Source organism: Lepisma saccharinum, unplaced genomic scaffold (assembly GCF_977018435.1).
Source record: "Lepisma saccharinum unplaced genomic scaffold, izLepSacc3.1 HAP1_SCAFFOLD_200, whole genome shotgun sequence".
In the NCBI taxonomy this organism is placed as follows: Eukaryota; Metazoa; Arthropoda; class Insecta; order Zygentoma; family Lepismatidae; genus Lepisma; species Lepisma saccharinum.
The window spans coordinates 87,826-159,914 of NW_028142990.1; the positions used below are offsets into that span (position 1 = coordinate 87,826).

Here is a 72,089-nt window from a genome sequence, read left to right on the forward strand (position 1 = left end):
GTGAAATGTTGCAATAATTTACCTCAGTGAGTTCTGTGCATCAATATACACGACTTGCAAATATTTTTTTTCCGCCTTTGGCAACACTTTGCTTAATTGTTATTAAAACATGCATGTTCTTACATATGTTTGTCTCTCTAAATTTTCCCAATATACAGGGCATTCTCTTGGCGGAAAGCGTTTCTTTTCATTCGGTTTCGCTATTCCGTTATACGGTCGTAAACACCGGGTTGCGTGACTTTTTGGACACTCTGTATAATAATGTACCTAGGTACTCTGCTACATCTTTCTTTGTAGGGTTAGGTGGTAGATCAGCATTTGCTGAACCTCGCCCAAGAATAAAGACCATTGACATTGAATCAATGGACACTACAAACACCCATGTCCAGTCCAGGATTCAAACCCGGGACACCTGGTATCGTAGCACAATGTGCTAACCACTCCTCCACGGGGGCCGGCGAAGTGAAATTTCGAGTGTGAAGCTGCCAGCTTGTCTTCCTCTTGAAAAAAATTGTAGTTTGGTCGACTAATCAATCACATGTTTGATCTCACATGTGATGATGAATAAGTCACGTTTCATTTATGGAAGGAAACAAGGTATATAGTCAACTTTTTATAGTAGTGTGCATGCTCTAGAAATATTAAGTTTCAAAATTCTGCATATTTTTATGACTTTTTCTGATTTTTCTTCATTTAGCATCCACCAGGGTTGGCAAAGGTCCCGGAACCAATAAGTTCTAATGGGTTTTATTGGGTTCCGTTGCAAGACCGGAAGCTTTTTTCTCACACAATATAAATTTGGTCTAAGTAGTGTATTGTCCCATTAAAAAAGGTTACTGGATCGTATTTAAATTGGTCTGGATAAACATTCAAATTGTTCTGTGAAAAAAAAAAAAGTTCCTGGACAGTGTTTAAATTCAGCCGCAAACAAGATTCCCGGACTGTATTTAAATTCAACCGGAAAAAGAGTTCCTACACCGTATTTAAATTCATATGGAAAAACAAGTTCCTGGACCGAATTGAGGCCTAGAACCCATTTACACTTCCTGATTTTCTCTCCCGGATGGGAAATTAATTTATTTACAATTCCTGGAACTCTAAAAACCATGGGATTGTTAAAGATCAAGAAACACACACAATCTAATTTGTTCTACAGGATTCCGTAACATGATCGGAACCTTTTCTCTTGCACAATTTAAATTTGTACCAAGTTGTGAATTGTTTCATTTCAATACGGAACTTGGACACTGTTTAAACTGATCCGGAAAAAAATGTTTGTTGACCGTATTTAATTTCATCAGGAAATAAGGTTCCTGGACTGAATTTAAATTCATCTGGAAAAAATATTCCTAGACCGAATTGAAAACTTTACAGACGAAAAGGTTCCTTACGGTCCAGAACTCATTTATGCTTGCTGATTTTCTCTTCTGGATGGGATTTGAATTTATTTAAAATTTCTGGACCTTTAACAACTCTGGCCTCCACCCACAAATGCAGACGCTGTGGCTACTGCTTCGATGGGAATTAATCCAAAGTTATATAACGAATAAAAGTTAATTACATAATAATATCATGAAATATGGAGAGTCAAATTACTTATCAAGCATACTGTTATTTACCTATCCTAGTGGGAGCGAAAAATTTTTGGCCTTGGTGATGAACTCGGTTCCTGCAAATTCAAGACTGCATTTTCTAATTTACATTTCTATTTGGGCCGACAACTCCGTGGTGGCCCGACAACTCTGTGGTGGAATGGTTAGCAGGTTACGCTACGAAGCAGTGTGTTCTGGGTTCGAATCCCAGCCTGGGCATGTGTCTTCTTTATGATGGTCCTTTCATCAATTTAATCTTAACTCATTCTCATCTTCACGATTAGCCAAAAAGTGTCAGAAAAGTGAAGTAAAAATGAACCAAGTCAATCAATCAATTTTGTTATTTTACGCTGCTTTTCTACCTCTTGGGCTAAATGTGACGATAAGATTGAATGATGATCCGAAGGAATAGCAATGCGAGAGACATGATGAAACCACACCTGTCCAAGGTCAGTACCTGGGACCTCTAGTTTCGTAGCGAGTCATGCTCATGCTTTGGGAGAGGAATCCTTTGAATGTATAACTATAAAATTAGGGTGAAAGAAAACAACATTGTACTGTGCAAAAAAGCCATGTTTAGGTCCTCTAAAGAATACAATTATTCAGTAAAATTAATTTTGAAGGACAAAGCCTGTGAAGTGTTTCTCCATTCGGTGATGCGTGGTCATCACATCGAGTCCCATCTAGTTTTGAGAGTGGAGTTTGCTTACATATTGATTTCAAGTAGCGTCCCAATTGTCCTCACGATGTTGATTTCAAGTAGCGTACCAATTGTCCTCACGATGTTGGGCCATCACAGAAATTTTGGAGTTCTTACCAGGGATCGAACCTTGAACCTGTCATACCAAAGACGAGAGCGCAATATTTTTAGTGAGCGGGAATTTTGTTATTTGCCATCATATATTCAGGTTTGCACGTACAAAGAAGATTACTTTTAAGAAATTAGATGTGTGCATAAATTTTTTTATATATTGCCATCATTCTCCAATGTGTACAGTATGACGCCACAAAGATTTGGGCATGTCCCATAGAATAGTGGTTAACGATGTCACGTTGCACTAAAGGGTGCCAGATTCGATTCTTTGATTTGATTTAGTTTATTTTACTTCACATTTTGTGCCTCTTGGCTAATGTGCGAAGTTGGGGATGAGTGATGAAATTGATGAATGGACATTCACAAACAACCAAGCCTGACCGGGATTCGAACCCGGGACCCTTGGCATCGCAGCGCGCTAACCACTTGGCCACAGGGTCGGGCCAGATTCGATTCTGGTATAAACAATATACATGGGACGCCTATCTTGAACTCATTACACAAACATTTCATTTTCGCACCGTTGTCATACTTGTGCACCAGATTCCAGCACTCCTTTATATCTGAAGCCACGGTGTTCTCTACTTCCCAATTTTCTTCAATCAAATTTACAAATCTAAGGAGTAAGGACTAATGACATTGTTCTTGGTGTCTCAAATCTAAGATAAGAGAAAATACATGGATGTCTAGATGCCATTAAGTTAATGAGTTAATTCTGCATTTAGATTCCCAAATAATGTCCGTGGATTTTTTTAGTCTATATTTGTAAATTTTTTTTGTATATATATATATATATAAAGCACACACAACACATACTGTACATATATGTAGGTCTATATGGTATATTAATGGTTTGTTAGAAAAAATCTTAAGTTTTGCCCCCCCCCCCCCCAACTGATGAACCTACTTACTCCCTTGTCACATTGTGAAACCGATTTTTATTCAGCGGAGTAAACCTGTACGTGTAACGTGGCAACAATATCCGTTGAACCGTGAAAACTATAGGCTCGTGCTGAGAGCCAATGCTCGCAGTTTTAAGTTTTTCTTATGCAGAAGTAGCAAGTAGTGCACATGAGTAGCGTAGCGAGCTACTTTTTGGAAAATGCAGCTGTAGCTGTAGTGAAGCTACTTTTAAAATGTAGCATTCTGATCACTGATCATTCACTACATACGAGGCACCACTTACAATGGGGGCATTGTAAGAACTTCATTGCAGTTAATTTCCCATGGTAATGCTGTAACTCTAAGATTACTGGAAGGTAGCTCTTCCATCTGTATTGCACACTCTTTTCGCATTTATAAACACCACACCGATTATGTTACAACAAATAATGTTTCACAAACCTCTCATTTGCTTCATCAGACCCAACAAAAGTAGGAAGAAAAACTCATTTATATTACATAGTTTGTTGAATCAGTTCCAAGATAGTAATTGTAATGGTAAGGGTTCTGAATGTTTACTGACTTTTCACAGGTTTTATAGGAGTATTAGGAAGTCCTTTAGAATACTGGAAACCATTATGGAAATAATTTCGAAGCTTGGAGAAACTAATTAGCACCTTTAAAAGCTTCACTAAGCAGGGCATCTACTACAGTGCTCAAAAATAGTTTTGCATATTATGATTGCATGCGTTTTGAGTCGCGATATCCCCACAAGGTGTACAATGTTCATTACGTGAGCAATGCCCGAGACAGAAACCGACATAATGCTCCAAGTGAGTTCGATATTCAGCAGATAGAGGGCAGTAGTTGCCACATGATTCCTGAGCAGATTTGAAAGCAGCCCGATGGGAAGCATTGTCCTTGTCTTATCCGCACTTGGAGTTGGAAACTGCACAGAGAGCGGGTGGAAAACTAAGGGCAACATGCCTCGAGCAACCATTTCTGCTACGGACCGCATTCGAATTGTAACGCTGCTGCAAGAGGAATATCGCCAAGTGGACGTCGCTGTCCGTGTTGGAGTGAGCCAAAGTGATATCTCTCGAGTGTGGAAAAAGTTCAGGGAGACACAATCAGTTGCTGACCGACCAAGGACAGGGCGGCCACGCAAAACAACATGCAGGGAAGATCGGTACGTGGTGAATTCGGCACGTCGTAGACCCACTTCAACTGTTACCAGTTTGTGCCAGGATCTGCGGAGGGCCTCAGTAGCGAATGTTTCCAATCAGACAGTGCGGAATCGACTTCATGAGGAAGGATTGACGTCAACAAGACCCATACCCAAGGTTCCTCTGAAACCACACCATAAGAGAGACCGTGTAAGGTGGGCAACAATGCACAGCGAATTGAGTCCGGAACAGTGGGAGCACACGCTCTTTACAGACAAGGTCACCATTAGTTTGCACCCGTTAAGCAAAAGCAGTGGGAGCACACGCTCTTTACAGACAAGGTCACCATTAGTTTGCACCCGTTAAGCAAAAGCATAAGGGTTTGGAGACGATCAGATGAGAGATTGAACGAGCCCTTCATCCAGGAACGTTACCAGCAGAAGGGGGGGGGCTCCATCATATTTGGTCGACGTACGCCCCTAATTCCTCTCCAGGGTCACCTGACTGGTCTGATGTACAGAAACGCTATTCTCGAACCCGTGGTAGCAGGTTTCTCTACAACTATGGGGGATGATAACGCTCCACCACGTCGAGCCAGAGTGGTTCACGAGTTCCTTGATATGCATGGCATTCGACGCATGGTGTGGCCGGCTGTTCTCCAGACATGAACTGTGTGGAACATGAATGGGGACACCTAAAGCGAGCAATTGTCGGCCGCGAAAATCCTCCTGTGAACAAGATGCAATTGCGGGAGGTTGCCATTCAAGAGTGGGACAGTCTTCCTCAGGAGAAGTTGAATGCTCTTATCCTTAGAATGCCCGTCGTGTTCAAGCATGTTTTCAGGCTCTAGGTGGCTATACACGGTACTCAACTCCCATCTGTTGATCCCAAGCATGCCTGCGAGCCATTTTGTTTCTTCTGCATGACTGCAGTGTTTTCTTTCTGTTTGTATGTCTCCCCTGTACTCTTGAATATGATTCCAAGTATCTAGTACAATAAAATGATCACAAACCCTGAATATGCAAAACTTTTTTTGAGCACTGTATTTTGTAACTGAATTCCCTGACTTTTCTAGGTTTTCCAAACCAAGAACCAAAATTTTCCAGATGAGGTTATTAGGGCAACCCATGTATTGAAATATGTATGTAAGAAGGCCAGTACATTTTAGCTAAACATGAGACTTAGAATACATGTAACCAAGTTTTTAGAATATTCATCTCACATGTTATCTTATAAGCAATAAAGAGAAGGGCAGCTGAACAGAAATTGACAGTTGCATAGGGGCATCAGGGGTGAGTTTTTAAGTATTGCTTGCTACATTTTGACTAATGGTACACAAAAAACTCTTTTTTACATAACAAATTGTAACAATTATAACAAAAAATAATACATACATATGTAGTAAAATTTATTAACATATGTATTAATCCTAATATCAACAAAACACAACCCAAAAATTGCAACAAGAAAGTGATAAGTGCCAATGGAGAGTCAGGCAGTTAATAGTATACCATGGAGCATTGGCCGGTGCAGATGTGGATTCCGACGGTGGAAGCCTTCATCCAAAGAGGCACCGGGCACTGCGACGGAACACTGAAGATCACCATGCACCTGTTCCAAAGACCCACAATATTCTGAGGTGGGTTAGACAATGGGGAGCCATGGGTAATGTAGTGAACTGTCAGTTGCCATGAAATATGCGCTATTCCACAGGACATGTTGAGACGTGCATCATGAAAAACCTTCCTGCATCACCTCGAACAGTGCATCCAAGCAAAAGGAGGACATTTCAAGGATGTTATTTTCAAAGTGCACTCATGTCTGTATTGTCTATATTATACACAATATTAAATGCCTATACGAATATTTTTATGTCATGACCATATACGTTGCTACAAGCACTCAATCTTTCAGTCGTCATTTGAAGTTGGCCACCTTGTATTACGTGCTCAGGTGTTTAAATACATTATTTCAATGCCAACAGCCCTAAACCTGATTCACCTAACCTAACAACAAAAGGATTAAGGGGTATTTTATTAATCCTAAGAGCCCTAAACCTGACCTAACTAATCTAACAATGAAAGACTTTAGTGACAAAATATCTTTCGCACTCCATGCATGTAAAATAGCTATCACCAGAAGTTTATATCCAAGATGACAGTAAACAAATATCTGCTTGCAAACAAAAAATCATATAGAAGTATAAGGAAGGGAAAAATCGTTCCCAAGCAAATGTGCAGTAAGTAATCAAAAAGACACTGAAGTATGTGTTAAGAGACATACAGGTATTGGACAAAATAATGGAAACACCTGTGGAAGTCGGAACATCATGTATTAATATGGTGTTGGGCCACCTTTAGCATGCAATACAACTTGGAATCGGGACGGAATAGACCGATACAAGTCCTGAATGGTGGTGAGTGGAATTTGAAGCCATTCTTCATGCAGCACAGCCTCCAGCTCAGGTAGAGACGAAGGAGGTGGAAATCGACGCCGAACCTTGGATTCCAAAACAGCCCACAGAGGCTCGATGATATTCAGGTCTAGGGACTGGGTGGGCCAAGGAAGATGTTGAACCTCATAAGCATGCTCTGGAAACCACTGTTGAACAGTGTCAGCAGTATGAATGGGGCATTATCATCCTGGAAGATGGCATTCCAGTTTGGAAATAAGGTTTGGGTGGATCTGGGTACCCAAGAGTTCTCTATACACTGCTTATGAGACCCGACCGTGTAATGTGACAAGGGGGCTGCCGAATACCATGATATAGTGCCCCAGACCATAATAGAGCCACCACCATGTTTGACAGGCAGTGACAGTCCACATCGTATGCTGCCGAGGGTGTTTGCCATACAAACACGCGTCCAGTAGTGGGGAAGGGGGTAAAGGTGGACTCGTCTGACGAAATGATATGTTTCCAGTCCTCCAACGTCCAAGTTTTGTGGTCACTGCATCATGCACATCACCTTTGAGCACTCGTCTCAGTTATTAGGGACTTGGCAATAGCAACATGCCCATGGATACCCATTTGATGCAGTTCCCGCCTCACTGTTTTGCATGACACGGGGTGTTTAGGTGCTGATTAGGTTCTGTAGTCACTTTGGAGGCCATCGTTTTCTTCTGCAACGTCACAATATGCTTCAAGGCCCGGCGGTCCCTTTCCTGCAGCTTCGTCTTTCAACCACTATTGTGCTTAGCAGACCCTATTTCACCGTGCACTGTCTATGCGGTCATGACTTTCGAGACCGTGCCTCGTGTTACACCGCATAACTTCGCTGTTTTGCTCTCAGATGCTCCAGTGAAACGGGCACCAACAATTCGACCTCTTTCAAACTCCGTCAGGTCGGCTATACTGGTCACTCACTACACCTGAACAACGTGCACTACCACAGTGCCTCACTCTACTGTCAGTGCACAGTCCATACTACCTGCAACAAACAAGAGAAGGTTAATTTCCGCCATGCTCAGTATTACCAGGCACATTGAAAATACGACCCACTTCTGACTCGTGTTTCCATTATTTTGTCCAATACCTGTAATTAGAAATTGAACCATGTAAAAAAATGCCTGTCCATCATGATAATCGGAACTTGAACCCAGAAAACATCTCACAGATACCACATCCTATTTATTTATACCAATTATTTTTTCATTTATCATTATACATTACTGTCTTGATTGTATTTTCTTGACTGCTGGTACCCAGGGGAAATAAATGTTTGCAAATTCATTGTCATTTCAATTTATTTTGTTAGAATTCTAAAGCCTTGTATTCACTGGTTTCTAAATTAATATCAGCACTTGTACTTTTACAGATGATCAGGTGTGTTGAGTTTTTATTGTATGACTTGCAAAATCTGAAAATTTCTCTCAATATATTTAAAATGTTCCAAAGTTCTAGGGATGGGACAGATTAATCGGTACTCTATTGATATTGACTGATATAGGGATATTGGTGAAATTACCGATCTGATATATCTGTAAATATCTTATAATTTAGTGCAACGTTCTGCCATAAGTTTCCATGTCCTGCAGTCACCTCAAAACACATTTATTAAGGAGGTCAATGAACCAACCATTCAGGTTCTTCAAGAACCATTTGGAATTTTATATCGGATTGGTAGAATATCAGTTATCGGCATCGGCAAATTTCATGTTGGCCCATCCCTACCAAATTCTTTATCTTACTGGTTTCCTTTTCACCTTCACTGAGCCTTTTGATGTTATGTTGCTAGAAATTTGTGATATCATTCAGGAATGTGATATTTACAATATTAAAAACAAAGTGCCTTTCCCGATAGAAGACATTACTCTCAAATCATTGTTTGGAGCCCTTGTTAATATAAAGAATAATAGTTCCAGACATAAAAAGGGCACAAAAATATTTTTCCATTTATTTGAAAATTCTATAGTAATTTATAGTAATCAATGTACATTCATTTCATGATTGACACAAACTGATCTATTGATACTGCATACAAAGTATTCTAACAATTCTATAAGTGCATAAAACTGCCCTCTTAGAAATATCACGAGAGAGAGAGAGTGAGTTCACCACAAGCACAAATAATTAGAAATGTACATATTATGCACATTTTATCTTCCGTGGTACACCTTTACGTCTCCTACTTTGCAAAGCCCTGGCCGAGAATGAAACTCGAGTTCTAGCTGCCGCCTTCAACTTCACATTACTTTTCCCCAAGATTTCACCATATTCGTCCAAAACTTTAACGTCTTGGCACAGATATGATAATTTGATGGCTTCCTGTAACTTCTCACGTACTGACACCTGTTTCAATATCACAGTCCTCTCATCAAGGCATATCGCGTCCTCACTGTCAGGGCTTACAGCGACCTTGGAGCATGCTTTCCTCTTCCTCACTGCCCGGGGGCTGTTCGTACTCTCAGCATCTTTCACTTCAATAACACTTTTCACATCCTCGGAACACTTTTCTTCCTGCACACTACTATAGGAAAGAAGGGATTCGTTCTCTCCTTCTCCATTCTCTAGGTCACTTTCAGTGATGATGGTCTCCACGAGAGGAAACGCACCATCGGTTTCCGTGTCCACCATAAGAAAAACACTATTTTTGTAACTATCAGGCAAACTATCAAATGTCCACCCTGACACGTACAAAAATATGACACAGAAATGTTTGCATGGGAAATTCCACAACAAGAAATCATTGCAGGTACAACTTACTGGTTGAAAGCTAATGACAACGTATGAATCTTGTGTATCTGCTTCGCTTTCAATGCAAAACACACCATCTGAAATGTGCGATATCTTCCCCATGAATGACTCTGCCTGGGACAGCCTCTCCATAACATGCTTCACAAAATGGTACGGCCGGTTTTCCAAAAATGCAGGCACATTCGTATAGTCAACCACAAAATCTGGGCCAAGCCTTCCATTTTGTGAAGTATACTGCCTGAATGATTCCGGCACGAGTTGTTCCACGACCATGGTGAGCACTTCGGTGAATGGTTTGTCCAGCTGATCGCCCAAAAGCAGTTGCGTCAAAAGATTATTCTGCATCTCAATGCCGTTGTTTACTCGTAACATGAACAAGTAGTCCGGATCGCTGAAGGCATCGATCCAACGTCGAGCGATACGCAACCACTGACCACGGAAATACTCGTGCACCCTTTTAGATATTTTCCAACTGTCATGTGCGAACATAGCTTCAGAATACTCATGGTACTCAATTTCTGTTGTGGCATGTGCTAGCTTGTACCACAGTTGCTTCAAATCATCACTCACTGACCCTACAATTCCTGCATCTTCCAACCATTGGCTCCATGCTCGCTCACGCTGATATTCACTTATATAAACTTTACATCCCGGAAACACGCCTTCTACAGCCCTTATTTCAGCATTAGACCGATCAGTCATGAAGTACTTCGGTTCCCACTGAGTGTTCCATGAGAAAAAAATCGTCAGAGCTTCAGCAATACCTTCCCTGGATTTACCTTCAATCGCAAAAGTTCCAACTACACAATAGTCAACATTGGTTTTCACCGTAAGGAAATACAATGGGACAGTTGTTTTAGACACAGAGTCCAGGAGACAGAGATTATTACCGTAACGTGCTAAAATCTGCTGCTGCCAAACGGTTTGGTGACAGAACAGGAAAGTATTTCTACTTTCGCCCTTCACAGGGTTGTTGTGAAAAGGACGAAAGAGGATATGATCATCTGGCGAAATGGACTTCCACTTCTTAACCACCACACCCAATGCATCCTGCCCAATTTTAGTCCTGTTTTTCCTCCCCAAAAACCCATAAATATGGCTGTAGATAGTTTCATTTGTCGGGTAGAAGCATGTGTTTGTTGCTTCCGGTTTCGTCTCACTGTTAGAGAACATGGATTCGACCAACAGTTGGAGATGGAACTTGATGACGTCTACAGAACGGACATTTGCCTCGACAAGATTATGGATCTCGCTGACCAACTTAGGGTGCAATCTAGCTCCCCGCTCTGCTACGTCCTTCGTATGAGAATGTTCTGTCGGTTTTGAGAGCCACACATAGTATCTTACATAACTTAACACATTTCTCTTCCTCTTCAGATCCTTCTTGAACTCCTTCACCATCTGTAATGAAACAGAGTAATTCAGGATAAGTAGATTCTTACATTTGAAGGGTTTGGTGCAACAATATGACATGCCACACTTTTGGCAAAAATCTTATATTTTTGGTCCAAGTGGCGTGTTGCTACCATATCCAACTATTTGAGATGTTATTTCTATAAATTTCTAGAGACATACTGTCATGTTGTTGCCCAAATAACTTTCCCTCTCTATCACAAGAAGAACATGACAAGCCACTGTGAAAGATGACAACATGAAAAAGGTGTTAAAATTTAAACAACAAATTAGGACATTAATGTATGAATACGCTACATGTATGAATACAACATCTACCATATTGCCTCCTTTACATAACATAGTTGCAAATGTTATTTCCTTCTATTTCTTATGCTTTTCAATTATATAAATTTGTAATATTCCATATTATGTATATTTAAAAACAAATAGCATAACAGTACATTAATTCATGTAAGGCAAAAAGCTGTTTTTATAGTTACAGAATCAATGTAAAGTATTAAGCATAAACCTACTTCAAATAATAATAACACCAAGAAGAAATTGTTAAATTTTGACACTTCATTGCCTAATTCTAGTGAAAATTCTATTTCCTTTATTGACAATAGTGACGAGGACATTGACTATTGACCATCAGGTGATAATTCATTGTCTTCAAATCAAGTAAATACACAACAAAATCATTTGTAGCTTGTCATACTATTGTGTATCTAATATCTAAAATTTTCAGAAGTAAAAAATAGCATTTTTTTGGATTTGGATTTATTGGATCTGGCTTGTCATGTTGTTGCACCAAAACCTTATTTCATACTCACAAAGAGAACCATTGTAAGATTGATGGAAGACATTCTCTTGGGGTAACAGCCACAAGATTTCCTGATAGACTATCAAGGTTTTGAGAGTTAACATCACTTTCATTTTCAGGAATTAACTAACCTTTAGCTGGCAAGGGGTAGCAACGTTTACCAGCTCCACGTGGCAACAATTAACATGCCATTTCTTGAAAACTACACATGATATTTTACGAGGCGCATCCAGAAAGTAAGTTTCCCTATTTTTTTCCCGTGAAAGTAAACATAATGAACCTTGTAAATTGCGCATGCGCAGCAGAGCTAAGACGTATCAATCATATGCCAGGCGGACAGATCCCGCCCGGCGCCAGTAGCGAGGCAGCAGTGGTCCGAAGTGGAAGCTCGTATTCCTTCTCCCGCCGCATGCCAGTAGCGAGGCAGCAGTGGTCCGAAATGGAAGCTTGTATTCCTTCTCCCGCCGCATGCGAGGTTCGGTAGGTGATAAAGTTCCTGAATCCATAAAGCATTGCGCCAATTGACATTCATCGTCAGCTCTGTGAGGTCTATGGGCCGAACATTGTGAGTAAGCAGATGGTGCGTTGCTGGTGTCGGAAGTTTTCGGAAGGTCGTCAAAGTGTCCATGATGAAGAGCGCAGTGGGCGTCCGTCCCTCATCACTGATGATCTGGTTGAGCTGGTGCGGCAGCGCATCGTAGAGAACCGTCGCTTCACGATTACGGAGTTGAGTAGCCTTTTTCCGCAGATATCGCGATCCATGTTGCATGAGATTGTCACGCAGCGCCTGCTGTTCAAAAAATTGTGTGCCAGGTGGGTGCCGAAAAACCTGACACCCGAACACAAAATGAAACATTCAGGAGCAGCACTGACATTCCTGCAACGGTACCATGATGACGGCGATGATTTCCTCGACAGGATCGTCACGGGCGATGAGACGTGGATTTTGCACTTCACCCCGGAAACCAAGCAGCAGTCAATGCATTGGCGGCATAGTGGATCTCCGGTCAAGAAGAAATTCAAACAGACCCTGTCGGAACAGAAAGTGATGTGCACCGTGTTTTGGGACAGGAGGGACATTTTGCTCATTGACTTCCTCCCCAGAGGTGAAACGGTGAACGCTGACCATTACTGTGAAACACTAAGGAAATTGCGACGTGCCATTCAAAACAAGAGGCGTGGCATGCTTACTGCAGGTGTTGTGCTCCTCCATGACAATGCTCGTCCACATACGGCTCGGCGCACAGCAGCTGATTTGACGGAATTTGGCTGGGAGTTGTTTGATCATCCACCTTACAGTCCTGATCTGGCTCCCAGCGATTTTCACGTTTTCTTGCACCTCAAGAAATTCCTGTCCTCCGGTGAGCGTTTTGGCAACGACGAAGAGCTGAAGACGTCTGTCACACGCTGGTTCCATTCACAGGCGGCAGAGTTCTACGACAGTGGGATCCAAAAGTTGATACTACAATACGACAAGTGTCTCAATTCTGGTGGTTGCTATGTTGAAAAATAGCTGAACCTTTGCTGTACCTGTTGCCAATAAATGGTTTCCTGAAACTGTGGTTTTTTTTAAAAAAAAAATAGGGAAACTTACTTTCTGGATGCACCTCGTAGTTCTTTCTTTCTTCATTTATTTACGTATGAGAGTATGACACACTTGAATTACAAAACAATATATATCTATTGTTACTATTATTAACAAGTAAATTTGAAAATGTCTTTGTTCTCCCTTACAGTATTATGAGACAGATGTTATAAAATGCAGTATAACTTTTCAGCCACCTCTTTTTGGAGATACATTTCACTTTTACATGTAATAATGGGTCAAAGAGAAAAGGAAGATGTTAGCAATGTGTGACCAGGGAAAAAATATGATTTTCAAAATTTCCTGAAAATTACTATTTTCTAAAATGTTACATAATTTCATTTTTTTCTTTCAAAATTTGAGGATGGGCATTATTTGCCCTCAAAGAGTGATCCTTTATTCTGCTTCCCTGCAAATTTGATTGATCCAGCATCCATATGACCAACACTAAAACTGGCAACACTGGTGATCTTATAAATTTTTATTACTTCCCCCTTCCTCAGTAGTATCAGCCTATATTCAATGAAACTTTGCATGGTTGTAGTAATGTGCCATTGCTATAAGGGTTGTTTGATATATAAGTGGACTGGGCCTGTGGTTTTGGTGAATGTAGAAATAAGGAAAACCTGATTGTGTTTATTAATACAATTGTCTATTGCGCATGTTACATGCACATTCATCTGTTTTGATTGATTGATTGATTTGGTGTTTTAAGTTCACTTTATGCACAGTAAGTCTAATCGGTACTAGACCTACAGTTTAAAGTGGAATCCGAACCACTTGTGCCTCCACCAGGTATCGAACCCGGGACCCCTTGATTACAAGGCTACAACGGTCCCACTGTGCCATCGGAGAGACCCCATATTCATTCATCTGTTTTATTCGCAGGTAGATGTTCGACTCTCAAACGGTGAGGGCAATGGTGTGTGATCCGCTCTCTTCTCGGAAGAGGCTCCATCGACTGAAGGTTAATCACCAAAGTTGAGAGTGATGTTAGCCCACAGAATTCTAATTGGCTCATTCCTTGTCAAATCAACCGATAAAAATTATTTTTGTACTTTTAGGATTCAGATTTTTTGTTTATACATTGTACCTATCAAGAGGACAAAAACTGCCTAATTTCTGATTTTTTGGGCTCTTAATTTTTGAGTTATTGACTTTCAAAAAAACATAAATCCAAAAATTTGACACATTTTGAAATCTTTAAACAGCTGTAGATCAAAAACTATTTGACGTAGAGAGCTCAAATTGGTGTCATTCTGTCCTGCTTTTAATGAAGCGAGCAACAAAATTTTATGAAAAGTATTTTCATTTGCATAAAATTTGAAGCTGTGGGCAGTAATTGCCCCCTGTAGGTACACTTGGCTGTCAATGTTTGCCCCCTATTTCCGACCAAGGTTGGGGGGGGGGCAATGCCCTTTGACCCCTTTGGTTGCGCCACTGACCAATACATTGTTATTAAAAGTGATAAATATTACAAATTCTTACATTATTTGTAGTCAAAAAATTATAAAATAGACTAATACGAAGACTTTAACATCAACCACTTAACTTAATATGAAAGTCAAATTTCGCACATATTACAATACAAAAAAAAAATTCTATAGGAACCCATTGCCGTCACATTATGAAATTTTGCACACAAACAGTCAATTGATGTCTCGAAAACAAATATTTAAAAAAAAAAAAATGATGTGCTTGAGATTTCCAAAAAAAAAACTTTTTTGGTCTACAGCAGTTTAAAGATTTCAAAATGTCATCAAATTTTGTGATTTTTGCTTTGAAAGTCAATAACTCAAAAACTAAGAGACAAAAAAATCTGAAATTTGGCAGTCTTCTTCAACTTTACTGATACTGCCACTGCACCAAAAATTATCAATTTCTGAGACATCAAGGTTCAGATGTTGGTTGATTTGACATGGACTGACCCATTTGAAACTCTCATGATCATTACAAGAAAATACCACCATCATCCACAATCAGGAAAGCTTCAAAGTTACTCGTAATTAATTTTCATTTATGTTTCCAAGAGATAAAAAACACAGAAACACAATAAAATGTATACTGGTGAACATTGCCTCCTCCTTTTATGTCCCCTCCCCCCCCCCCAGTTGATAAGAAAAGATCTCCTTCTTTTGTAACCACTTTCAAAAAATATTATTAGTTTTTCATTCAATGTAAAGAATTAGAAGAGGTTTAGGTAATAAATTTTCAGGTTTGTTAATGCTCTGTTTCTATGTATTTTATCTAGTTAAAGTGAAAAAAATGCAATGTCACGATGGCACATTTCAAATCAGGGTGTGCTTGGATACAATGATTGAAATCGTTGACAGCATACCTCTAATTTTCAAATTCGTGAATATATTTAAAGTTCTGATAAAAAGTTCCCCGTGCCATGAAAGCACATTTAGGGGATGAGGGGGTAGGGCACCACATATTTTCGATCTCGGTCATTTTAGAGGTGATGTCATCAGCACCATGCTCCGGCCACTTTTACCCATCAGATCCCCATTGATTTCAGGCTGGGTGAGCCCCAGAGCGGCTGTATGTGGGGATAAGGCCAGAAAAATTCCGACCTTAGACCACGCACCGGGAATCTAACTTGGGTCTCCCACGTGGCAGTCAAGACGTTACCAACTAGATCACTGTGGCTCGTATTACACAATCTTCTTGATAAGAACAGAACTGATCATATCCAAATTTATTATCTTAGTACTAAAGAGTATGTGATATTCCTGATACTAAAGTCACAAGTGTTTATACAAAGTGTACTCTCTCTCTCATAAGGTGCACTTAACAAGGTTATAACCACAAAACTATGAAATTTTCAGTAATTTCAGCAAGAAATTTTTCATTTCATAAGAAACAATAATAATTTAAATATTATTTAGCAATATCTACTATTAGAACACAGCCTTTGATAACTACTCTAAAAAGATCTGGCCAAATTACAATTTTGATTATTTTTGAAAATTTTATTATTAGACCTCGGATTTTAGGTTTTTAACCTATTTCTTCCTTTGTAGGTAAATAAGAAATAAGTTGTATCGGCGTTTCATAAAAAACTAAACAACTGACTAAGTTGTATAGTGCCTAAAATAACCTATTTTGCTTGTTAGAACCTATTTTAGGTTTATGTGCCTAAATTAAACCTTTTTTTAGGTTTTACAGGATTTTTATATTTACTAGGTTTGGTGGCGAAATAATTCAATGACTGGCATGTTTGAAACATGTTTTCTGTTGATTTCCCTCCCTCAAAGTATATGATGTTTATCAAAGATTTAAACAAAACAAAAAATATCTGACGTCACTGTTACCTGCAGACTATAGACTCTGTATGCTAAGCCTTGCCTACTAAGATAAAGTAAACTGTCCTTGCCCGCCCCCTCCCCATTCTCAGTTTTGGTACCCAATCTCTCTCCTGCCTGCACAGTCCCAAGTGCAAAACTTCTGATCTGTGTGGCCTTGCACGGTCTCGTGTCAGTTTGGTCCTTTTTGGCATTCATGCCTTGCGAAGTAATGTTTCAGCATTCAAATTTGCACTACTGACTATGTTTCTGTTCAAAGATAATTTTCAGCACATGAAATGATCCTCACAGACAAAAGGTGTAGTTTGAGTGCGGATAACGCAAAAGATTCATGGTGGTCACTAGGACCATGATAAAACTCAAGTATAATTCCTGGTTTACAAGGTGAACTTTCCAAAAATTCAAGGATGCAAGCAGATGTTTTCTCTATTCTAACCTTACGTATTACAGACTCTCACCCTCCATTCCATACACAAAAATATTGACAATATAAAGGGTTTGTATGTTTCCAATGTAACAAAAAATTTACCTAATCAACTTCAAGATATATTATTTTGTAATAATCTTCAGTTTGTTAGATAGATTGTTCTGTAAAAGACACTAACAAAGTAAATGGATTGAGAAAATTTTGTTTTATTTCTGTGAAGCTTTCTTTTTCATTCTCAAAAAAATGAATGAAATAAAAGCTAAACTGAGAGAAACTTGCCGCAGTGCATTTATAAACATGTATAAATTTAATGGGATATAGATCAATAAAAGTTGCAATTTTTCACGTCTACGTAGAAAAAATGGAATAGAGAAAACACCCGTTTGTACCTTATTTCATGTTTTGCCAAAATTCATGAATAATTTCCACAGCCAATAATTCACGCATAATTTCCGGTGCCAATAATTCACGTGTAATTCCCGGATCTCAAGGAATTCCAGGTGAATAGCCACCCTGATATTGTGCAGCAAATTATATATACTTAATTCATTTTTCATATCAACAAGTAACTTTTTCTAACAGCACAAGTGTAGTATTATAATAATTTGTAGATAATTTTGAAAATGATATAAAGAAATGAAAATTTGTTTAGAAAATTAATATTTGGTTATTATTGTTCTTGTGAAATTTTGTTTTTAACGATTTATCTAATCAGTATTTTTCAGGAATTTTGTACCAAATTAAGTCTTTTTGCAAAATATTTAAGGATTTTCCGAGCCTAATTTAAGGTTTTTAGAACCTATTTTAGGATTTTTAGAACCTATTTTCAGATTTTTAGAACCTATTTTAGGAACCTAAAAGCACATTTTTTAGAACCTCAAAATCCGAGGTCTAGTTATTATATATAATTTGGTTCAGGCACATATCCAAGAGGGGCACTTAGGGTGCTCGAGCCCCTCTGAAAATTTTTGGTTTACACTAGATAAAATGAGGTTTTTGGCTTATTGTGGTGTGAAATAAAATAATACAACAATAATTTAAGAAGAGAAATAATCAAGGCAAGACTGAGAATGTTCTGTAACCCTGTTATTGATAATAGCATGTATCCATGGTGGGGTACAGGGGCCACGAAACCCCCCCTCCCTCCAGGATATTTTCCAGTTGTTGTTCGGGTTTTACTGACAATGATAAGGTGGGAGACGAATAACTCTGTAACCATATCCTCTTGCTATTATATCGATTTCGTTACTTTTGTGAGTTGGTGTATGATGTTTCACCAACTGCAACAATTCTGCTCGGGTTTGCGTGCTTGTGTGGGGAATGTTCTTGTTACAGAGCCATGCCATAATATCTGCCTTCCTTGTGTCCGAACAAGGCCTTTTATCCACTTGCAAGGAATGTATGCTCGCATTGTCCATTACAATCACGGATTCAGGAGTGAGCAACGGCAAGAACTACTCGTGAAACCACTTTCGAAACACGGCAGACGTAGGGTTACCAGACGTCCGTTTTTTCCCGGACATGTCCTACATTTTAGCCTTATGTCCGGCATCCAGGAGGAATTTGAAAAATATCATAAATGTCCGACATTTTGAGCGTCACATAATATTAATTAGGAAAATACGTAACAGAAAAAAATCATGCAAGTTACAAGTCTATGGACTGCACTTCCAAACTCAATAGTGAAATTTATTTTGATTCAGTTATTGCCCAAACTGCAAAATAGTATATATTTGCAGTGCCAAAAAGAAAGAAAAAGTTTGTCGCGCTATTAAACAAACGGGGAAAACTGAAGCAATTAATGAACAAAGTTTTGGGACCACTTTCTGATAACATCACTGTTTAATGCCTAAGCAGAAAACTTGCATTAGGGTTCATACTGATGGAACAAGGTTTTGCCCATTCTTATTCAATATTCAATATAATTTGATTGTAAATCAGAGGTATAGAGAACAAAGTTATTCAGGGTGTCTGCCAGTCAAGAAAAAGTAAAGAAATCAACAAGTAGGTCAAGAAAGTCAATAAAAAGGCAACAAATTATTCTTCTGGTCAAGAAGTTTTGCTATCATAATGACTGATTGGTTGATTTAGTTTATTTTACCTCACTTTTTCTGTCTCTTTGGCTAATCGTGAAGATGAGGATGAATGGTTTTACGATAACATGGATAAAGGGATAATCACAAACACATAGGGACAACCGATACAAGCCCCACATAAGATTATACTGGCTGTGAGTCCAGATGCCAAAGCCTCGCTTGCTGCCAAACACAGTTCAGGATACATTAATAAGAGAAAGCAGATCTAATTCTCTTCTTAAACTCAGCTTTAGTTTTTATCTTAACTGGCCCTTTGGTAGGGGTTTTCATTAAATAAATATTTATTTTCTTAATTACTAATTTCCAACTTTACCTAAGTACGGGTCGAATAAATAAAAGTTAAGAAAAACAGAAAAAAAAGGTCTAGAAAAGTCCAGAAAAGTCAAAAATTCTGGATGTTATCTTGGTAGACACCCTGTTATTGATCTAGAAACTACCCAAGATGAAACTTCTGGAACCATTTTAAATTACGGTAATGGCTGAATATTTGTTTGCCATTACAGGTCATAATTCAAATGTTCAGAGAGTTCTTTCATTACGATCAACACAACAGACTCATGAGAAATTATTTTTTTCACAAAGTCTGTAAAATGTTTGGTACTGGTCCCTATAATTTCAAAGAGTTCAACTGTCCACTCTAATATAAATATAGTTTGACTAAACATGAAATTTTGATAAAAAATGTCTTCTCTGAGAAGTATCACTTAAATCATGTATTGATCAGTATGATTGCAAGTTTTGAAATTTTGCATTTAAAAATTCATTAAGAATTCATTTTTTTAAAACTGAAAAGTGTCATTTTACAACTACTTTATAACGTGTTCTATAGAAACATGCATTATTTATTGAGAATCTTTTGTGTCCTACATTTTGACTTAATGTCATACATTTCCCTTACAGAGATCTGGTAACCCTAGGCAGACGTAATTTCTGAATGATAGTCAGTACTGTTTGTTTTGGAGTGGAAAACCAATTTACATTGGGGCACAAAACCTGTAGTAGCTGAACCAGCATGACACACTATAAGACGAGCACCTTTTCCTAATGGCACCTTTAACCCACCAGAACATCACTCATTCTCCAGCAGCTCGTCTTCGTGTAATTCTGATTGACCCAGGTTTCATCTAAATAGTATATATTTGCAGTACCAGCTTTCCTGATTTCGTGTATGGTTCTGAGGAAGATCACTCTTGCAGCTACAACATCAGCCCTCTCCATTAAAAAATTTCCTCCCGTTGTTGCCTTTCCTATATCTGAACACATGTTCTTCAAAATTTTTAACACTCACCACGTACTGCCTGCAAACCCGATAGCTTCCTTCAATTTAAACCTAAGTTTCACTGCAGTAGGAAATTTGCCATTTGCGTACATATCAAATATATTATTACGCAATACCGCTTTATCAAAATCGTCCAAATGCATAACATTCTTTTGCCGATTACGATGTTTCTCAGGCGAGTGAAAAGAAACCGACCCTGTATCACCGATCGACGACCTGGCTTCCTTCGCAATCGTCTGAACTGTACGCAGACCTATCCCACATGCATCTGCTGTACACTCCTGACATTTGGCAACACTGCTCCCTGACAAACATGAGGCACTGTCTGCACTGCGAGATTCACTTTGGAAGAACTGATACACTTTGTACACCATATCTTGCGCTTGTTTGTGTAGCACATGACGCATAGGTGTTTCTGTAGCCATCTTGCACACATATATTGACAAATGTTTGAGATCACACTGAAGAAACATGAACAGTCAGAACAAAAACCAAACCGATTCTTACCACTCGAAAAACGAAAGAACGACATCGCAAGTTTTCCACGGCAGTTTGTACTTCCTCCTTTTGCTACTGCGCATTGAGGCTTGTTCAAGGTCAGCCGCTTTCATATAGCTCTTCGACTCTAGATATAATTAGATTTTTGGCTTTTTGAATAATGTAACAATAATGTAAGAAGATAAATAATTACCGAGGCAAGATGGAGAATGTTCTATAGCCTTGTTATTGTTAATACATGTCACTGGAGATAAATGAGTAAGCATTTGATCATATTGGGAGACAAAACATTAGATGTGTAGGGAACGGAAGAGTTTTCACTGTGCATTTCACTGCACAAGACCCAAAAGAAACCAGTCTTCAAGGAGGCGCAGCTACAATAATATGTATGCAACACGCACATCAAGCCCAGGTGTTCGACATCGTGCACATGAGCTTCATGCCACAGCTGTCCACAGGTCTCAATGCCTGCCAGGTTTTTCTCTATTCCTGGGGCCTACGAAGTCACGTGAGACTCGATGTCGTTCCTGCAGTCAGTCGCGAGCACTACTGTCAGTGTTGCCAATGGCCATTATGTTTCACTACGCATGGAAATATTTGAATTACTGCTAGGTGCAGGTGCCTTGAAGTTGTATAACCATTGGCGTAGCAAGGCGACCACCCTGGGCCTCGCGTTCCATGAGGTTGATATGAAAAACGTAATAAATGGAAGTGAGAAAAATTGAAAAGGCTAATTTTTGTGGGCAATAAAATTAAAACTTGTTTTAATCTGATTTTGTATTTTAGTTTAACGTTATAATTTGATTGAATACGTCAAATCAGAGAGATAACATAGAGACGGGTGGGAGCCCTAAGCCTAAAGGGCCCCGAAAAAGTCAAAATTATTATCTCATTTCTCATGTGAAACATTAACGCAAAAATTGCTTGGACATTTTTATCCATTTACTCTTTTCTTGAATAAAAGTGCTTTTTCTTGGCTTTTTTTCTGTCTCGTGACCTTGCATAGCCAACCCCATTTGAATATGTTAACAATAAAGCACCTCAAACTGCCATGTAGCAAGGTATGGGGCATTTAAATGCTTCCCTTGTTTTCAACTGAAGAAGGGCATGGGCCTACAACTTCAGATGCAACTATTGCCCTCTGTAACGGGAATGAAGATGATTTATCTTCTAAATTTCCTGATCAATTTTACGTTTCAGGAATGTGCTTAAATCTAAAATCAAGTGCTTTGGCAAATTTTTTCTCCTTGATAGTTCTACACTAGCTTCCAGTGTTCTCTGCATCCTGTACCACCTTATGTTTGTTGCCTACTCTTCAAGTAACAACCATGGAAAATGAACTATCTTTCTCAAAATTGAAACTTAGGAAAAACTTCTGGAAGGTAGTGTAGAATGGTATGATTCAGCCCAAATTTAGCAGACTCAGTAATCTCCTTTTTGAACGTGAAAGGGCACGATCTAATGTTGTGAAGTAAAAGTGTCATTTGCTGCCCAGAAGCCAGCTTTCTGTTAAGCAAGGTGGTTTGATTTAAATCAAGATTTAAATTGGGGAATTCTATTTTAAAAATCACTTTAAATAAAATTACAGAATAATGTACACAAGAAATTTGTAGATAAGAGAATCACTTTTTGTGAAAGTACATTAATCTTGTGATCATTTAATGTTGTTTATTAGGCTCTAAGACTGGAAATAAAGGAAACAAAATATATGTACTGATGGGGTGAAGCTCATACGAAAGTAAATGTAATATGTCATCTGAAGGACACACTTAAATTTCCCTTGATTTAAAATTCCATAATTTTTATAAGCAAAAATAGCACATTTTTAAAATAGAATAATATACAAAATACTAATCATGTTAAATTGTAAACAGTATCATTATCATTAAACTGTAAATAAATATGGCAGCTGATATTTGGCTAACTATCATTAAAAACCACTAAAATTCGGCTACAAAGACTGTAAAAAATATTTAAGTTAGAATTATAGAGTACATCCGGAATATTTTATTTTCACTGCAAGAAAAGTTGCTGAAATTATGATACTTTCATTAACACACTCAACAAACATTTTCATATTAGGTTCATTATGTTCAATTCCAGAAAAAGAGAACTGCATATTTACATGTAATTTGTTATTTGCTTTAATCAAACTATTCAAATATTTTACAGGGCCATTTATAAGAAAAAACCTTTCTATATAAAAAAAAATATGTCTATGTGTACGGTTCCAAAAAACATGCAAGCAATTTTAAGCATGTTTTTTTTAAAATAAAAAGAATATAGATTTATAAAAAAATCAAATAAAAATCATGATTTCTATCCACCCAGCTGTTAACAGGAGCGGGGGAGGGGATAAGTAAGTCTTTTCTTCTTTTGAATACACAAATGTCAAAGAAAGATAAGTTTTAAAATGTGAAAATTCAGATGTAGAGCATCGATTTGTATAAATATTAATGTAAGTGTAGCCACAACCAGCCATTCTAAGTAATTACATAAATTTCCAGGAAGAATCTGATTGTACTTGAGGGACCCAAATTTGTTTCTTGCAGACGCGTACTTTACGAGTTTGTTACATTACTGCATCAAATATTTAATAATACAAGAACATTAAGATGTAACAACAAACTGAAATTCACAATTATCATCATCATCTAAGTCCTAAAATTCAACATTAACTGGTAAAATTCATGTGCAACAAAGTCAACATTTCTAATTAAAAAAAAGTCAAATTAGATGTATCAATTGGTTACACCAAAGATTTCACACTTATGGGGCAAATGACTATCATTTTAAGATTTGTTGATGTTGAAACCGATTGTGTTGAAAAGCTTGTAGGTAGATATTTTGGGCCCCTAAACAGTATTGTGGTTTAGTGCACCCCCTTCGCCCCGCTCTATCAAGCACCGACAGTTTATGTGCGTGATTTGATATTTTCTTCTTAAGCCATGGTTTGCGACATTTACATCCTACAAATTTTGAAAGAGGAAACAAAGAACGACTCATTAAATAACATATAGGTTATATTTAAAGATTCTTAGTTTGTATTTCTGATTTTTTTTTAAAAAAAAGTTTATCATATTTAAGGATATTTCAGTTGTCTTTTCCTACATCTTTAAAAACGTGCTATTACTACTGCTTTGGTTAATGAAAATTCCAGCAGCGTGTTTCTGTAGCTCTGCCAAGTGAAAATTTCTGTCACAAAAAAAAAAAAAAAGTGAAGTGCTCCCCTGTGCTTAGCACCACGCCATGAAGGCGTATAGGGGGTGTGGGGGTAACGCCTCACACTTTCTTGATCCGGTCATGAGTGTAGATGATGTGATCAGCATCACGTCCCTGACCACCTTTACCCCCCCCCCCCAGGGTTTCCCCCAGGTACCCATGTCATTCGACGCTGGGTGGGTGCCGGAGCCGCTTCCAACGTTAGAAAAGTTCCCAGATTTGAACCGGCTGGGGATCGAACCCGGAACCTTGAGCATGGTAGTCAGACGCGTTACCGACTGAGCCACCGCAGCCACATTAAATAAATAATTAAATGTCGCATACTATTAAATATAATTTTCGTCAGAAATGTATTATTATTATTAGCCTATTATATAAATATGCTAATTTGCTGGCATTTTCTTGATGACTGTGTATCGATTCACATTGATATTTCAAACTTAAAGAACGAATGAGGCGGCCTTTCATTCTAATCTCGCCTAGAACTTCGCGATATGTTGCTACGCCACTGTAGTATAACTAAGATTTTGTAACTTTTGAAATTAGTTTCATTATTATGTCAGAGCAACTACCACATATTTTCCAATTTCTTTTTGAAGGTCTTGATATCGTAAATCTTCTCTTGGTTTCATTTTTACGTCGTTTGTTTGTTGAAATGTGCAAATAGCTTTGCCTGCTTAACAATTATATTTTGCATCATATTACTATCAATGTGGTCTGTAGAACTAGACAACTGGCAACAACATGAGTGAACGACGATTTGTTGAAAGAGATGACAATATGCAAAAACCTTTTATAATGCAAATTCTGATTTCACGTTCCATTTTATGGACCATCGTGCCTTAGTGTTGAGGGGTGATATCTTGAGCAACTAATTCGGATATTGAATTGACAAAATTACACTAGAGAAAAAATCTGTTTAATTGATTGATTCATTTATTTGGTCACTTTATGCACAATAAGGCTAATCGGGACTGGAACTACAGCATAAAGTGGGATCCGAACTACGATGCACCTCCACCGGGTATCGAACCTGGGACCCCTTGATTACAAGCCGAAAACACTACCACTCCGCCATAGGGGAGCACCCCCAAAAAATGTTCAATGTAGAACAACCACTAGTCACACAAAGTTCCAAAATATTTAGGATGGCACTTCTTGCCAAACTTGATTCGTACTTCTTTACAGGTGTCAGCAGTGGTGGTGATTAGGGGCAGGGCCGAGAGGGGGCAGATGCACACCCTTTTTGCCAACTTGGCACCATGCTAACCTTATGTACCAAGGGAAATTAAACTCTCCTTGCCTTCCCCCACTTTTGCACCTTGGATCCCTAGTTTTGGAACCAAATCGCCACCACTAGGTGTGAGTGATACAAATGTTTTCTACCAAGGAATAAATGTCTGCAATTTCAAATTGATAAACCTGATGAACATTTTAAGTGCTCCTAGACCAGTTTAGAATCTAAAAGTTGGAAACGGTGACGGCGTGACTCATGTATCTGGAGACGGTGCAAAACCGGAATGAGCGTTCGCTAAAGACAAGCGAGCTTGGTCTTGTAAGGCCTTCCAGTTACCTGTGGGCTTTCGATGCTTGATGGGTCAAAACTCAGGTCTATAGTTTTACTCGCCCGCTCGCCAGCCAGGCAGGCCTAAGCCAAGCGTCAGGTTAACCTTGCAGCAGGTTTTTGCATATGTAGATCCAAACGTGCGCGCAGAATATAGTTCCACTGAGACGGGTTCTATTCTGACACAACTTCATACTTGCAAGAAAACAGTTATTTAATTTGTAAAATACAGACAAAATAATACATCCATTAGCAGGTGTGGACTTGATCGGTTGCAATCACTGTGCAGACGAACTTGGATCCACAGATTCGACAACTGGAGTTTGTATTGCGCTGAGGAATCCCTGAAGCCCAAGTGCGAGTCGAGCAAGACTGAATACGTTGCAGAGAGCATGGAATCCGTGATACCAGTGTTGCACATCCCACTATTTTAACCCGATGTTTATTGTGATTAATAATCGTGCTATACAGCGGCGAGAATGGCTGAATGGAGGTCTCCTGTTCAGCGAGTGTTATTGTGGGCTTCATCCGAAGGGAAAAGCTCTTCAAATCAAGCAAGTTGTTTGAAATGCATAATCCTCCTTACGGAAACAAGATCAAAGTAAAACAGGGCGTGAGGTGATTTGCCGTCAATGTGCGCACGAACTGTATCCCGGGTGTTGAATGATTTGCGGTTTAAGTTTAGGAAGGGGGAACGATTGTTTGCTGTTTGACGACAAAAGAATGTCCGCAGTATTAAAAGATAACCCCGTGAGAAGAAACATGTTTATTATTTGGACCAGACTTGGTTTAACTCGGTGAGGGGAGGGGCGGTGGTGTACATGGAATTTTTTTATATACCACCGTGCACAACCACCGCCAGGGCTGAAGAAACCAACGAGAAAGGGAGAGGGGAAGGGGGAAGCTTATTGTTTCACCCACTGGCAGCAATGAAGTCTTTGTTGAAGGTGCATATTTACTGCTCCGTGCAAAGAAAGGGAAGGATGTTTAGCAAGAAATGGACAGACCAAGATTTGAATCCTGGTTTAGTGAAGTGATTCATAAATTGAAACCAGAGTAATAGCAGCAGACAATGCACATGATTGTATATATCACCAATAACAAATCATGCTTTTTTTTGCTGGTATAACTTGAAGTGCATGTGTCTTACAGTAACCAAGTTTTTCATAAATGTATTTTTTTATAAACCAAAAACCGTAATTTGTCATTACATTCAAGAGGGCCTATCGTTGTTTACTTATATATATATATATATATCTTTGTTTATTTTTATCTTTGCATGCTCGAAATATACACACATGCTCATGGGCGGCAAGGGGCAAGGGGGCCGTGGCCCCCCTGGAAAATGAAAGTCAACCAAAAATTATGTATTTCACACACATAATTTCATTTTAGCCACAATAATATGTGTTAATTATTGCATTATCACAATAAATTCAAATTTAAGGAATGTTTTTTTTAGGGAACTACACTCTTTTAGGGGAAAATAAGACTTGTTTGCGCCCCTGGAAAAAAATACCTTCCTTGCCCATCCCTGAAAAAAATCCATGCACATGCTCTCATGTTTCGAAGATATTTCGCATTTATATTAAGTAATGACACATTTTTCAAATAATTTATGCGCCGAAAGTACTTCTAAAATGTTATGTTTCAGGAGACAAAAAGAAGCAAAAATACATTCCGCTTGACATGCATGCAGGTTTTGATGTGTTGTGCGGTTGGCAATACTGTGGATTTTCTCAGTGTCTACGATGTAAGCAGCTCGGCGGTTGAGGCAAGACTGGCACGGAAGATTCTGAGCTCAGTTCTCGCGCGGATTGATACATAAAACCTGCTGCAAACTTAGCCTGACGCGTGGCTTAGTAAGCGAATTTGCCCGATGTGCAGCTCTCTGTGTGCATTAATTGTTTCACGGTCCAGCTGTATTGGAGAAGACTTCCTTTGTTTCGTGCCGATATATGACAAGACTGCGGAAGCTGTGACAGACAATTTTGAACACTTGCAAGTGCTTAGGCCTGAATATGAACAATTTGGTGGGTTTCTTTATAAGAACTGCAAACTTGGGAGGACAAGACACATTAGTGGTGTTCAGGCTCGAATCAGAGATAAATATTCGAGAACTGTCTGCATCCAGTTCGCAGCCCATAGTTTGAATCTCGCATTGTCAAGTGGATTGTCCATCCCATGCAGCTTCGAAAAACACTCAAAGACACCATATATGTTTTGATGCCTCATGAGAAGAAATGGACAAACACACATACTCCGATGGCTTCAGCACACAATGTTAATGCTTGGAAACAGAGGCGACGATCTGGGGGATAGTTGCTCCCTACTTTTTTGCCTCCACATTATGGCCAACACTGGCCTTAAACATACAATTGTGAGGTTCCATTTGTACCCCTTAAAAAGATGGTGTTCAGCTGCCCCCCCCCTCCCCCCCAAAAGAAATTCCTGGATACATGCCTGATTTAGTTGAATCATACTTAGGGTAACAAGGGATGCATGCAATCAATAACAATTGGAGCAATTAAGAAATAGTTACACATTTTAATTTTCTAAATAGGATCTTCATAAGGAATAAATAATTTATTCTTAATAATTGCCCCAGGTTAATTTTATGATGGCTCACTAACATGTACAATTACCAAAATGTTTAACGTACGCTACATTTGTACAAATGCATGAGAGTAATAAACTAAACAAAACGAAAAATAACTAGAATTAACAAAATTTGTTAACAATTTAAGAAACAATATGACCTCTGTGAAAATGATGGTTTCCAGGACATAATTGTACCAGTATGTACAGTACATGTATGATAAGTTACATGTACAGGTATGCATGAATGAGAAGTGATTAAGAATTACATCTAAATGAAAACACCACCCTAATATTTTTACCTTTAGCTTCAGAGATTTCTTGGAGTAGTCTCGTTTACTCATCCTATATTCCGGATACACCCTTATCTGCTTTACAATCATTTTGGCCTTGCATCCAACCCTCTTTGTGGAAGTTAACTTTCTTCTCCGCTTGACCAGTCCCATATCACCCTGCAATGTTAGTAATGCATATGGCAATGTTACTTTGTCACATGCTCAAGATTCTAGTCTGCTGACAGAAATACAAATACTTTGAAGATTTAATTCTTTTTAGGTTATGCTTAAAAAATATATTTTGAAAAGAGCAAGAAATACTTTTCTGACAGTATTGTATCTGAATATTCATTTTGTATTGCTTTAGTTGATTGAACCAGTGCCTTGTTTACAAGAAGAAAAAAATCTCACTTCTACCTGAATAGGTGTTCACATTTATGTTATATTAAAGAACAGAGCTGAGCTGATCCTGATGCCGATGTATTGGTATTGTAAAGTATCGGTTGGAATTCATCTACCGATACCAGCCGATACTTTTCTGGCATATTGATCTATCACACAGTCTGCAAAAATGTTGAGTGACACTTTTGGGGAGTTTAAATTTCCTGAAAATTGTTCAAAATTCAAACATCCTTTAAATTTTGCATGAAAAGCTATATTTTGCAATTACATAATATCTATTTTAATATTCTGATGCAATTCTTGAATATTCTAAAGCAAATTTCTTGGTAAATTCATGCATATAATTGGAGAAGAATATTTACACACCAATATTGATATCAATATTTTGATTAATTATTGCAATTTTCAAGCATCGGTGGGAATTGGTAAGAGAATCACTATCGGTTCAAAGTGGTATCGGCTCAGCCCTAGTAAAGAATTCATAAAAAGTCCTCACATCTTTCAAATGACTAAACTAAATAAACTAACTAAAATATTCTTTTCTAAAATATTTGAAAAAGAGTTTGAGTCTAATCATGGTTAATGATTAATGTTGTTGCCTTGTAGATCAATCAATTGATTTAATTTACCTTTCTTGCATTTCTGCAACTTATGGCAAATCACGGAGATGATATTGAAATTGAAGAAGGGACACTCACAAAGAACACCCAAGCTCAGGCCAGGATTCAAACTCAGGTTGGCTGTTGTCTTGTAATTATGGTTTCCATGCTTGAATTCCCTGAGGATGTGAATTTCGGTGCAACCAAATTAAAACGGTATGCCCAGTCCCGGTTGTTAGGATCTCTGGTATCATGGCATTCTAAGAACTGCTCCACAAAGGCAACACAAAATACATATGTATATTACAATGTAACTTTTCTTTAGTTACATTTTTGTATTTATCATCTTGCAACTTTACTTAAAGGGACACCCCCACACACTTTCTCTCACATTTGAGCAACTTCTATAAGTTTGCTTTCCACCTTGTCAGGAAATAGGGATGTGACGAAGCTGAAAATTTACCGATGCCGATATTTAACCGATTCCATTTCTATTGCATATCATATGTATATACATATATATTCTCAAGAGATGCGAATGTACATTTGCATCTACAAAAAAGTGGTTATGTGAATCTTTAAGAAGAACATAGATGCTCAAGAGATTTAACATTGGTACACAAGCAGTTCTTTGAAATGCAAAATGATTTTTTTTTCTTAATGTTGTAAATTTAATGCTGGCAGATTCAACTTCAGAAACAGGAGTTTTGGAAGCACTTCTGGCAGTAACCTACTTCTTCTCTTATTGCAAATCTATTCAGCAACACTGAACACTCGTTCACTGAATACTGATGCAGCACGTATGCCCAAGTTTTTTCTCACCACTTGCTTCAGGTTTGGATACTCATTTTTGAATTTACAACAGTGGATCCTGGTCACGTGCACTAGTTGGTTCAGCAATGTACTGTTTTATTTCTGATTTTGAGATAGGTTGATCCTCTGAATGAGAGTTTGCAATAATTTTATTACAAAAACTCGACAATGATAACAAATCATAACCTAATTTTCAATAAATCTTACAAAACTAAAATATAAAACTTATTAGAAGGTAAAACTTTAGTATTATCTGTACCGGTTTAAATATTGGGTTTTGCCGATGCCGATATGTCAATTTCTGCCGATTTTCATACATCTTTAGCCAGCTTCGGCACATCCGTACCGGTAAACCTAGTGATTTTAGAGGTATACTCATGATAAAATAAAATATAATCTTTTTCCAAGATTTTTCTGGGTCCTTACAAGTACATGAAGACTATTTCTGAGGTAACTTTTCAGGAAAACACACGTTCCCTTCATCAGAGATTTATTCTTAGTTTGAGCCTGTGTTCTCCCGAAACGTTACATAAAAAATTGTGTATACGTGCTTGCAAGAACCAAAAACTGCAAGAGAAATATTTTTTTGAGATGCAGCACATTTTTAGCGAATGGAATGTTAATTTCCCATTGCGTATTTCAATTTATGAAACAATATTATTTTGGAAATCCAGTTGAAATGAATTGTACTACAGCTACAAAGACACACAGGGGATAGTCAGAAAAAAAAGTTTCCAGTAAGTGGGGAAATTTTGGGTTGGCAATATGTTGTGGGCATTGATCTTCTTTTGTTGTCTGAGACACGACCATTTCCTTGCAGAGGGTGCCAGTGTACTGCTGTGTTGAAGACAAGAAGAGTTGAGAAGTGTGTGCCCGGCTGGCATTGAAAAAACAGAGATGTGTTGCCATCGTGGACAAAGGATGAAGTGCGAGCTGTTGTTTGTAACGAATGGGCACGTGGGACTTCCCGTATGGAAATTCATAACCAGTTGGTGAAAGTGTATGAGCCTCACGTAATGTCCTGCTCTTGGATGCCAACAAGACATCCCACACGGCAGCATCAATGGTCAACCATTTTGTCACAATTGGTTGGTAGCACCTGAACCATCTGCCTTACAACCCTGAACCTTGCGACCAATGACTTCTACTTTTTCCCTGTTCTGAAGAAAGCACTGGGAAGGAAGCGTTTCACCACAACAGCAGAAGTGGAAGCTGCCATATGCAACTTCATCTGTAAACAGGATACTCAGTTTTACGAACAGGGTTTCTTGAAACTTGTGACGCTGTACGACGAGTGCCTGAATGTCGCTGGGGACTATATAGAAAAATAGTGTAATGAAGCCTCTCTCTGCTCATGTCATGTTCTTTCTCCTGAACAAAACTCTCTGCAGATTGCAGACTAGGGAAACTTTTCTACTGACTATCCCTTGTACTTTGCCCCATTATTTAATTTCATTATAAACTTTTGTAGGCTTGCATCTATTAATGGATTACTTTAATATTCAGGCTGGGACTGAATCTACCAAGCTTCTCTCCATCAAATTGCAATTTCAGCAACAGTACCTTACCTCGTCTTCATTAATAACCCTCCTTGGTTTCTTGATGTGGTCATCTCCATGAATGCACGAATAATAAGATACTCCCTCAGGTTCGAAAATAGAACCAAAGAATGGGATTACAGTTTCTTTTGTTTTTAAATGGAAATGGTATGTAGCAGAATCTGAAATGAAGGAATAAAATTAGTCTTTGCAAATGAGTATTTTTATTCACATAAAATCCTGTAACAATAGTTATTTCTGAAATACCTCACAGAAGAGGTAGATAAATACAGGGCATTCGGTAGTCATGGCACCTCAACTCTGGAATTCAATTCCAAACAATACTTTCTGTGTGTATATATTTGAGTACCCTAGTGGATATTTCCATTACCCTTTCCTTTAAATATTGTGATATCAAAATAATAAACATGCCATTGTAAATTTGTACGCTAGTGCTGGCTGAATTTTGAAATCTGCAGCAATATTGTATAGTTGGCCACATGATCACTACTTGTGATTCACAGCACAAGTAGTGTAACTACATTCAAGACAGTTTTGAGAGAAAGGGACATTTAGATAACTTAGTGTAATGTTTTGCTGATTGAGCACAAACATGGTGGTGCTTCTATGAGCAAGAACTTGAAACTTACGAGATACCAGGGGCATACTGCAAGTAATGAGCAACAATTTAAAAAAAATCAGAATACATAAATACACAAAGTAAATCATTGCAAATATAGTTTACTGAATGCATTAAGGCAGTGTGACGTCATTAGCTTCGATCGCATGAGTGCAGGCAGTTGTTTCAAAATGGCTGACAGTGATGTTTTATTTTGACAACGTGCTGTGATTGAATTCCTTGTTAAAGAGGAAATCATAATAGACTTTAGCGTGCATATGGAGATGTATGCATGGGTGCTAGCAGTGTTAGAAAATGAGTAAAACATTTTAAGGATGGAAACACGAGCATCAAAGATCAGCTTCGGAGCAGTCACCCACGAACTGCCTTCACGGCATGCAACATGGAAAACAGAAGGGTGCATTCTGGTTGAATTTCTTGAACTTGGGGTAGCCATAAATGCTCGCCGTTATATCCAAACACTTCAGAAGCTCCTTCGTGCATTGCAAGATAAATGTCCTGGATAGAAAATCATCCATCAACATGATAATGCACGCCCGCACTTTGCTCAGTTCACCAGGGAGGAAATTTGGAAAATGGGGTGGGAATTTCTGACTCACCCTCCCTACAGTCCGAACATTGCACCCTTTGACTATGATCTGTTCGGTTTTGTAAAGGAACAGTTACAGGCAAACACTACCAGACGAGAGATGACATACAGAAAGTCTGCGAGCAGCTGGAACAGAGTTCTACCATAAATGTGTTTTCAAGCTTCCAGAAAGGTGGGAAAAATGCAAGCAAAGAAATGGAGCCTTTGTTGAAAGTAAAGAAACGTCGGTAGATTACGATTTTTTTTTAATAAAACCAAAACTTTATGCATGAAAAATTGTTGCTCATCACTATCAGTATGACCCTCATACTTACATCTACCACTGCAATGTTAATTCTTCACACATCTAAATTATACATGCAACTCCATTTCCATCAAAAGTGGACTTACGTCATTTGTGCTCTGAATCCCTCATATACATATTAGTATGTATCAGTAGAGTCACATACATGGAGTTTTTGAGGAAGGCAACTTGAATTTAATCTTGCATTAATTAATAAATTAGATATTTTAAGGTCACAGTGCAAAATGTGTAGCTATTGCATTCATTTTTTTTAGCACTCATTTGCAACCAGAACAAAATACTGGCTGAGAAGTATAATTTGATTTGCACAAATCTTTGCAGCACTTACTGTAGTGGAAATGGAGTGTGCAACGTCCTGCTCGAGAAAAGTGCCTACTACACCTACACGAGCACGTCAGCTGGATGCAAGTCTACTAACTTGGCCACGACCAATCAGTAGCACCATACGCTCTGCAAAGTTTTACCCATTATGCTAACCTTTTCTCCAGCGGTGGTATGAGACTCTATTTCACTCAGGGATCGGGAATAAGTACACTGTCCAACGTTAGAGAAAGTTTAATGAATGTAGCTGGTACACTTATGCAACTATAAACGTTGTAAGTTTAGCACACGCCCGTGTAGGATATTACACTCACTTGGCCAATATATTGCCACACAATGGGGGGAGAATTGCTTCTGCAAACTGCCGTAAACTGGGAACAGATACACTGCTGCTGCTGTTCTCTGGGGTCGTATCCTTAGCTCCAACACACGTCAGGAAGTGCAGTCCTTTGCTAGTGCCGACTTCTATAGCAGCAGGCTTTTACAGGGAACTGTTGGCTTTCGGAGAACAAAGGGGCATCAATTAGGGTCACCCTCACGATAACCGTAGTATTTCACTGACCTGTAATTTTTCTTTCTGGGCGGTTGCCTAGAAACCCCACGCCACACTACCCTGGCGGGGTACCGCAGGTTGATTGGGGGAGGAAACCTCTCGCAACAAGCGGAGCGGGTCTTCTCACTCTAAAGTGGAGTTTTTCTCTCTCGCCAATAAGCAGAGTGGGTATCTCTCACTCGAAAGTGGAGTGGGTTCTCTTGCCAAAGGCAGAGTTCAACCTCTCTCGCTGGAAGGCGGAGTGCGGCTTTTCTCGGGTGCTTGGCCTCTCGCAAGAGCGGAGTGCACCTTCCTTCCTTAAGAAGCTTGGCCTCTCGCAAGAGCGGAGTGCTCCTTTCTTCCGGGTCAGTTGATAAGAGAGATCTTATCGTGAGCCGACCTGAAAGCCAACTGAAGAAAATCTGCTCCGCGGCTGGTTATATAGCCTCGGTTCAGGTAGCGCCTCTAGCGCCGTTCACGGGAACTACGTGAAACAGTGCTAGAGCAGGCAAGGCCATCTCTACGGCAGACGATTGAACTACGTTCTCAAGGCACAAACGATAAATACATATTATAATATTAAACGTGTGCTAAACGTTAATATACAATTATAAGAAATATTACATATTCTTTGCGACCACGCAGGGCCTTATTAAGAGAATAATAATAAATCACTACTGATAAACACAATTATCAAAGCAGGTATTAACACATGTAACATTGAACAAGTAAATAAAATAACTTTGAACCTAATAACAATGGTTACATATACACCGAGTAAATAAACATTAGCGTTACTAATGAGAATGATCTCTGGATCATTACAAGTGACCTTTTCAGAAAGGGATAATCATATGTAGCAGCTATAGAGTTCTATTTGGTGCATTACAAGTAATGTGATATCAGGGAAGTGTCAGCTTTGTGGTTTCTGTGGTATATTATTGAAGCGGAAACTCCAACATTGCCCTGGCTCCTGGAATGTGTAGAGGCAGCAGCAGCATTACGGGAGTCAAATCACCTTCTGGCAATGGAGGTAAGGGTGAACTTATGCAACAGATATGCGACGAGGTAAAGCAGACAGTGCAAACACCTGAAGTGTCGAAAGTAATTGTTGACACGATAATTGAATCAATGACTAATATCGTGGTGGAAAGACTTGAGGATTTGCTGAAATTCCACAGCAACATGTTTGAAGACCTACACAAGGAGCTCCGCCGCAGCAAAGATGATGAGATACAGGAGCTGCACGAAAACATTCACGAGCTAGAACAATACCAGAGACGTAACAGTTTCCGAATCTTTGGAATCCCTGAGAACAACAACGAGAACAAGGACAATATTGTGCTTTCACTTTTCGAAGAACAGCTGGGCTTACATTAAAGGAGGAAGACATTTGTCGCTCGCACCGTGTTGGACAAAAATGTCCCGGAACAACAAGATCCATAATTGTGAAATTCATGAGCTACAGATCACAGTCGGCAGTCTTAAGGAAGAAAAGCAAATTGAAGAACTCCGGCATTGTAATCAGGGAGAACCTGTGCATGAAAATACTTCAACTACTACGTAAGCGTAACATAAGTGATTGGTTGGCTTCAAATGGATTAGTAATAAATTCTAACAAATCGATATTTACCATCATCGGAACAAGCAGTCTCTTGAAACATACTGACATCAATGAATGTGAAATAATTCTTCACACACAGTGTATTAAATTTTCTCAAACAGTAAAAAACCTAGGACTGATCATGAACCAGCAGCTCAATTGGTCTGAGCACGTGTTACAACGATGTGGCAAGGCGTATTCAATATTAAAAAGCCTCTATCTTCTGGCAAACTTCCTCTTGCCTAAAATAAAATCAAACCTAGTAAACTACATCTTTTCGAAATTAAACTTCAGAAGCAAAATTCATTCGCATTAAACCAGAAACTCTGCCAGTTTCAGCTTACTTTGTTGCAGAACCTCAGCTTATCAGGCCTCTTTCAGTTACGCAGCACCCAAGGCCTGGAATGTACTACCAAATCTAACAAAAAAATCAAAATTTCAGACGTTTTCGTGACATGCTCCGTGAATCACTGATCGACAATCAGAAGCAGGGTAAATCAACATATGAATAATGAAAAATACGGTGAGTTGCCAGAATTTATTTTTATCTTACTATCAATTTTCTGGACTTCAATTACTTTATTATCTAACTCAATGCTAATATTGTTCCATTGTATATGATTTATTCCTTTTGTATTTTATTGTACTTTCTAGTATAATTTCTTTGTAATCTTGAATTTTATTTTATTTTTATTTTAATCTGTACTTTTTGGGGTTAGGTGGTTGACCAGCAACAGCTGAACCTCGCCCAGCAATAAAGTCAATTCAATTGTATACACCTGGAATGACGTTTTGAAGCTCTAGAATCTGGAGGCCCACAGCAAGTATTATCCTCTGTGGTACTTGTCTTATCTGCTGTCTACGTGTGTTTGTGATTGTCATCCTTTCATCAATTCATTTTATCACCATTCATCCCATCTTTGAGACTAGTCAAAAGTGGCAGAAAAGTGAAATAAATTGATTTGACATTATTTTGGTTCGAACAAGTGTTCTACATAGGTAAAATCAGCGGTAGCCTCCAACATTTCGAGCACATACATTACTCTCATCACGTTCCCTGAAGATGAGAGCAATGTATGTGCTCAAAACGTTGGAAGCTAATGCCGATTTTACCTGGTTTGTATTCCGAGTACACTTGTTCGAATCACGTCGCCACAAAAGCTATAATTCGTATTTATGATTTTGGTTATCTAGCATCACTTTTCTGCCACTTTTGGCTAATCGTATGATAAAGATAAGTCATGAATGGACACCCATAAAAAAAACATCCATGCCCAGGCCATGATTCAAACTCGAGACCCAAGGCGTACCAGTGCAGTGTGCTAACTAGTCTGTCACAGAGGTTGGTGAAATAAGATAAATTAAATCCATCAAAACTGGACAAAAATCTATATTATTCAAATTTATAGATATGCAATACAGCCAAATAACTCCAAGAATAAATATAAATACCCTGGAGGATAAAGGCATCCACAGCATGGTGCTGATCATATCATCTCCAAAATTGTCGAGATCGAGAATATGTGCGGCACTACTACCATATCCCCTAAATGTGCTTCATGGCACGGAGAACTTTTACCTTACGTTAAATTAGATTAACATTGCCACTTACAATAGTCAGAACTGGAAATCTTGGTGCCTTTGACCCTGCATGCCCCCACTAGAACACAATTTTTTTGGGTGGTTTTGAAGATATACAAGCTTTACTTGAGAAACTATGTATATTGCACTGTTATTTGAAATGTTATTTATAAAATATTATTGGTTTGTGAGTCATGCCTTATGAAAGAATGGGAAATGCCTAACAGTCCTGAATTTTTCAATGATTTTCCGCAACTTTTATAGGAGTAGTTTGAGACTGCTTTATACGTAACTCAGTTCTACGTAATTCTGTTTTATGTGTAAATTACTGTAGATCCCGACAAAACATCATTTAAAAAAGTGTTAATTAAACCTTATTTGTAATTCACTGTTGTAAGTACTAACTTTCATAAAATACAGTTGATTTGTATGTAACCAAGCCACAACAATGTGACAGAAGTATACATTTCTTGCCATTACAAAAACACAAGGCAAGTTTGAAATACAAAACAGGACAGGCAGGCATGGCGGCGGTCGGTTTCGAGTTGCATGCGGCATGGTGGTGTCACAGAGAAAGCAAGCAGAGGCGGCAGGCATAAAATTAGAGGTGTTGCCGCAGTTGTTCAGAATACAAGACTCATATCCTCTGGAGTGGTTTTGCTGCATGACAATGGCTCCATGTGATTATTTTTTATTTCCTAAACCAAAATATGCACTGAAAGGTTCCTACTTTTAAGATGTACCAACAATCAAGAAGGCTACAACACTGCTAAGCATTGCGCTACGATGTGTGGATGCAGGAGGGTCCTACTTTGAATGATCCAAGGTAAGTAACTTTCTATGAAGACTTGTTTATATTTTACAGCACCACTCTCGATTTCAAATTGCTGCACTGTGTATTCCTGCCGCAAAATTAGTTTGGTATTGACGCTTGTGAAGCACGTGGAGAAACCGGGTCTACGTCACTGCGGAAGGGTGGTTTGCTGGCATGCGAGCCAATCAAAATCTTCCCAGTGCTTCACACAAGCCCTGGTTACCTAGTAACAGAAAACATTTATCACGGTGTTGCCGCTTATCGGGTGATTGTTCCTGCGATCAGTTTTTAAGTTGTTCGGAGAGGACGTGTTGTTTGTTTGTTGCGTTGCATTGCGTTGCTGTGATATTTTAACGGTCCGTTTGTGTAGAGTTTATTGAATTTAGTGTATTCTTCGTTGTATATAGCGTGTTGTTTTAGTGTGTAATATTTTTGTACATAATTTTCTGTGTTCTGCTTGTGTGAAGAATGTCAAACACAGGAGACAATACTCGAGATGACAATGTACCAAAGAGGCCATGCACTAAAAGAAAGAAAGCTTTCGGTAAAGGAATTCCTCTCAAAGGCAAAACGCGGGAGATCGTTTGTTCTGTGCGCAAATATTTTGAGCAAGAGAAAAACAATGGGGGTTCAATCATTTCTGTAAATAAACTTCTGGACAGGACTGCTGCTGCTGTCGGCGTGTCTAATAACACTGTTGTTAAACTAGGGAAAGAAAAATATAATGTGGTGGAAATAATGCAAGGCTTCAAAATTGGAAACCCCAAGAAAGAAGAGGAATATCAGTAAACACGTGACAAATTTAGATACCTTTCAGCAAGACGCTATTCGTCGCCATATTTACTCTTATTATAGGTGCAAAGATCATCCCACTGTTCGGAAACTGCACGTTTCGTTGAAAGATTCGGGACTTTTTCAAGGTGGGAAAACATCTTTAAAGACAGTCATATAATCTCTGGGATTCTCATACAAAAAAAATTAATGAACGCAAAATACTGATGGAAAAACCTTACATTTCTGCATGGCGATGTAGATTCGTCAGGGAAATTACGAAGCACAATTTTGACGAAATCGTTTGGCTTGACGAAACCTGGGTAAACGCCAATCACAGTGTGAATAAAGAATGGACCGGAATGGACTGATGGCACCTCGAGGGTACGATGGGATTGCTGCTCGGGATATTTGAAAAAAGTTCCACAAACCACAGCGGGTCTCCCGCGTGAAAGTCAGACGCCCTACCAACTGCACTTCAGTTGCGGTATAATTGAAAGATGGGCAGACTTGAACGTCGACTTCGGAAAGAAATGGTTATTGCAAGTGTATATATATATATATATTCAATATTTTCAGAATGGATTGAAAAGGTAACCTGTAAACAATGCTCGTTCCGTTAATTCGTTCATGCTGTAAGGGAGATGGAAATGAAGAGAGAAAACAATAACACATTTCATCATTGTTGTTCCTTTTCATAACACTTTTTCCTCGACACAGTGTCAAACGGCTGCACTGCGTACCGTACCGCACGATATGGCAACACCGTGACGCGTGTTCCTTCAGTTCTCAATACCAAACTAATTTTGCGGCAGGTATAGTCAATTAGCACATGATAGTTATGTGTCTGTTATGCTCCACTAAAAGTACATAACAATCTTATTAAACAGACTCCTCTTCAGATATGTATCTTTGATACTGAAAACTGTAATCCCCATACCCCGAGTAGTCACTTCATTAATATTTACATTATGTATGTTCACAGAACTGACAAAGAAATGGGCATAGGTTAAATGGTTGTCCTTGCAACAATACGTAGGCCCTATGACAAGAATGCTCACAACAAACAGTGTCAAAACCATGATACAGTACTCGACAAGATAAAAAATGCAAACATGACACAAAATACAATGCATGCTTTTTGTGCATAAACTTCCAAATTTTGGGTGTAAATTACGCACACACACTGGCGCGAGCTCTGATCCACATGTTACTTGACATATTTTGCTCTGTAACCATTGTAATTTCGCAGTATGTATGTACATTATTCATCATGTTTTTGCTTCAGAAGTAACAAATTATTGTTAGTTTAGGAGTTCAGTTTGATACCATTCGTCCATTTTTTTTCTTTAACCTGATATGTGTGTAATCAGCATTTTGATGAAAAACTGGTGAAAAGAGAATAGGAGATTTTTCATTTACACAGACCATACCCTGGAATAAAATATCTTAGTTATCTGTGGTTTCTGCACTCTGAAACGAATTCCACATGCTACTAGGGACGTTCAATATATAAGTTTCCCTGTGCTATAAAATATTGTAGAAAGCAATGCCATTAAAAAGAAGCACATGGTTGACAAGCGCCATCCTTCGTCTACAAGGAACAACAATCGATTCGTTATCAGACATGAAGGCGCATGTGCTCAACGGCGAAAAGTAAATGCGTGTTCGGAAAACGCGGGCTCTCGTCATAAGGAGTTCAGAAGCATGGATGCTAAGGGTGTTCTGCTTATGGACTTTTTGGAACGAGGAAGAACAATTAATGCTGACCATTATTGTCAAACATTGGATAAACTGAAAAACGCAATTCGACATAAGCGACCAGGTCTCCTGTCAGCTGGTGTCATTCTTCTTGACGATAACGCTCGCCCCCACTCAGCAGTGCACACACAACACAAAATTGAAGAATTGGGGTGGGAATGGCTGCCCCACCCTCCATACAGGCCCGATTTGGTGCCGAGTGATTTCCATCTTTTTCCGGTGTTAAAGTCTGAATTGCAAGGTTACCATTTCGAAACAGATGAAGAAGTGAAGCATAATGTGGGAATAGTGCTCAATAGCCAGAGCCCTGATATTCTTGCAAAGGGTATGGACAAATTGGTGCAACGATGGGACAAATGCCTGAATGTGGAGAAGTGAGGAAGGATCCTCCTACACATGTATGTATAGTTTTCTAATGTATCTTAAAAATAACATTTTTTACAGCATACGGAAACTTATATATTGAACGACCCACGTAAATTTCTGTTTACACAACAAAATTATGTCTTAATAACAAATATTTCATGTTGAAATATATATGAAATACTGACTATGTTAAACTGAATATAGTGTCTGATAAAATTTAGCACTCTCATTAAAAAAAAATATTATTTTCTTTATCATAGTAGTTTATTGTTGCCATACATCAGTTCAAGCCTGTTTTGGGGCAATTGACCCACAGTTACCCCTCGAGAATTATGTTGAATTTCTTTTTAATCTAAATATTTCGTTGTGTTATGTAATACACAATTGGTTCTAGCACGTGGAAAACACAAATAAAGGAGATATTTGATCCCAAATATGGTCCACATAAATAAAAACCTCAAACCTAGCAATCATAACCTAACCACATTAAATTAAAGCTGTTGTTGTGAAATATAGTTTTGGGTGCTATATTCACTGGCCTGAAGACATCGGGCTGTTCTGCTTCACAGTAAAGTAACATGCTAATATAACAGATGTGCTTTGCTTCACAATAACATATTTCCTTGAGCTAAGAATAAGTGAAAACGTTCATAAACAACAAAATCTTCATAAACCATGCAAGATATTTCACTTCCTCGGGGGGGGGGGGGGGGTTACACACTACATAGGGTCAAGGATACCCTTGTTGGCCCAAGTTCATCTTGTTTTATTGCGATTTCATCATGATACGAATTCAATTTTAACATGGTTTCATTTCGATTTACTTCTGTTAGCATGTACTGAAGAGTTTGAGAGATTACTTAAAATTTTGTTTAATATATGCTTTTGTAGTTAGGTTAGGCAGGTCAGGTTTGGTTCTGTTGGCATTAAAATAAAGTCCCTAAATGAATTCCGATTTCCTTCTACAATAATTCCCACTAGTCTACGATACTTACCGTCGCTCATCAACAGAAAATACATTGTCCATGGGAAGTGCACATGCTTGTGTAAGGTAATTCTTGTTTTGTTTTTTCGACATAAATAACAATTTTTTCAAAACCAAACAGTGCTAATTATTTTAAGGGAGGTTCAAATTTCGTGTGACAATGATTGCCAAAATTCTATGATAATTAGTCTTCCTGCTAGGAAGAATTTTGGTATATATACAGAATACCGGAAGTATCTCCGATTACTTTAAAATCCGGCATACTCACCAATTTTGGCCTCGTAATCACGAATCTGCAGTTAAATCTACAAATTGCGAAATAAGCTTGTCAATTACCGCTATGCAATAACATGGAAACCATGTTTCTGATATGAGAACCATTGCATGGAGTGTTCATTTTCATGTGAGAAAATGGTGCCCTGTGTAGAGTTGAAAAATATGTTTACCCCACAAACCATTCACGTAAGGTTACGTATAGTAACAATTAAGGGTGATCGTAAACATAGTTTTGAAACGCTAATCATTGCAAAAAATAGTTGTTTTTATGGTGTTTACTCCGTTCACGGACTCACTTTTTTCGACTCATTTCGCAATTGCTAGACGTGACTGCCAAATTTTAACTGCAGATTCGTGATTACGAGTTCAAAATTAGTGACTATGTCGAATTTGGAAGTAATAGGAGATACTTCCGGTATTCTGTATTTGCTCCAGAATTTTGAAAAAATTACAAAAAAAATCAGAACCGTTACTCCCTTGATTCCTTTTGTTGTAGGAAAATGGGGATTTCTCTAAAAAAAACATCTCGGTAACAGTATGGTACAGGGAAAACACATTTCACTCATCCATTTAGTCATTTTTTTACATTCGTACTTACCTATTATGCATTGCGAAACATTGTTTAAGGTGAGATTTTGCTTTTTTCATGAAAATAGCTTCAATTTTCCACCTATTGTTTGTTTGTCTCACACACAATATGGCCGAGAAATCCTGACTAGTGTTGTGGATGATCAGTGGGTTTGCAGTGCTGCAACCTTCTTCACCGAAAAATACCTACTTTCGTGTTACTCATTTTGTATTTTTTTCCAGGTTCGAAAATCCAACAAACCATGCACGTGTAGCCCCACAGACCATTCACGGATAGCCCCACAAACCATTCATGGATAGCCCCACAAACCATTCATGGATAGCCCCACAAACCATGCATGGATAGCCCCACAAACCAATCATAAATAGCCCCACAAACCATTCATAAATAGCCCCACGAACCATGCATGCAAGGTTAGGTTAGGTTCTGTGAGGTTAGGCAAACATAGTTAAAAATGTCATGTTCTGACAATACAATGGGGAGTTTGGAAACACTGACCGGGAGTTACGTCATTGAACGCACGGAACATTTGATTCACATAGTCGAACGTAATGCAGGCAAGAGCTTTTGTTGATCGGAGAGACATTTATGTCGAAAAATACACGATTTACCGGCCAAATAAGTTGAACAAAGGGAGAAAACACTTCCACGAGCTTTCAAAAATCTACAGAAACTCAGTTCCATAAGTAGTTACTATGCCCATGACATCAGTAACCCAAAAGAGGCATAAATTTCTTTCATATCACAGATTCCAAATTTCTAAGCCGAAAATGACTAGCTCCTCTGTTAGTTTTGAAAACCTGAATGCACTGAAAATAATGTTTTGCACTCTAGATAGCAAAGCTCGAGACTCTTTAAAGAAAATGATTTATGATGTTCAATTCTAGTACGAACCCTATTTTTTCGATGAATTTAGGGGTGAAATGAGTGCTAATGGAACCTAACCTAACAGGCCTAACCAAACCACATGTGAATGGTTCGTTGGGCTACCCGTGGATGGGTTTTGGGGCTAACGAACAATGTTTCTTCAAAATGTACAATTTCCAGACATGACCCCAGGTTTTTAACAACAGATTCGTGATTAGGAGGCCAAAATTAGTTAGTGTACCGAAAATTAACCAAATTGGAGACTTTATCTATATTGTCACTTCTTACCCTGATTTTGAAAAGTGATTTATTTGTTGTTGTCAAGCATAACCCTACTTGAACCAAGTTCTCATTGTGAAACTCTCCTGAATATTTATGAGAAAAGGTTTGGTGGGTCAGGTTTAGTGTTCTTAACATTTTAAATATGTTCATGGTGTTAATACTTTATACGTTTTGAATAGGCAAGCATTGTTAGTCTAGTTGCCTTAGAATTTTCACATTAGAAACACTACAAGAGTATAATTTACTTTCTACAAAGTTAAAATTTATTTCTATACTCATATTCTGTATTCCAGTGTTTCCTTGTCGTGCTGTAAAAATCTGATATTCCCCGGACACCTATAACTTCTTCGTTTTGTCAATTTTTGACAATTGTACTTACATAATTCAGATAATATCCAGACAGCCAACAACTACGTCAATGTACCTTTCTCTCTCATATTTTCACAACCTAAAAAAAAGCAGTGTTCTCTTATCAATTGCAATAACTATCGAGGAAAATATTTCGAGGATATTAAAAATGTTTACCTTTGCGTCTCACAATTTTTGAGTACGTTCTGGAAGTTCTCTTGTAAAAGTAGTAGCCTGAAGCATTAACAAATTTCAGAAATTCCTGGAACTTTTCTTCACCCTCAAGAAAACCTTTGTATTCTTTGTCTGTGATATCAAAACATTCCAGCATATGTGGTAGGAGGTCCTCGAAAGATTTATCCTCTGTCGTCTCAACTTCCTCTATCTTGTAAGGCTTATCCTCTGTTGTCCGAACTTCCTCTAAATTGTTTTCAACTTTACACACGGCAACATCATTTTGAATGCTTTCCAACTGTTCTTCTTGGAACTCTGAAATGGTATTGTCTACTTTCGTTTCTACCATTATTATATTTTCACAACATACGATATTATTTTAACAAGCCCGCTACTACTTGGGTTACATTTTCTACAATTTATGTCGTGTTTGTTTCAGTTTTACAATTTAGTTCATACAGCGTGATGAGTCGACGAACTTCTTCAATGGCATCCTCCAGAGTTGCCAAATCGGAGCGTTAAAAAAATCTGAAAGGATACGTTCCGAAAGTCGCACGAGTTTAGCGAGGCCCATGCCAGGGAAGTGCTTTCCTAATAACGTTCCAAAAGTAGCTTTTCGTGCGTTTAGTGCGAGAACGAAATTCACCAAAAGCACGAGTTCTGAGGCAAGTGTCCGAAAGCATATGCCGAAAGGTACAAAGTGCAGAGTTGAAGGACAGTCTTGACGGAAGTGACGTCATCTAGTGCAGTTTCAAAGCGGTACACGAGCAATCGAGACCACCGCTCTGAGTACGGATCGTTGCTGACTTGATCACGTGATTTCTACACTCGTTGTTAATTTGTTTGATATCACGGAGGTAGAACGCCAGCAACACAGGCATGGTATCACTCCGCGCCAGCTGTTCGTGAATTGTGCGGCCATCATACACTGCTCACTCGCAACCTTTAATTTTACGTAACATGGAAAAAACGTATTCTTATTTTAACTGATAATCTACATATTGAAGTATAATAAATTTTCTACAAGTGATTAAATACGTGTTCTTGTTCAAGAATGAACATATTTTTCTAGGCGAAAAGTTCTATTTATCTGACACTGGGTTAACAGATCCCCCTTCCCCTCTCCTCTCTCAGTATGACGGCACCAAAGTTATACAAGAGAGAGAGATTCGTTTCAGTAAATTCAAACCTTTTGGTTTTGTTGCTTCCTCTTCCACCAAATTATTGCCCAAGTTTGTTGACATGTAGAGTATCCTTTTCTCCTTTGTGCAACAAATATACCGCCAGTTTTAGCAGAAGCTAAACAAAGATAAGCCGGGGAATAAAAAGAGATTGTTTATCTTTCTCTCGGTTTTTCGTGCACTAGAAAACAAGAAGACGATAATAAGCACATTATTTACGAAAGTCTCATGCAAGTAATGAATGTATTCTCTTACCTTGATTCAGCAGTTCCTTTTTTAACTTGAGACATATTCAGCGCTACATCATCCTGTCAGAGTACGGTCTGTCAAATTTGCTTCCCAACAAGGAACTCAACGTGACACAAGAGGCGATTTAACGTCGACTGCTAAAATTTGGGAGATCGTCATCAATCATCACTATCAACCAGTAGCGTACGCAGGATTTCGTCAAGGGGGGGGTTATTTCTAAAACTTTCTCCAAATTCACATTACCTTTGATGTATTATACTTTAATTAAATAATAATAATCACAATTAATGAATAATACTTATAGTTAATTAATTAGCTGAATTACTACTAATAATACTACTAATACCACTACTACTATTATGTAGTAGAGCTACATAAATATACCATTTATGAAAACAATAGAAAGAAATTACTTTCTAATCATTCAATTTTTATCAAATCCTGGGAGCATTTTTTTGTTTTTGTTTTTTGTCTGGTCAAGGAGGTGAGACATTTTAAGGGTGAAGAAAATCCATAAAACAAGAAAATATATTAAAATAAATTGAAATAATCAAAGTATGGAACTCATCCAAGAAGCTGCGGTGGTCTGGTCGGTAGAGCATCTGACAATTATGCGGGAGATCCGGATTCGATTCCCGAAATTGGTTGGAATTTTTCCGGCTTCTTCCCCGCATAAATGCCCCCGATAATTCACATCTGGATTGTCTCGCTGTTCTTACCAACAAAACATTTTCCAATAGTTAAGCTTATTGTCGTTTGAATAATTGTCTAGTCAACAAGGTGAGACATTTTAAAGAGAGACATTCAAACGTGCTGCGGTAAATAATACAATGGGAAGGCAGACTGGTGACTGTATTCTTGTCCGCCTAGCCATTGTCTATACATTAGCCTCTAACAACGAACCAAGAACTTTCTTTAGTTAATTCTCATTGTTCACACAAAAAAAGACATGTTCGTTGAACACTGGCGTACGTAGAGGCATGGCCGATGGTTAGACGCACATACTTTTGGTAAATAAAAAAGCAAAATTTCAGTATAAAAACAGAGTCAATTTCGGGTTCAAAAGCTGTAAATAAAATGAAATTTCGCTGTTATAGCGGTATAAAAGCGGTATATAAAATTACATTTTGGTTTTAAAAATGTGAATATAATCCCGATTTAAAAACTGCACTATTACACAAAATAAACATATCCCTTCTAATAGCACATTAAATCATTACCAGAATATTAAGTTTATTCCTGTATAGAGGAGTCCATTTTTGCTTTTCAAATATTTACAGCAAAATTAATCAATTTTCCGTGAATTGCATAACACACAGGATACTTCAGGCTTCAGAAAGTGTCGCGTAGGTATATAAACGGTAAATTTCGTGTTTAAGAGTCTATTTCGCATTTTGCAGTTCATTTCGCATCATTTCGTGACAAAACAGGGTAGGAAAATGCACCTCACACCTTTCAGAAACCTTAAAAATTAACATTGCAATGTGTTGTTTCAAATTTCGTTTTCTTTTTGTCAAAAACGAAATATGCATGCCTCTACCGATGATGTTACAGCCCCTACCAAAATTTTGAGAAAATCAGAATTTTCAAATAAAAATCCGTTGAGAACTTTAAAAAATCAAAATGTGTAAATACGAAACCTCTTTTAAAGTGAGTCCCGATTACCATTTTTGTCTTTGAATACAATTTTAATAGACTGAAAAGCTCCAAAAATACGAAATATTTTATTATGCATCCTGCCCTCCAAAACGAAGCCGTGTGTTATCCACATTTACTATACCGGCCCCTCCCCCCCAAAAAAAAACTGCGTACGCCAGAGTATTGAACATTGTTGCAACTGAAATACAAAACATTTTATTTCTCTTTTAAATCATAGTTACCCTCATATTTCACTTTCAAGAACTTGTGCAAGGCATCACTCTGAAAGACGCGTGTGCTTGGAATGCTGTGCTTTTCTCCATGCTACATGGAAATAATAATTCAAATTATTATTATTATTATTAGTGGTAGTAGTAGTAGTAGATGTAGTAATAGTAATAGTATTGTCCCAGATCTTTGACTGTGGTAAATTGGCCATTTAAATTTTTTTCCACAGCATTTTTCATAATATTTCACAAGCTCAAGGGGGGGGTTTAAACCCCGTAACTCCCCCCCTTGCGTACGCCACTGCTATCAACATCTTCCCCACAGTGGACAGGACGGCTCTTTGATTGAAAGAATACGAAAGCACCTCGCGTTGTATTGCGCTTATCTCAAAATCAGTGTAGTTGTTTATACGAGCAACGTGTTTTTTTCGCGGGACTCACATGATTACGAAATTTCCTTCCCATCCGTTTTTATGAACAAGCTAATTGAACAGGTAAACTAGTAATTTTACTGAACCAAAAAAGAGGGGGGTTGGACCCGTTGAATCCCCCTTAAATACGCCCAAGGTTATACACATTATTTCCTTGTAATAATTACACATAAACTAAGTATATATATGTACTGTGCAAATAATGTAATCTTCTCAGTGAATTTTCTCTTATCTGCACAAAAATATTTGATCATAATATGCGCAACAGAAATGGAACACAAACTGAAATTGCTTTATGGAAAAGAAAGTTAAATAGGCTTCATAAATAAAGTGAAGAATGTGAAAATTCTTATTTTGCACTACATAGGTTACGGTAAATATCGATAAATATAAGTTTAAAAAATATTTTTGAGTGTCTGGTCAGCAACCAATTTTATAAGCAATATTTTTCGCATGCCCTGAGAACACACGCAGCTGAACCCTTTCATTTATCTTGCACGTGAGCAGCGCGGATATTTCATAGAAGAATGATCATTACAAAGCATAGCTTTCATTTCTCCTATCGCTCCTTCTTCCATTATTTAAATCGGTACAGATTTGTAAAGCTGCTGCACTTGTTCGCTCACCGTGGGCTACCCATCCGGTAAACTGGACGCTCGAAGCAGACGACAAACGAGCTCTCCCAAAGAAGTGACGTATTAACATGGCGGCGGCGTGTTTTCAGCGCAACGCTAGCCTCGCAACTTTGGAAGTCTCTTTTCTGCCTTAAACTGAACGCAGAGAAACGCGAGAACTTGCAGGGGTCATTTTCCCAGGGTGTAGTAACTTCACTGCTTGCTCAGGATAGTACCGACACAACGTCCCATAAACGTTAAGAACAACCTGCTTCTTGCCACTTTTCAAACGGCTGTATTTCCAAAAGACTACTCTGAAAACACGGGAGACCTTCCTGCACACATGGAAGTCGCCATGTTCGAAACTGGCGCTATTTTCTTGCTGTTCACGTGATCGATTGTAATTTATACAATAATCACGTATTATTATTATAAACAGAAACCTTTAATGAAAATATATTTTAAAATGTATAATCCAATGTAATTTACACGTTTTTCTTCCATTAGCGTACTTTCATAGAACGGACTACATGATGCGGAAGAAATCCGTTATTAGGCTGTTGCCAACCTCAATATTTCTCACTAAGTCAAGTACAGAGACGGAAGTGTTATGTCGAATGTCGGCATATGATAGTGTGATTTTACATTGTCAGTGACGATCCTCCGGGGTTGGGGGAGGGGGTGGGACGCAGGAGTCGATCTATAATCCAGAGGTGTTCACCATCCGGATGGTGACATCCTCACACTCCGGAATACTTTTGCAGGAAGGAGGGCATGCCGTAGGGTGAGGGAGGTTGATTTAAAATGAACATCTCTCAACAAGAGAGAAGAAAAATGTGACAATATTTAAAAATTCATCCCCAAATATGCATTTTATTTTATATGTAGCGTACAATAAAATGTGACTGCCTCAAAATATTTCTGTATTCTACAGTCTTCTTTCCCAACTTTTTTGCCGTTTTAGTTTCCCTTGGTGTCTTTGCTCCATAATCCAGCATTTTTGAACGGGATGAAAAGGACATAGAGTGTGTTTTTGGATGAAGTAACTTTAGAGATGTTGAAGTACACACTGGAGGATTCTGGAATGTGTGCCATTGAGGTGTAGATCGACCACGTGGTGACACGCACATTTGTCATTAGTAGAGCCCGGAATTTTGGCAAAATGCCTCTTTTTATCTACTGCATATATTGATAAAATTTTTCCGGATATACGTTTCTTATGTTGTTTCGAATGTTTTGGAAGCCTTTTCATTTTGCCTATTTTGGACCCCACTGCCTATTTTTAATTATAATGCCTTTTTTTGCCTTTTTCAATGAAATTTGACATTTTTTTTAAAAAAAATGTGTATATACATTATTTTTCTCCCAAAGAACGTTGTTGGCATTTATTTTTCTTTATTTATTTTTATTATGTGAATAATCTTCGCCTTATTTAAGTAATATTGAACTCACGCATGTTTCAACATTGCTGAAGGAAAAAAGTGTGAGAAAAAAGTATTTCATGCTGAGTTAGGATATTGCCTTTCGGTTAACATTTCTTGTGCATGATTGACTGCTGAAGTGGACAGGTTGATTTCGAACACAAAGAAGATATTTCTGAAATCTCCCTCTCGAACCCGAAAATTCCAGGAAGTTGCGATTGAGCTTAGTTTATCTCAGCAACCAGTCTTGACGAGATGGGGAACCTGGATATCAGCAGCTATATATTATGCTAACAACCTTCAAAAAATCAGTGAGGTTATCGATTCTCTTCCAGAAAATGAAGCGGCTTCAATTCGTGAAGTGAAAAAACTCCTGTGCTATTCAAGTTTATTTTTGCACATTATGGTGCATTGCCAGTACAATTATAGCATCCATGAAAATCTTCGAGGAATCTATGCAGCAGATGATGGAAGTGCCAGGAGAAAAGGGGTCAGCTGTTGCGGAAAAGTGCAAACGGGTAGTGAGTGCAAATGAGGACTTGAAACAATTGAAAACAATTTGTGACATTCTTAAAGGTAAAAATGCTGTTACCGAAATGAGTCCAGCTACATTAGCTTGTTTTATGTATGCTCCAATAACTTCTGTCGAAGTAGAAAGATCATTTTCTGTTATGAAAAACACTCTCTCTGACAGACGACTATCAATGAATGTTGAGAACTTAAAAAGCACCTTGTAGTTATGTGCAATCAAGACGGAGAAAATTGAAATGCTCTTCCCAATTTCGATTTTAACATTTTGCCAGAAATTATAGATAAAAGTAAGCGACTTCCAAATGTGCCTTTTTTCGGTTTGTTTTGCCTTTTCTTTCATTTTTAATGCCTATTTTCCACATTATAAATGCCTTTTTGCCTGCCTATTTTAACGAAAATAAATGCCTGAACTTCCGGGCTCTAGTCGTTAGTTACGAGACGATGAGGGATAAGTGATATTTGAATTCCAAATTAGTTAGCCGCCCCCGTGACGGAGTGGTTAGCACATCGTCCTACGACACCAGGGGTCCCGGGTTCGAATCGTGGCCTGGGCATGGGTGTTTGTGAATGTCCATTCATCGATTTCATCATATCATCATCATTCATCCCCATCTTCGCAAATTAGCCATAAGTGGCACAAGAGGGGACGTAAAATAAAGCAAATCAATCAAACCAAATGAGTTATTTCCATTATTTTTATCTAATTAATAATTATTAATTTAGTCAATCAAATCATATGTATTACCTTACTTTCATTATATATAATAATAAATCATAACACTTTCAAACATCAAATAAATTTAATGAAGAAACCCTGTTTCAAAACGTAATTTATCCAATTTGTCACATTCTTCTAGCAAGGTTTTTTTAGTAAAATATGATACGGAACCGTCTTACTCCTGGGGGATAAGATATAAATTTTGTATTTGATTTTTTTAATTTAGCGTTGCTTTTCTTCACTTTTGGCTAATCCCGACGATGAGAATGAGTGATCGTCAGATGAAATTGATGAAGGGACACTCACAAATAACACCCATGCCAGGATTCGAGCCAGGGAACTTCGGTGATGAGTCTGAAAGTCGGCCACCAGGCAAGATGAACATTTTTTTATTATTTTTTTTACATACATTCAATAACTTTCAACAGGTCATCAGTGATACACTGCTTAATCCGCATCTGTTGACAAATTGAATGTTTTTACACCTTACAGGCTATGTGGATTATTTTTTTCCCATAAGTTTGCAACACTGTTAGGGTACACGTGCTTTTGTTTACAGAAGGTCTTAAGCAGTGGCGGCTCGTGGTGAACCAAAGTGGAGGGGCGATAGCTCACAAATTTATTCTACTAGTAATGTAAGTTTAAATGATGAACAGCCAACGTGATAAGAAATTAATATGTTTGTGTTTACCGAATATCATGTTTTGCACGTTTGCACATATTATAATAAATTAATAATTATTTAACAGTAATGCGAAGAAGATGGAAGAAGAAATATAATTCTAATAGATTTAGTCGTAACATTTTTTTTTAAATTAAAAGAGGGGAAAATTCAGAAGAAGGGATATTAATTTTTACATAACTTGATAAGCACAAACTTCGCAATTGTCGCGGAAGAATGAATACTGAACCGACTAACCAACGATCTATAAGCAGTGGAACAATTGCAATTCAGACAATGTAAACGCTAATATATAAATGTTAATGTAATGTTTGTTCACTTGTGGTTACACACGGCAGTGCAGCGTCCTTATCGTCCTTATGAGCGGCCGCCCCTGGTCTTAAATTCTATGATTCTCACTTGAAGAAGTGCTTTGTGAATCACCTAGAAGTGATAAATGTGTTGGAATGTCTATAAACTTACTTTGAATGAAAACATAGACTCAGTGGTATTTAGCAACATGTATTCTTGGGCCTCATTATCCTGGGTGAGTTTAGTTTAGTTTAGTTTAGTTTATTTGCGTCCAAGGACTACCGGTGTGTACAAATTACAGTACATGGTAATATAGGACATGTCAATACTTACATTACAATACAGGTACATTAATAGATTTTACAAATACAAAATATATAGCCAAAAATTGTAAAAAAATTGGGTCTTACTCTGCTATTATATCAAAATCACAAAAAAATATAACATGAGAAGATATACTAATTACCCACTTTCATTTGACATTTAATTTTACAAGAATAATATGTGATTATACTACATTATGTACATTTGTCTTATGTAAACGTTGCTTCCATGTATTCAGCTATAAAATAAAAAACATGCTTCAGAAGCATTGATTTTATCTTGTGCTTGAATATCATCAATTTTGGTTCTTTCCTCACATCTTGTGGTAGTTTATTGTAGAGATCTATGGAAGAATTTAAGGGACCTTTCTTACATAAGTTAAAGCGGCAGTGTTTTATGTGAAGTTTGTCTTTATTTCTTGTGTTTAGGCCATGTATTTCCTCATTTGTGGCAAAGTTGGAAATATTTTGCTTAACATAAATTAAGCATTCATAAATATATATGCAGGGGAGAGTTAACACATTAAGTTTACGGAAAAGAGTTCTACATGAATAAGTTTTCTTTACTCGAGCTATGATTCTTATAGCTGTTTTTTGAAGCATAAAAAGGACATTGGAGTGGCCCTTGTTACCCCAAACCATAATACCGTATCTTAGTAAAGCATCAAAGTTTGCCATATAAAGGCACTTTACAGTTTGGGTGCTTGAGATGTCTACCATTTCTCGAAGGGCATAGCACACACTACTTAATTTTGATTGTAGCGTGTTTATATGTTCTGTATAGTTAAGGTGTTCATCCAGAATGATACCCAGAAATTTTGAATTTTTTTTAGGCTCTAGTTGTGTATTCCCAGATATTAGATTGAGGCTTATTTGGTTTCTGGTTTGGATTGTAGAAAATGTAATATAATTTGTTTTTTTGCTGTTGAGGAGTAGATTATTATTTAAAAACCAGTCATCTAATTTGTTTAATACGTTATTAGCCTTAGATTGTAGAGCATCTTTGGAAGTGTCTGTTACTATAATATTTGTATCATCAGCATATAATATTGCATTTGCCTCAGGTATAACATTTGGTAAATCATTTATGTACATAAGAAACAAAAGAGGGCCAAGAATACTTCCCTGAGGCACCCCACATGTTACACTTTTCATGGTGGAGTGTTGATGTGTTACGTATCCTTTTGCTGTGGTGTGAGCGATTTCTATAATTTGCTTTCTATTGGTAAGATAAGATTGAAACCACTTTTGTGGTAGTCCACAAATACCAAGTTTTTGAAGTTTCCACAGCAATATCTCGTGATTTACAGAATCGAAAGCTTTCGATAGGTCACAAAAGACTCCTACCGTGTGATTACAATTATTCAGAGATTGTGTGACACATTCTACTAAGTCTGCTAACGCTGTTTTCGTGCTTCGTTCGGACCTAAAACCATGCTGCGACAAGCTTAAGATTGAGTGTTTACTACAGAAATTTTCTACTCTCATCATTATTGCATGTTCAATAATTTTTGAGAAGACTGAGAGTTGCGAAATGGGCCTGTAATTTGATAAATCCTTTGGGTCATTTTTCTTCAGTAATGGTTTAACAACAGCTATCTTTAGCCTGTCTGGGAAAATACCTTGTTCAATGGAATTGTTTATTATATGTAGTAATGGTTGACATAGGGAACTATAACATTTCTTAATTAGGAAGTCTGGTATTTCATCAATGCCGGAAGATCGTTTGTTTTTTATACGTCTGAAGATTATCTTTAATTCCTGTTCAGTAATGGGGGAAATGAACAAGGATTTGTCATTCACTGTTATGTGTGTAGAACATTCTTCTGGAGCAGCCATAAACCCATTCCTTCTATTTGGAACTGCATTTACAAAATACTCATTGAAAGCATTCGCAATATTAGGGGGATGTTGGACTTCTTTTCCATTAATGCATATCACCATATTATTACCTAAAGATTGGCGTTTTGTTGATGCATTTCTTATAATTTCCCACATTGTTTTACATTTATTGTTTGAATTATTGATTTTACGGTCATTATGATTAATTTTTGATTGGTGGAGTACATTTTTATATATTTGCTTATACCTCTTGCAATATTTCAGAAAATATGGATTGGGATTCACCTTACTTTCAGAATGGAGCATTTTTAGTTTTCTACTTGAGATTCTGATTCCGTTTGTGACCCATGGTTTACACTCGGTGGATATGTTTACTTGTTTAGGTGGAAAACATTCATTGTGTAACAAGATAATTTTGTTGAGAAAGAGATTAAATTTTTCGTTTGTGGAAGGTAAGGTAAAAGTAAATTTCCACATGCATACAGCACCGTGCCATGAAGGCACATGTAGTGGTGAGGTGGGGCCCACACATTCTCGATCTCGCCCATTCTCGGGTGATGTGATCAGCACCATGCTCCAGCGGCCTCTCAGGTACCCATTGATATGAGGCTGGGTGCGGGGACAAGGCTGGATAAATTCCAACCAATTCCAGGAATCGAACCCGGATCTCCCACGAGGTTGTCAGACTAGACCACCGCTGCTCCTTGGATGAGTTTCATATTTTTATTATTTCAATTAATTTAATATATTTGCTTGTTTTTATGGATTTTCTTCACACATAAAATGACTCACATATCATATACAAGCCGGACCCTGTGGCCGAGTGGTTAGCACATCGCGGGTTCGAATCCCGCTCGGGCTTGGTCGTTTGTGAATGTCCATTCATGAATTTCATCATTTCATCACTCATCCCCATCTTCGCAAATTAGCCAAGAGGCACAAAACGCGAAGTAAAATAAACTAAATCAATCAAATCAAATCATATACAAATAACAGTTGACTAGACAATTATTTCGTAACAAAGAAACAAGAAATGCTCCTAGAATTTGTTAACATTCGAATGACTAGAAAGTAATTTTGTTCTATTGCTTTCATAAATATATTTATGTAGATCTCTACTACTTAATAATAGCAGTGATATTAATAGTAACAGCAGTAATAGTAGTAATTAAATTAATTAATTATAAGTATTATTAATTAATTATGAGTATCATTAATTAAATAAAGTAACAATGGTAATGTGAATTTGTAGAAAGTTTTAGAAATACCCCTCCCCCTTTATAAAATCCTGCGTACGCTACTGGAAGTAGTATATGCTCTTTGAAACAATCACAATGGAGGAAAGTATGTTTTATGATAAGCCAGTAGCGTACGCAGGAGGGGGGGTTATTTCTAAAACTTTCTCCAAATTCACATTACCAGTGTTTTATTACATTTTAATTAATTAACAGGACTTATAATTAATTAATTAGTTTAATTACTAATACTACTACTAATGCAGATGCTGTTACTACTAATACCACTGCTACTATTAAGTCGTAGAGATCTACATAACTATATATAACACCATTAAGCCTTGTTTCCATGATATGAAAATCTCAATATGCTGACCAAGGCAGAAATTTATTTTATTATAAAACATAAACTAAACGTAACGTTTCAACCTTCTAGCAAGGTCTTCTTTAGACTCTGCACCAAGTACAAATGTAACAAGGTACAAAACAGGACGATATATATATACAAAAATTACTCCCCTCAAATTCAAACCCTCAAAGTGAAACGCAACCCTCCCCCACAGTCTATTTACTCGCAAGAATATATTTTCCACACAATCCTTCTATAATCACCCCAACTCTCGATTAAGGAACAGACGTCATTCCATCCGGCGGCAGCCCAGAGGAGTACCAACATCTTCGACGCCAGGACTCTAACCCCTCCCCCCCAACCTGTGTTTCATTCAGTGCATCGAAACGGAGCTACGTGTCGTCACCCTTGGCGACACACTTAAGGCTATTTTATGCCACACGATGGCATACAAACATCAGTGTTTAAATGCTCCGAACAAACAGTATACAAGTGCTTCAAAACAAACAGTGCACAAGTGCTTCGATTCACAGTGTGTAAACAACAAAAGAAAAGAAAAATCACAAGTCGTTATTTCTTTATGCAAATAAGCTCTAAACAATTATTTTAAGCTTAACGACTTCCACCTCACGACATGCAGTTTGAACAATTAACAGTATCCTAAACAAATAATACTGCAAAACTGATGTAAAAAAATATTAATGGATTAGGGTATTATATATAAGGTAAATACAACAAAAACAAAAACACAAATATAATCAGTGCCACAAGGTCAGGAACACTACTAGTAAATGGACACTTCCAACAAAAACAAAAACAAAGTAATTTCTTCGGTGTATATCTGTTCTCTCGCTTATCTACAAAAAGAAATGCATTCCAAATGCATGAACACTGCAACATAAGCAATAATTTCTTTTGTGCATATCAACAGGTGAAGGTACAATCAATTATATAATCCATCGTTCAACGGGTACCTTACTTCATACTTTTATGTAATATATATATTTTTTTGTTGGATCAAATAAATTAACCTCATACAATCTTTCTCAAGGCGATGGGTAACCACAAGCCTGTGGATACTCTACGAGCAGGGGAATGTGGAACGATTCAAGGGAGACTCTGTAAAAAAGGTAAAATCTCTCGCCAGACATCAGTGCTCGGTCAAGCGACAATTTACAACACAAGCTAACATTCCACACATAGCGGAAACACATGAAGCCAGGAGACACGGCAGTCTTCGATACCACCGGGTTCAAGCCCGTCATCGGCTGGCAAATACGCAAGTGCTGTTCAAGCAGCTAGAAAGTATTTGCCAGCAGCTTAAAAGAGCTAAGCACCAGAATTCGAGCCCCAGTCAAGTCTCAGAATTCAAAGGACCTCCAGAAGAATACCAGCTACCAGGCGAAGACCTCGACACCTTTCTGGTCTCAGCCCGGCTCGGGAAACCGAGACGAAGATTTCGCCTAAGGCAACCGCAGTACATTCGCGAGTTGACTATCTTGAGTACCATGGCCTGCAACTTGTAGCCGTCGGTCAGACCATCGTCCCGGCGCCTTTTCTGGGGCCGATACTTCAAGACCAGCGTGTGCTTCGTCGCCAAGTCACGGGCAAGAATTGATTGATTGATTGATTGATTTAGTTTATTTTACTTCGCGTTTTGTGCCTCTAGGCTAATTTGCGAAGATGGGGATGAGTGATGAAATGATGAAATTGATGAATGGACATTCACAAACAACCAAGCCCGACCGGGATTCGAACCCGGGACCCTTGGCGTCGCAGCGCGATGTGCTAACCACTCGGCCACAGGGTCGGGCTCACGGGCAAGAAGACCGAGATTGTATGAGTCATTTCTGCAATGAAAAGGGAGTTCAGATTAATAATTGGGAGACCCAGGTTCAATTCCTTGAGTGAATAATTTCAGGTTGGATCTTTTCCGTTAATGTTCTGTTCAATTACTGTTAAGGTTAAATCGCCTAACTATATCCTCTTCCACCAATTCAGCGAAGTGGAAACAGTTCATTTAACAATTCATAAAACATTAACACCGTGAAGTGGTGTATTGTCGAGTTAGAGGTATCCTAGAAATGCAAACTTCGTGTAATATGTATGGCAACATTTTTTTTCTCGAGAATGCAGGATCGGCACAAAAATTCTAAATATTCAAATGGAAGAACACTGTATGAAACTGAACAATACAGGTCGTGTGTGCCAGGGGTTAGTGGCGAGATGCCAAATAATATTTTAAAGAAGCATTGTTATACCTGCGTATATTAGTCACAAGACTACATTGGCGGTACAAAAACAAGATGGAAGATACTTGGCGTGAACAGCGTTCTTATGTGAAAAGAGCCGTTCTGCGCGGGCGAACTGCACGAGAATGCCACAGGGAGTTGGAGGAAGCAATTAGGGACAACATCCTGGTCCTTTGTAATATGCCATCATTCCTCACGACAATGCATAAAACAGCGTGCATGCTGGAGCTTCTCGACCTTCGGGAATGGCAGGTAGTAGAGCACCCACCGTACGCACCGGACGTGTCCACGTATGATTTCGACCTCATGCGCAGAGTAAAGAGGCCACCGATATGGTTTCTGACTCGAGAGGGCATTGCTATCGCCGATGTCCCGACTCACACCTGGTGAGGTGGATGGTATTCGGCGCCTCCCACATCGTTGACAGCGTGTTGTGGACGTTCTGGGGAACTACTTTGAGGGTTCATAGGGCGCTTTGTGTGGCCCTTTTTGTTTTTGTACTGACAATGTAGCTTTGTGACCAACACTCATGTGATACGATAATTTCATTAATGTTTCTTGGCACTTCGCTACCAATCTCTGGTACAGTGAATTGTTCATCAGTAGTACAATCAACCCGGTTGACAAACATTAAGTGGGTCTCAGTGTTGCCAACCCACCCCAAGAAAATTTCACCATGTGATATTTTACGATGGAAGCGGCCCAGGCGTCCACCCAGCGTCGAATAACATGGGTACCTGGGGGGCAAAGGTGGTCAGGGGCGTGATGCTGATCACATCACTCCACTCATGACCGGATCAAGAAAGTGTGGGGCGTTACCCCCACACCCCCTATACGCCTTCATGGCGTGGTGCTAAGCACAGGGGAGCACTTTACCTTTTTTATATTTTACAGGAGAAGCTAACCTACAAATAGGAGTTGGCAACACTGACTAGTTGCTTCACAAACCTTTTGTTTCTTTTAAACATTTTGCCATATATTTTACAGGCGAAGCTAACCTACAAATAGGAGTTGACGGCGTAGCCTTCTAAGATGATAAGTATGCAGTAAAATGAAGAAGAATTAATGACACTAACTGGTAATAGTGGTGGTGGTGCAGTGTTAATGCCCCCCTCTCCTTCTTCTTCTCCTCCTTGCCCCCTCTTCTTCTCCTCTGTATTTTCTATCATACTGATCTATTGCATGCTAACCAAACCTCTTGGGAGGCAGGCCATGGGTCCTCCACATGTATGTAATGCGATTTGTGGGGGGAAGAGGCAGGGGCGGCGCCAGAAATTTTCGACCGGGTGGGCAGAAGCTCCTTATTGATAGATTAGGGTGGGCAGTATAAATGTAAGACCATATATAGTTTATATGGTGTATGTAAGACGTATGTATCCCCCTCTCTCTTACACTCCCGATTTTCTTCTTACTTCTTTTCCCTTCCCTTTTCTTGTTTTCTTTTTATTCTTTTCTAATCTATTCTCGCATCTTGTTCCATTTCCTTTCGCTTTGTCTCTGATGGACTCAATTATTTCAAGGAAGTGTTTACTCATGCGCAGCCATACATTCTAATCACATTCTTTCATGCATGTTAATACAGCGAAATAAATGTGAATTAGGTTTAAGCTTGTGTTGCAAATACAAGGCACATACTTGACAATGATAGAAAGTGCGACTGTAGATAATCGTGAAGTTTCTCGTAATTTAAATGCATGTTCCTGAGCATAGTATTTTCATCGTATGAGTTTTTAACTGAAAGAGTTTTTTGCTCCTTAGGGGTCACTTTTCTTAGCTTACAAGGTTTGTACAACTGAGAAATCTATCTCAATGTTTGTAGTAGCGGCGATTGGGTACCAACATTTGAGGGGCAAAGACAATATACTTTTTCTTGGTAGAAAAGGCTTAGCATAAAGAGGCCATAGTGCGGGGGCAAAAAATGGCAAAATTTGGCGATGGAACTGCATCCCCCACTTCCCGGTCCTCCTAATCGCCGCCACAGAATGTTTGGATTAAAATGAACGTCTTATTAGGAATGATTTAAAACACACATGGAAATCAAATTCTTTGTTCATTGTCCATGAAGTATTCCTAGGCTAACGAAAGGCTAACCCCGTTTTTCTCACTTGGGCTTTCTGAATTATACACGGTCGCGTGCTCAGATGTTTTTGTTTTCAAACAAAAGTTATCCGAAGTAGATTGCTCAAATAGTCTCAGAGATATAACGTTTTTCTGAAATAAGTGTAAAAATTTAAAAATCGCGCGCAAAGGCCGCGGCGAGAGAGGGGTTACTTTCGAAAGGTTTAAAGGTTAAATATAACAAATCAACCACAACTTACTTTTCCAAAAATGGAGTTGCATTAGTTCATACCTCTTAGAAAGTTGAGATGGTAGTTTCAATTGCACAGCATTTCATTAGTAGATCAAGGCAGCTAATTCCGTGAACAATGATGTTGTTTTCCGAAAGTCTCAAATATTTGTCTCAGGCAATCACCCTCCTAAAATGGACGCATCTTCTGTAGTGATAAAATGCCACGTTTGGTGCGAGTTCTTTCTGTATATTTTTGCACAAAGGCATAACGCTGTCGCATTATAATGAAGAGGTCCTGTGTTCGACTCCCTCCTCCTCTGGTGGAAGCACAATGCACACTGGTTTCACGTTAAACTGTAGGTTTAGTCCCGATTAGCCTATCTGAGTATAAAAGTGGATTTAAAAACAAGCTAATAAAATCGTCTTCCGGATACTTCGTGACATAACTTTTTTCTCTACTTCAGCTACATCCACAGATTCTGTTGACATTTTCGACTGATTCATGTGGCAAAATTTATGTGTGGAAAGAGGATTTCTAAATAGGATAAGCCACTCATTCGCAATTGAATAATTATGTAGCTTTTTCCATACATAACTGGTTTATTAAAATTTATTCACTGCAGTATTGTAGTGATTATTGTGATTCCTTCTTATTAGTAGAATTAATATAAAGTTGATATTTCGCATACCATATTGATATTTGAAGATAACAAGTATATAAAAATTGTAATGAAATAAAAAAGGGACACTTCTGGAATTTTAATGCCGAGCTAAATACAAACTATATTATTCTCTCTAGCATACTTAAACCCGAAGGTTTATGGCTTCAGCAACAGAAGCCTTCCATCTGTCCCTATTCGGGGCAAGATCAATCCAATCTTTTCGATCCTTGCCGATTTCTTTTAGGTCCATCTCAACGTTACCCCTCCATCCTCGTCTTGGCCTTCCTACTGGTCTCTTACCATCAGGTTTCCCAACAAGAATCCTGTAAACTATTTTATTCCTCTGCCATTTAAGTCACATGGCCTGCCCATCTAAGTCTTCTTGATTAAATTATTCTAATAATAATAATTAAAAAGTCAAAATAATGTATTGTGTTGCCGGAAGAAGTAAGGCTAAGATGATGATTTTATTTGTTTATTTGGAGATTATTTTAACCATACCCAGGGCGGGATTTATATACGTATGTGGAGGCTCGGAGCTACAGTCCTCAAGTTCACCCTAAATTCTGATCTAATCTTGATCATACCCTGCATAATTTTGAGCCTCCTAATACTAGCTGCTTTTAATCATGGAAGTATTCATTTGCTCACAGTTTTTGTTTCAATAGCTCTAGTATTTACATTTACTTTCTAATGACAAAATTGGCTTTTTATGGGTTGATAATATGTGAATATTTCTAGCATAGATAATATTCACAAGTAAAATATACATGTTATGAACACCAGAATACACTTATTTATCGAATTATTCATATATCTCCAAGTATATGTACTTATTGAATTTGATTGGGTGGGCAATCGGGTGGGCACAGGAATTTTTGGGTGGGCGCTTGCCCACCCGTGCCCACCCCTGGCGCCGTCGAAGAGGAGGCCAAATTTTTGAACTTACGGCTTCATTAATCTGCATGCATGCTTAATTTTTGACTTCTTTATTTCTAGTTCGACATGAGATACACACAATTTTACTTTTTTGAAGTACAGTTAACATTTCTGATTAATTTTACTGTCTAAAAGTGTGATCTATCGTGAACTAAACTAACCTCACTCACCCACCTACACATAGCCTTACAGGTGACTCAAAAGCAGAAAGTAGTGCATAGCGTGACAGGTCGATCTATCGTGAACTAAACTAACCTCACCAGCTCACACACACACTATGCCTTACAGAGTAAGGTAGCTATATCACTTGTAAGGGCTGACGGTTGACAACACACAAGATCTATTGCAAACTAAATTAACCTACCATGGACACACACACACCAAGCCTTCCAGATAGGCTATAAGCAACTCACCTCTTGCAATTTTTTTTTTATATTTTATGACGGGGAAAATTAACCTACAGCTGGCAACACTGTTTGAGCTGTTTTCGACGAGTAGTGTTACCAAACTTACCTTTTTTCTATAGCCTAAAGCTAATCCTCTACAGCTAGAAGCTGAAAACATATACACACAAAACACCCTAGCAAAGTATGCTAACTTACCTCATGTAAAAAATATTACCTAGTACGGGTTACGCTGTGACATACAACTAGCGATCGACACGACCACCTGACGAAAATAAGACACACGGACAGAGAGAGTGAGACAGCTTATACGCAGTTTTTCCTACACATGTACCGGGTTTAAATGGTAACTTGCAACAACTATTTCACTCACCTCCTATCATATAATAAAATTACCACAGGTTTTTGATACTTGTTGCCAGAACATGGTGGTTTCAGACTGTAAATTCAGCCCGATTATTCTATTTGTGCATAGATGATGATGCCTGCATTTGGAATATATACTTCTTCTTACGGTATTTTGCGTGACCCAGTAACCTTGCGTTCAATTCAAGGAAGCTATGACGTGTATTTCCTGTTTCGCGAACATACGAGAACCTTTCACAATGTTGCATCAGATAATATATTGCAAGAGCGAGTTGTGTGTGTATATAAATCTAGTCTTGGAAATGGACATGAATATAATGTCAAAATTATTGCATAACTTAAAAAGAACATTTATTGCACTGCGCTTTCTAGCAAAGGTAAATGTGGAATGCCCCAGCCCCTCAGAGATTCGAATACTGTTAGGTTAAACAGCATCACTGACAGCAAGCATTGTCATATGGACAAAACAGATCTAGTAATGAGTTATAACCTAAGCTGTCTTGCAAGTTTCTCGAGTTTTATATCTGGCGAAGGAATATGATGCCACTATAAACTGTACACAAAATATGCAGTCCCTGGCATGAGATGGACGAGGCTTATGAACCTCGACCTATGCAGTTGTACAATGGTTGTTTTTTTTTATTAAAGCATTGAGCTTATTTCCATGTCAGCGCAACATGCATGCAAAGAAGGGAGGGAGACCATAACAGATAATTCTTATTTCGATTCCAATACTTTTGCTAGTCACGGTACCTAGAAGGACACTGGACGATGGCTAAAAGCGAGGGGAGGAGTGAAATATTACCTTTTACCCCTTTGCCTGTGTGGGATGAAACTGTATCGTGATGTGAGGCCGAAAATAATTTCGAAAGCAGTCTCGAGCATCTTCGCGTTCAGCCAACAAGAGAAATAAAACATTACACATGGGTGTGGGGCGCAACAGCCACAGTACGGTATTGTCCATGGATGTTAAAAATTTTTGGGTTTTTCTGAATAGACGGACATATCAGTGTTGCAGTCTCCAGATGGGGCCGAAGCTTTTGTTTTATTTGGACAAGGGGGTTCAGATCAATGCATGGACTAAAACTTTTGTTCACATCAAAATAAAAGAAAGAGTTTTTACTCCACTGCTCACATGCATTGAAAAGAATAAGGCGCCGTGTCTTATTGCATATAGTCTTCCAACAACACACCTCGGGGGCGTAAATTTCTGCTTCTGCATGTATGCAAAATATAGTTAACTTCAGTTGTGAAGTGAATGGAGAGTTTGTTTTGCTGCTGTGATTAAATACTAAACCAAAATCTCATTACATAACTTTCAATTATATTTGTTAAAATCGATCTATATTATATCATCGCTATAGGTAGTCCATGTTATGCACAGGAGAATTTTTAAAAAATGTCTTGTTTCTCGAACCCGTTGATTGTAGATTTGCTTTGTTGGCAAACAGAAACAGAAAATGGCACCATGTTATTCTATACTGATATTCTGATAGTCAACAACTATGTCGAAAAGCAATGATGGGGGGACTTGTCTGTGTTGGGTCTTATTAACAACTTCTCATGTAACCGCACAACTCATCGACAACAAATCAACAATGTTAGGAAGTGTGTGCATGGCCCTAAGAATACAATTTAAAATCACTGATGTGATATGAACCCCCCTCACTTGTGTGTATTTGAATATGCGAACATGAGGCACTTTGAATAATCGAGGCGAACAATCACAAAAACAGCTTGCAACGGTATGGAGAGGGGTCACGAGTTCAAACTTCAGACGATTTTTGTTAATCTACGAAAAGCCAAGGGGCGAACGGAGATCACTTCGAAAAATGTAAAAAAAGAAGAGCACGCGAGGCTATTTTGGCTAATGGCAAACATGAGGATGAATAATGGTTGTTTTGATGAAATTGAAAAAGTGGGGCACGTCTGCTTCGAAGTGGATTACCCCAACAACTACAATTGTCCCTCCTCCCCACACGAGGCGATTAACAGAGGTGTACTTTTGTCGGACTACGACTCTGAGGGCTCAAGTTACAATGTTTACCTATAGCTGTACATATTTAAAAAAATTACCTGAGCAATTAAATGTTACAATACCGATCCTGATCTTTGTCGGATGACGTAGGTTGCAATCCCACCCCCGATGGCGTATAGACTTAAATGTTTCCATAACATGAAATACTGTTAATGGAAAAAATGTGTCGTTTCTAATGTTCAATATAGAAATCATATAACAAGAAAAAAAAGAAAAGAAATGTTGCGAGCAAATACGGAGCCTCAACCCAAACACATAAATGATCAGACAAGATGTCAACGGTGCGTTCATAACTAACATGTGATTATTCAAAAATTGAAATAGTGCAGTGGGAAACAACCAACTAACTAACTCTCTAGGCTTCTTAAACCCAAGGACAGCAAATACAAGCCTATCCTGATATGAGAAAGATCTCTATCCACTCTATTTTTCCATCCCAACCGATTTTCTTTTAGGTCCATTCAACCCCTCATGGTATACTGACTTTTTTTTACGAGCTCCCACTGCCCATCCTCCTGATGGTGGAGGAAGCGAATCTATTTGGACATGAAAGAGCATTATGTGTGGAGACTATAATTTATACATGTGGTTGCTTGGATGCTTACAGAGGATGACAAGATACCCAAGGATGCCATAGCTCGTGCGATTGAGGCATTTTATTAAGCACATATTTTGATGAGTGTAAAGAATTAAATAAGTCACAAGGGCCTGAGGCATGGTTCGAATTTCTCGATCTAGGTATGGATGCAGACAGACACGAAGTTTTGTGTGTGGACACAAATCATAATGGAAAAATGCCGTTCGCCCCGATAGCATGTTGTTCTTGCCTCGTTCCCATCGACAACATAGTGGTTACACTGTCCCCTATTAAGAAGTTCTTCTCAAAATTATTCAATCACTCTCTCTCTTCTCCTCCTATCTTCGTAACCAAAAAAAGATGTTTTTTCAAACGTTTAGGCGACTACGAAAACGTTGCAATATAAAATATTGTGCATTGTAATCAAAAAGAATTCGTTAAATATGCAGAACAGTTCTCCCTAACCTAAAAATAAAATTCCACAATTAATAGAGTTAAACATTTTCCACTCTGAAATGGCGACGGAGAACACCTAGGTTATCATAACATCATTTTCAGCAGGATAATAATGACAATATTATATATATATATATATTAAGGATTAGGCCCAAGGGATTCTTATTCACTATTTTTATTTACTACACTCGTTTCTAACCTGTCCATATTGGAAACCGAAAACACAAGTACGAGACACTAACTTAGGAGAGGACATACAAAAACTCTGCGGGGCTCATCTTAAAAACTTCAGTAGTTTAGTTTAGTTTAGTTTAGTTTAGTTTAGTTTATTTGCGTCCAAGGACTACCGGTGTGTACAAATTACAGTATATGGTAATATAGGACATGTCAATACTTACATTACAATACAGGTACATTAATAGATTTTACAAATACAAAATATATAGCCAAAAATTGTAAAAAATTGGGTCTTACTCTGCTATTATATCAAAATCACAAAAAAATATAACATGAGAAGATATACTAATTACCCACTTTCATTTGACATTTAATTTACAAGAATAATATGTGATTATACTACATTATGTACATTTGTCTTATGTAAAAGTCGCTTCCATGTATTCAGCTATAGAATAAAAAACATGCTTCAGAAGCATTGATTTTATCTTGTGCTTGAATATCATCAATTTTGGTTCTTTCCTCACATCTTGCGGTAGTTTATTGTAGAGATCTATGGAAGAATTTAAGGGACCTTTGTTACATAAGTTAAAGCGGCAGTGTTTTATGTGAAGTTTGTCTTTATTTCTTGTGTTTAGGCCATGTATTTCCTCATTTGTGGCAAAGTTGGAAATATTTTGCTTAACATAAATTAAGCATTCATAAATATATATGCAGGGGAGAGTTAACACATTAAGTTTACGGAAAAGAGTTCTACATGAATAAGTTTTCTTTACTCGAGCTATGATTCTTATAGCTCTTTTTTGAAGCATAAAAAGGACATTGGAGTGGCCCTTGTTACCCCAAACCATAATACCGTATCTTAGTAAAGCATCAAAGTTTGCCATATAAAGGCACTTTACAGTTTGGGTGCTTGAGATGTCTACCATTTCTCGAAGGGCATAGCACACACTACTTAATTTTGATTGTAGCGTGTTTATGTGTTCTGTATAGCTAAGGTGTTCATCCAGAATGATACCCAGAAATTTTGATTTTTTTTTAGGCTCTAGTTGTGTATTCCCAGATATTAGATTGAGGCTTATTTGGTTTCTGGTTTGGATTGTAGAAAATGTAATGTAATTTGTTTTTTTGCTGTTGAGGTGTAGATTATTATTTAAAAACCAGTCATCTAATTTGTTTAATACGTTATTAGCCTTAGATTGTAGAGCATCTTTGGAAGTGTCTGTTACTATAATATTTGTATCATCAGCATATAATATTGCATTTGCCTCAGGTATAACATTTGGTAAATCATTTATGTACATAAGAAACAAAAGAGGGTCAAGAATACTTCCCTGAGGCACCCCACATGTTACACTTTTCATGGTGGAGTGTTGATGTGTTACGTATCCTTTTGCTGTGGTGTGAGCGATTTCTACAATTTGCTTTCTATTGGTAAGATAAGATTGAAACCACTTTTGTGGTAGTCCACGAATACCAAGTTTTTGAAGTTTCCACAGCAATATCTCGTGATTTACAGAATCGAAAGCTTTTGATAGGTCACAAAAGACTCCTACCGTGTGATTACAATTATTCAGAGATTGTGTGACACATTCTACTAAGTCTGCTAACGCTGTTTTCGTGCTTCGTTCGGACCTAAAACCATGCTGCGACAAGCTTAAGATTGAGTGTTTACTACAGAAATTTTCTACTCTCATCATTATTGCATGTTTAATAATTTTTGAGAAGACTGAGAGTTGCGAAATGGGCCTGTAATTTGATAAATCCTTTGGGTCATTTTTCTTCAGTAATGGTTTAACAACAGCTATCTTTAGCCTGTCTGGGAAAATACCCTGTTCAATGGAATTGTTTATTATATGTAGTAATGGTTGAAATAGGGAACTATAACATTTCTTAATTAGGAAGTCTGGTATTTCATCAATGGCGGAAGATCGTTTGTTTTTTATACGCCTGAAGATTATCTTTAATTCCTGTTCAGTAATGGGGGAAATGAACAAGGATTTGTCATTCACTGTTATGTGTGTAGAACATTCTTCTGGAGCAGCCATAAACCCATTCCTTCTATTTGGAACTGCATTTACAAAATACTCATTGAAAGCATTCGCAATATTAGGGGGATGTTGGACTTCTTTTCCATTAATGCATATCACCATATTAATAACTAAAGATTGGTGTTTTGTTGATGCATTTCTTATAATTTCCCACATTGTTTTACATTTATTGTTTGAATTATTGATTTTACGGTCAGTATGATTAATTCTTGATTGGTGGAGTACATTTTTATATATTTGCTTATACCTCTTGTAATATTTCGGAAAAGATGGATTGGGATTTACCTTACTTTCAGAATGGAGCATTTTTAGTTTTCTACTTGAGATTCTGATTCCGTTTGTGACCCATGGTTTACACTCGGTGGATATGTTTACTTGTTTAGGTGGAAAACATTCATTGTGTAACAAGATAATTTTGTTCAGAAAGAGATTAAATTAGATGTTTGTCATGGTACTCCCTCCTTAAATTCGATAGGAAAGGCACAAATATTCCGGTCCTTGAATAAGAAGCGCGTATGCCATCAGAAAGAGAGGAAGAAATAAATAAATCAACTCATGCATATTCTTCATGTACGTACGCTTGGTAGCATTGTGACAAGAAACAGTATTTTTTTTTCTCTTCAAGAAATTGTTTTCAACTTTTTGCTGGGTGGCCCAACAGGAGTGGACGAAATAGCTTATTCATACAAACCTGGAAGCTTGCTTTCCTTCAACAATGGAAAACACAATATTTCCAGTGAAATATCGACTCAACTACCTAGAATGGCTACCACGGGCTTGGTGACTGAACACTAAAAAAAAAAAAAAAAAAAAAAACTACCGAGCGACTTACTTCACAGTTTCAACAAGAACAGTTCAAGGCTTCCCGGGTGTCCTGCAAGGTTCGGCATTTATTTTTTAATAGCAAGCAGATGAACTGGCTTTACAATATGAAGACCCCTCTCACTGTGTCGGTTTTGGCGAACATCACGACTGTGTTTGTGTCTGTACTGTGAGTTAAATAAAAAAAAAAGTAGAATATATCAGGCAATGCGACCTCTTCTTTCGTGATCCGAACTTCGAACAGAAACTTGCAAATATGCTTGCCGAGATTTCAAGTGATGTGTCAGATATTGAATTTCTCCAATACAGAGGACGAAGAATATATTCAAAGCAATCATGATACCCATTCATATGTGTTAGTTGACAGCGATGAAGACAACCAAAGCAGTGGACCTGATACCGCAAGTGACAAATATTTTTATGGTAAAAAATAGATTCGAGAGATCATCAGTGGAGACTACGAAACATACCAGTGTCCTGGAATATAATAAAATTAAAATTATTTTGTTTCATCCCGAACTACGAAGAAGAAGAAACAAAGTAGATCCAGTTGATGCATGGGGCTACTTTATCACAGACACTATGCTGGAGAACGTGCTAAAATGGACAAACAAAAAAAAAATTAAAATGTGAGAAAGAAATACGTTAATTCTGATAGAGTTGTGCTCAAATCTTGTACCCTTACAGAACTGAAAAAGCTTTCTTGGTCTCCTTATTTACATCGTAATTTTAAATAGAACAACAAAAACTTTTGATCTCTTTTTGCTACAGACGGAACAGGTCGAGGCATATTTCGAGTAACCATGTCATCAGCTAGATTTGCAGTACTTCTAAATTGTATGAGATTTGTGAACCCAGAAAGCAATTTTGCAAGTTCTGAGTGAATTTAATGTCAATTCTCAAGCTTGCTATTTGCTTGGTGCTAATATAACTAGATCTAATAATCAGATCACATTACATTTACAATACTTATCTCTATTGCGATAAAGGAACAGATGGGCTACAGTTATGTGAAAACGAGAAAAAGCTTTCTATATATAGGCAGGCTGTAGTAAGACTGTGTAAACCTAATTTTGATACCAACAGAAATGTAAATTCGAAAATGTGATGCCGACACGAAAGGTAGAGTATATCACGGTCAAACATTTACTCAAGATTTGGAGGACAACATGTGCATCCCACTTTAAACTGTAGGTCCAGTCCCAATTAGCCTTACTGTGCATAAAGTGGACTTAAAATATCAATCAATCAACAATCTAGAAACTGTCTTTTTAATTATGTCAGCGGTCTCCTCTGTTACATTCCAGGTCTCTTTGCAAGCGTCATCGCCCTCCTGGGTAATAAGCTCCAGTGCGTGAAGAACTTCTTGAAGATAAGTCGGTTGTTGCTCTCGATAGCCTCGTGGAAACTCCACATGCTATATGTCTTTTCTATTCTTACGGCGGCCGGTCCTAGCTGTAGCAAGGGAAGTGGTGAGCGGGGATCATGCCACAGACCAACCAGACAACAGCAGTGGCGCCGAGAGACACGACGCGGCCGGAAAGAATACTACGTGAACCTCGTTCTACTGGCTGCTGCGTTTCTTATCGTGCTGGATTCCCGCTCCCCACTTCCCTTGCCAGCATTGGGATCGGCCGCCGTAACAGTAGAAAATACCTTTAAGCACCATGGCCTTCAAGCTTCTCTGTTTCGTCATCTTCACAGTCCAGAACTTCGGGCAACCAATCTGTGCTCGATACCGTCCACCTACCAGGCAGGCAACAGATTTCGTAGCAAGTTTGTCAACTCATGATTGGCTAGTTACTTACTATCAAACGATCAGTGGCTTAGTGGCCACAGCTGCCCACCTCCTTGATTTTAGATCGCCTGCAGGGGATGGACTCCATTTGTGGTGATGTCACAGCAGACGACAAACCAGGATTTGAGTATACACAAGGAGAATACGTGTTTTCTTCGTATCAAATCAATGCTATTTTCGTTCGGAAGGGGTAGCTTTAATTATTGTGACAGCAGTTGAGAATCAATTTAGAGATATGGCAGACTATGAGGAAGAAGGGAGCTCAAAATAAAGACCCTTCAGCATCTGCTTGCACTCGTTGAAACATTCAAAATTTCCTTTTACGAACTTCATTACCTTTGTGCTATTGAAATGTGCATACCCACATCAACGGCTGCTTGTAGCAAATCAAGTGTTACCTTCGCAATCGAACTGGTAACGAGAGGTTGAGTGTTCTATCTGTCAGTGGCGTAGCGTTATAGTACGCCCGTACGCCCGGTGTTCCCAGATTTAAAATTTCAAAAATGCTTAAATGCTGTGATTATAAAGTAAAACGTGACTAATTTCATATATGTTTGACCTTCATGGCATTATAATGGCTATTTTTCGCGATCCGCTTGCAACGCTCCACTCTCAACACTCGTTCTAGCATCTCTTTTCAATGCCTTTCCCG

The 72,089-nt window shown here is 38.2% G+C and overlaps 1 protein-coding gene across 1 annotated transcript; it reads right to left on the reverse strand.

Moving 5' to 3' along the window:
- Positions 1 to 8,831: 8,831 nt before the first annotated feature.
- LOC145982500 (uncharacterized) lies at positions 8,832 to 45,350 on the reverse strand. The gene is made up of 4 exons (XM_083115957.1): positions 44,877 to 45,350; positions 32,101 to 32,252; positions 28,746 to 28,895; positions 8,832 to 11,049 (listed from the first exon to the last, which is right to left on the reverse strand). Exons 1-4 carry the CDS (start codon positions 45,220 to 45,222, stop codon positions 9,040 to 9,042), a joined length of 2,658 nt encoding a protein of 885 aa, XP_082972083.1. The 5' UTR covers positions 45,223 to 45,350; the 3' UTR covers positions 8,832 to 9,039.
- Positions 45,351 to 72,089: the final 26,739 nt, after the last annotated feature.

Coding starts and splice junctions, on each gene's coding strand:
- LOC145982500 (XM_083115957.1), bottom strand. CDS start 45,222: ATGGTAGAAACGAAAGTAGACAATACCATTTCAGAGTTCCAAGAAGAA. Junction 32,253..44,876: donor AAAAATTGTGAGACGCAAAG/GTAAACATTTTT, acceptor CCTTCATTTCAG/ATTCTGCTACATACCATTTC. Junction 28,896..32,100: donor GGGTTATTAATGAAGACGAG/GTAAGGTACTGT, acceptor CTAACATTGCAG/GGTGATATGGGACTGGTCAA.